We start from the raw sequence: 60,948 nt of genomic DNA, 5'->3' as shown, positions 1-60,948 counted from the left end.
CCAAACAAGTACTTTGTTTCCTGTGTTATATTTAATACTTCAAATGATTTTGCCAGCTTTCAGGCAATTTAATCTGTCTAATGAAGGTATAAAAGTTACAGCACAAAAGCAATCCAAGAGGATGGGAAAGAAGTCAGCCATTGGAGTCCCAGTTTGAGGCAAAAAAGTATATTTTCAATTTAGCCATCTCCAGTGAAACAACTCTTACATTATTATTATTTTTTTTACCTTTGAACAGAGGAAAAAAATAATGGCAAGTATACATTTAAATTTTGTTTTGCATGGTGGCAGTTTGAGAGGGGTGTTGCAACCCTTGGAATTTGACTACAGAAAATGGCATGTAGGTTTTCCTTTCAATATTCTGAATGGTTTAATTCAGCAATGAGTTCATTATTGTATTAAGCATAATTCAGAAATGAGTTTGTACAAAGTGTTTTGCATAGTCAGACAGTTTCAGGGTAGTGATGAAGCATTATTGGGATGGCGTTCGCTTGCTGCCACTGTGTGTGTTTAGCTGGAGGAGTGAAGCTCTTTCACAGATCTGTCGGCTGTGTAGTGCTCATTGCAGGTGGGGTTCTGAACCTGTAGGTAAATGGTTTGGGGGGCAGGGAGAGACAAAGCTCATTAGTGCTTTGGGTATGAGGAAACTATCACTGAAGAAATGTCATACGGATCACCTTATTTCTTTGAAACCCTCCCTTGGAGTAAAACTTCAAGTCTCCTCCTCATTGTGATTCCTCTTCTTCGGTTTCATCCTGGCTTCCTCTCTGGATTTACTTGAAATGGGCCCTGGTGATTTTGGGGATTAAAGCTCACTAATGTTAAGAAAGCAAACAAAGGATGCCTCCAAGTAAAAGACCCAGTTAGGAAATAGCTGTTTCTGTCAGGGAGTTAGCTGAATTCCTCTCCCTTCTGTTGTGTAGGTCATGTTTTTAATCTCTTATTTTTCTCCAAAACTTTAAAAATGTACTCAAATGCAAAGAAAAAACTCTGTGCCTGTTTTTATTTACTTGTGGGCATGAGCAAAAGCCTCAGACCTTCCAAATATGTTTTAAAATCCAGACATTTAAAGATCTTAAGTAGTTGCATGGCTGGTGGCTAATCCACAGGGTTCCTACCACCACCATGAACCACATCTATGAGGTATTTCCTCCTTTGTGAGGGGTGTGAGATGCAGTAGGGGGCTTGAAAGAGACCTAAGCCTCTGTTGCATAAAAATTTGGCTGAGACTCTCCAGAGAAAATCCCAAATGCCTGATCCCATTGATTACAGGCCAGAGCCCCAGCACTTGTTACCAGTTGCTAAACAAGGTTACTGTGGACCTCTCTCTGCAGCTGAACCATGCACAGAATAACCTGGAGTTTCCCAGGAAGCTCCTTTTCTGCTGGGATCAGGAGGAAAGGGGGAGGGTGATACCAGTGCTCGTTTCCTGTTGATGAGCAGCGGAGGAACCCACACCCATGACACATTTTCTTCACTGGGGAGTGGTGGAAAAATTGCTCTGGGTCAATGATAAGCTTCATCGGTCCTGTCCCCAGGATCCTCCCTGGGCCTGGCCTCAGGTGGTAGGAGGCTCTCACCTGCCGGGTCCTGCCTGTCCCCTCTGCCTTTTATTTGTGCCGGGGATGTCGAAACGTTTATTTATTTATTTATTTATTTATTTATTTATTTATTTATTTATTTATTTATTTATTTATTTATTTTGCTGGAGTGATTGAAAGGAGTGGAGTGATTGAAGGAGTCGTACTGCTGGAGAGCCTTATAAGCAGCGTCTTGGCCTGAAGCCACAGTGCAAGTGGATCACAGAAAGCAAGTGGGGAGCAAAAAAGCACCTTGCTGTGTGAAATGGGTTTGTCTCCGGTGAGGCGGGGTGGTGTTAGACACCAGCGTTGCTCCTGCTTCGCTGATACTCCACGGGGCGCTGCAGCAGCCACGGCCAACCTGCTGGAAGGCGGCGGGATGGGGAAAGCCGCACCTTCAGCCACGGCGGGTTGCAGGGACCGGGGGGGGACTGTGGCCGCAGAGAGCGGCTCCTCCGCGGCTCTGAGGGCAGGATTTACCCCTCGGCTCCACCAAGGCGGCTCCACCGGGGCCGGGCGGGGCGGTCTCTCCCCGCTCGCCTCCCTCGGCTCGCCGCTGGCCCTGTGGGCTGGCCCCGGTGGCCGCCCCGCCCCGGCCCGCCCGGCAGCCTAGAAAAGCGGGGCCGGGGGCCGGGGCCCTTTCGGCGGCGCCGAGGTGTCCCGCGGCCGGCCGGCCATGAAGAAGGCGGTGCCGCAGGCGGCCGCGCTGCTGCTGGAGAAGCTGCTGCTCCTCGCACACCTCCGGCCGCTGCCCGCCGCCGGCACCGGCACCGACACCGACCGGGGGGAGCCGCCGCCGGCACCGGCACCGGCACCAGCACCGCCCGCCGCCGGGTGCTTGCAGCGGGGCGACCTGCTGGAGGTGCCGCGCACCCTCTTCGTCCACTTCGGCATCTACCTGGGCGAGAACCGCGTGGCACACCTGATGCCCGACATCCTGCCCGCCCTCACCGACGACCGGCGGCAGATCCAGCGGGTGGTGACCAACAAGCGCCTCATCCTGGGCGTCGTCACCAAGACGGCCAGCATCCGCGTGGACACGGTGGAGGACTTCGCCTACGGCGGCAGCATCCTGGTCAACCACATGGACCGGCTCTTCAAGGACCGCCTGCTGGGCAGCGAGGAGGCCGCCCGCCGTGCCGAGAAGCTGGTGGGAGCCACGGCCTACAGCCTGCTCTGGAACAACTGCGAGCACTTCGTCACCTACTGCCGCTACGGCGCCCCGGTCAGCCTGCAGACCGACAAGGTAGGGGGGCAGCGGGGAGACGGGGGGCGTAGCGGGGAGAAGCCCCTCAGGTGTCGCCTCCTGCCCCTCTAACCCCGCCGCCCTGCGTTTGTCCGCTTGTTTTTTTTTGCAGTTCTGCGAGACGGTGAAGATGATCATCCGCGACCAGAGGAGCGTGCTCGCCTCGGTGCTGGTGGGCTTGGCGGCGGTGGTCTGCCTGGGCCTGGCGCCCTCCACCACGCTGCCCACCATCCTCGTCACCTTCTTGCTGTGGATGGCGGGCTGACGGCGTTCCCGAGGGCCTGCGGACGGCGCCTGTATATAGGATGTACACTACTGTATTTATAAAAGCACAAATTACTCACCGGCGTTGTGTAACGTTTCTTAACCTCGTGTGCTGTTTTCCAGGACCGCTGTGTCTGGCATACAGCGCATGAGGCATAGCTTACTATGTAAGCCGAGTAATAGATTTCCTGAAAATCTCAGTCGGTACATTCTCGCGCACCCTTAAAATCACTAAAAAGTAGGGGTGCGATGCAGTTCTGCTCCTTGCCTTTAGCCATAACTGATTCTGCTGATATCCTTCACGTGCTTTAATTTCTTAGCTGCATACCTGAGTGCCTCAGCTATTGATAAAATGGATGGTGCAGTGCCACAAAGCGGTGGATATGGAGAACAAACTACTTGCCTCTTACTTTGACAGATATGCTTAATATTCAAAAGTTACTGTCTTTTTAAGAATATCCTTTAGGGGAGATACAAGTAGGTAAACTGCCTCTCTCTGATAGCCAAAAGCAGCCCTCGCCTGGGTGCTCTGTGCTGCAGTAGTGTATCCGGCTGTGGTCCTCTGAGTTCCCTTCTGGGAAGTGCTCACAAATTTCTCATTTGTATTGATTGAATAAAGACTTGCTACGTATCGAACAACTTTCAAGGAAAGCCTGCAATACCTCAGCATTCTCCTTGCTGCTGGTGGTGGTTGGTATAGCTACAGAGGGGTTCTCGTTGGTATGGGAGAAAACCAGTTTGCTTTTTGAAAGCTAGTGACATATAAATATTGCAGATTTCCAGTCTTTCAGGGCATGTGGCTGGGAGGAGAAGGAAAACAAATATGAATGCCCATCTAGTTCCCACTTTCCCACAGTAACTGGAACTACGTGGGTGCTGTAAAGCATCAGGCGTTGTTGGTGTGGTTCCTGTGGTCACTGTATTGTTTTGGATATTGCCTTAAAACAGGATGCCTCTTCGTGAAAGAAGACATATTTTTATACTCGTCCCTTGCAAATAAGTTGTAAGCCAGCAGTAGGTGCTAAAAATCCCCAGTGTTGATGCCTTTCTATCAAGAATGTGTAAAGCTGGATTTGAAATCAAGTTCATCTAACTAATTGTTTCAGTGCTACAAAACATTGTTTTGTTGTCATTTTTCTTTGGCAATGTCTTAATGTATGCAGAGAAATTGTTCAGTTCCTGGAATGGCATGCTATACACGCACTTACACGTTCATGCACTATGCTCACCTTCTTTTCTAGTTAAAGGCAAATACTATGGTGTCTTTTCCAAGGACTCAAGCTCAGATTCACTTCTTTCTCAGCCGTGTTCAGTATCCTGATCAGCTCTGCTACCAAAGTTTCCATTTTTTCCTGTTTCTACAGTAAGACTCTGATTAACTATATTCTACCCCCGCTACTCCCTCCTCTAGACCTACAGCTGTTTGAAGATTGGGTTCTTGAACTGTGAGCCTCTTTGGCCGCCCTCTAATCTTTCTTCTGGCTCCTCTGCTATAACCGACAAAGAATGTAAAGACCAGGGTGAAATTCCAGTCTCATAGGAAACAACAGCATTATTGCTGCAGTCATCAACTGAGAGGGGATTTCAGCCTAGCTTTCAGGACACGATCAGTCTGCAGCCTAGCTCCTAAGCAGCTGGATATCAATTACTGTTGGGTCCTTGTAAACAGCTTCTGTTCTGCTTTCAAAGATTGTAATGCTCCACGTAACTGTGGCTGGTAACCCTTTTAAAGTTAAGGTGTTTTTTTTTTTTTTTTTTAAATCAACATGAATTGCTTTTTCATAGTGTATGCATTAGTAATATTTACATTAAATTCCAATGTGTTTTTTTACTTGCTGTGCATAGGGTATGAACTGTAGTCACTACTGTAATTATATAAATAGAATTTATTCATTTGAAAATGTCTAATGGTCTCTTGATATGGTGTATAATGCTGTAGCATTTCTCTTACATATCCCAGAAGGGCAGTGAACAGCCCATTAACATGCAGTTACACAGTGTCTGATTACAGGTGGGCTTTTATTTTCCCCTTTATTTAGCTGGGATTTATAAGAATTCCAATAATTCTTATGATTCACTTATACAATAAACAGCGGGGTCATGACCAGTAACCAGATTGTAAGTGGGATTGTTGGAAGGCAGAGAAAAGTTCCTGCTCTAGGAACAGCTTTGCTGATGGTGTTGAGCAGGAAGCATTCGGATTAATCTGGGGGACTAAACTGGGATTTTCATAGGGGTCTCTACAGAAGAAATGAAGCCAGCTCCTTGCGGACTTCCAGAAGCATTAGAAGAGAATTTTCCTTCAAAGCATAAAGTTTTAAGAAGCTTATGAAATACTATGAAATAGCCTAGGCTGTCCTGCTGTGTCCATTCATCAGAGACAAGTAATAGCATGGGTAAAGGCAGAGAAGTTTTGCTGTGTGGTAAGGAGTTTTTCCTACCAACAGTAATTCTAGAAGAGATCTGGAAATTTTGTGAAAGTCAGGCATGAATTCTCATGTTCAGCTCAGTGGGTGGTGTATGTGCTCTGAAATATTTTGGTAAATGTCAATGTCAACTTTTTTTCTGTAATTGCTTGAGTAAAAATAAGCACTTGCCCTAGGTGGAGCATTGCATTTCAGGCTTGAGCTCAAACTATCATGCCATTGAAATGAAGGAGCTACTTATAAAAGAAAACCACGGAAAACTGTGGAGTAGCTCCACTGCTTAAAATTGTGTGTGTTTAGGAGCAGCGTTGTTCATTGGTGACTGTAAGCAGTGGTGATGGGAAGTGTAAGTATGAAGCTGCAGGTCTTCTAGTGGTGGGGCTGTTTTGAAAAGTTGTGTGGTTAAGCCTCGATGTGTAATGGGGGAGTGTAACCATCACCCCAGTGCCACTGGGAAATGCAAGTAGTGAAGACATCGAGTGAAAAGGATAGATGTTTCACTTCAGGCTTTCCAAAGAAAACAAAAATAAAATGGGCATTCATAAGGCTCGAAAAGTTTTTACAAAACGTGTGTTTAAAAGAAAAAAAAAAGTTGCTAAATGGAGAAAGCCATTAGAACACTGAGCTTTCTGTTTGTGTTTATTTTAGCTCAGAGCATAAATGATTACTCATTTTGTGGGTGAGCACAGCAGTCATCTGCTGCTTGATTTCGCCTTTGGGTCCTCCTGTGCTGAAGGAGAGTGCTACGTAGAAATACCATTGAGGCTTTTAATGAAAACAAAATCAGCAATACTTGCTGTAGTCGGGGGGGGGGGGGGGGGGGGGGGGGGGGAATTAAACCTGTGTGACTTGACATCATCCAGACAGGTTTTAGAAAGCAAGCTGCATGTACAAGAAGCATTACAGCTGCGATCTCTATGTATTATTTACTGCATGTTCTCACATTAAATAAAGTGTCTTACACCACTGAATGATCCAGAACTGTGTTAGACGGTCATTAGCTAGCATCTCCTTTTACCATTGAAATTGAAAAGCTCTCAGGTGACACTCAAAGCCAGTTGTGATGTGGGCTTTGTAATTGCTCAGGACTGATCTCGCTAAGCACTTAATTGCCAAGAACAGGCTTCCTGCTCTGAAGGGAAGATGCTACCTACGGCTGGCTCTTTGTTGGAGTGCATTGCACTTTCTGGTAAGCCTTACAAAAATCTTTCAGGATACTGCACTGATAAAGTAAACTATCTCCTCTACTTTGTGAATATATCACAAAGTATTTGAGGGCTGTTTTTTGGCATGTTTTCTTAAAACTCAATTCTTGTCTGTATATCATGCCACAGCTTCACTTCTGAAGTCAAGGGAAAGCTTAGGGTACAGTCCTGAGTGCAGAGGGTGAAGGGGAGGAACTGGGGCAATCTTCAGGATACCTAAATCACAGTTACACTGACTGCAGCACAGCAGCTCTGTCTGGGACAGAACTGGAGATTTTACACTTAAAACAGCTTCTGTCTCACAGGTTAGAAATCTTTTTGTGAGGTGCTTTGTTGATTTTTTTTTGTTTGTTTGTTTGTTTCCCCATTTATTAGAGTACTTTATCAAGCCCTGTGCCCACGTTTTACTTGCTACCTCTTCTTTATAGCATATCTATGAACTGGAAAAGAATCACTGTCTGCTCTGCGATAGCGTGATTTTGAGCAACTCAGCTGCCCAGTCCCCTACAATGGATCACATTCAGACTGGGCACCCAGCTTTAGGTGTTAAGGCAGTGAAAGTGTGGGGGGGTAGGTAATGTAGGTTTTTTTTACTTGCAAAATCAGGGCATATTAAGCATGCTGTAGGACCAGTCAGTGAGGGCTGTGTGCGTGTGAAGACTGAGACACTGCTTGGTTTGGCATGCTGGGCACAATGTGTCTGCTCTCTTGTTCCCAGCTGGAGTTTAGGGGGGCTGAAATGAGGTTGTGTTAGGGCTGAGACTAAGAGAAGGCAAATTAAGCTGTTTAAATCGAGAATTACACCATAAATGCCACAGGCTGTAATCTAAACTGCTCAATAAAATGGGCTAGAGTCCATCTTTTGACACAGTGGTGGTTCGCTGTGACTCATGCCTATATAGCAACACCCTCACCAGCACAGCGTGGCTGCGCCTCTCACAGCTCTTGGAAGCACTCCCCAGCCTGTGCTGTCCCAAGGCGAGCTCCAAGAGAGCACTACTTAATGTGGGCTGCGTCTGGGATCATGCAAACAGCTGAGTAATATGGACGACCACCACACGAATAGACAAACCTATTCTATGACCTCCTTTCATAGATTCACCTGGCCAGAATTTTAAAGTAGACCTGGCTTAGCCCATTTGTTACTGAAAACCTTGAGTTCCTTCATGGAGCAGCACTTGAGTGGAAATGGCAATCCTGTGTTCTTAGGTGTGCACTAATGTGATGTCTACAGCATTTCTGGGGACATGGGAGGTCTGGTCCTAGGGCCTTCTCAGTCTGCCTTCAGGAGAATCACCAAACTTTTGATAAAACTATGAGGTGGCTGCCCTTCACCTTTCCTAATTTTCTCTCATGATTAGGTCAGTTGATGACTGAAGTACTTTTATCAGGTTGGGCAGCACCTGTGGCTCCAAGTTTGAAGGATAAAATGGCTCCCTGTTCCTTCAGGGTTGGAGCAGGTTCTCTTGGGGCTCAGTGTGTTTGGCACCCCGAAGAGGGCTGTTGGTCCTCATGGTCCGTGGGCCTCAGTGTGGTTCTGAGTGGGAACCAGGTACCTAGGCTTAGTCAGGAACTAGAAATGCTAAGTTTGGGATGTTTTCCTACTTTGACACAACACAAACTTTCAGGCAGATATAAGGAAGAAGCTATCAGGTTGGATCAAAGATTTGCTGCTTTGGTGTAGTGGGATTTTTTGGTGAAGTGTTCAGATACCTGCTGTAACTAACCATTGCCTTTAGTTTTTCTTTCATTTTTTTTTTTTTTTTAAATTCTTTCATATGTCTCCCATGTCTGTAACTGAGACAACAATAATCTTCCTGTCTTCTTTCCAGATGCCAGACTTGGTTAATATTTGCATAAGGTTGTGAGTTTCTTGCATTGAACATACCAAACAAATGAAAACATGGGTCCTTACCAGAAGGCAACTTCATTGCCTGTGAAACCCGAGTTTTCTGTGAGGCTAAGGAAATATACTACTTTATATAAGTAAGAATACCAGCAAATTAAAGGTTATGCTCTGCTAAACTTGTCAAGCTACAATGTTCTGTACAAAGCTAATGTTCTGCATAGTCTTAGGCCAGACTCAGACTTGCACCTGTTTTCTTGCAGTTTTGTTGACAACACCTGCACACTTCCATGTAGCACTACACAGAAGCACAGGGAAGAGTGGGTCCGTTACTGCCACATAGTAGAAAAGAAATGAGTAAGTAATTCTACTCAAAAATGGGGATATGTGGGTGTAAAGATAACGAGAGGTATCCTGCACCCTTGGCTGAAAGATTTAGGTAGTTAGGGTTAGGTGTTAAACACAGTAACTTTTGCCATTTCCATTTGTGAACAAGATTATACTTAACTCCAAGGAAATGCTCAGGAGCAGGGAGGCTCCTGGTTTCAACCACATTCATTCAGAGTTGTTCTAAGCAATGTGCACAGTATAAGTAGCCCGGAGCCAATGATTGCCTGGTGGCCTCCAGAACCTGAAGTGTTATAGCTGTGGAAAACACGTAACTGCATCTAGCCCTAGGGGAAGAAGGCTATTTGGTTTGACACCATGCTATCACATCTCTGTTGCTTGTGAAACCCGAACAGATACCCTCTCGTGATCCTGTCCTGTTTTGTAGTCACACCAACTTGCCTGAAGTATGAGCTTAGGCTCTGATTCATGCAAATATGCCCCAGACTCTCAGTTCCATGCCAAACCTCATGTTATTCATGAGTTACTTTCCATAGGCTGTAGCTCAGCCAGTTTCTGAGGAGTCCTTCCCGAGGTATCTAACTCTTCCAAGTTTTGGAAGAGAAGACTGAATGCATTACTCAGGGCTGAGAATCGCTCCAGACTGGAAGGTGTCTAAGGCCTAAAGTATACTTGAAGATGTAGCTCATGACATTTACAGTCACGTTGCTGTATCCCATTCCTTGGTCTTCCACAAAGCTTGGGAAGCTCCTCTGGAAATCAAGGTGTGTAATAGATTAGGACATGACCTGGACAAACAGAGGTAAACATAACCTCTCCTCATTCAGTGCATCAGCCATTGAGCACTGACAATTGCATGGAAAAGGTGACACTTTATTTTTTTATTTTATTTTATTTTTTAGGCATTACGCCCAACTTATGTTGGCTAGCAGACTGCTTTGGTCACACCATAAGAACAACTCAATTGTCATTCTAAATAGTTATTTGTACAATTTGATCATTTGCAGACCAGGGTTAGACTAGAAATGCCTTTCAAAAACTTGCCTGGAGAAAGCAGTATTTCTGCTTGGCCAGCAAACTGAAATTCCAGTGAGGAATGGAGCATTTCTATTTCTGATATCTTTGAGCAATTCCAGTAACTCCTAAACTGTTAAAGTATTGAAAATTATACAGGCAGTAGACCTGATACATAGTCATGAAATACATTTCAAAATTATAATGAGGTTTTTATGACTTGTAAAGCGTTTTTTTACAAGCAAGCTGAAAATATCCACCCAAACCAGTTATAGAAATTACTTTCCCTCAATAACTTTCTAGTTTGCATTTTCAGTTTAGGGAATGTATGTGTTAAAATCTCTCTCACAGACAGCACTCAATCCTGCAATTAAATATAAATCTGTGTTGGCAACAACCATTTTTTTCTTATGGAAAAGACACTGAATTTGTGACGTTAGTTGTGAGCTCGCTATATCTGAGCAGGAAAGGAACGTGGGACAGGAGTGAGACATCTGCTTATACAAAAAAACACATTTGATCCTAACAAAAAAATAGGTTACCTAAAAGTTTAGATTTTTTTTTTTTTTTTTAAATCACTTTACTTGCAATGCATATTTAAAAATACCCCAGCAGGACACATTCTCAGCAATTCACCAGACCCACCACCAAGTACATAGTACTCCAAGCTTTTTTATTATAACAACACCATTCCGTTACATTTCTTCCAGCTAAAATCAACAGTGGCTTTGTTACTGGCTTCACATGGAACAAGACTAAATATGATGTACTCCCTTCCATTCCCTGATCTCCCCAATATCTTGTGCCTGCGGCAACATAATGATGGTGTTCAGAAATAAACATCCTGATCACTAAGGAACTTGCACTGAATTATGATTTGAAGAATCTTACAGGCCATAAACTGTGCAGCTTTATTTTTCATAGCTTTTCAAATCTATTCAGACAACTGCCTACAGCCAGTTCCTTCTGTGCTGCCACTTGCATTTCTACCTAGCTTTTTGCTAGTTTAGGTAATGCACCTTTCAGCTGGCTTCCCAAGGTCTCTTCCTGTGAATACAACTACTCCCATTATTTTTTAGGAAACTTGGACTCTTGATTCAGAGCTGAGATGAGCATATCCTTTACAACCAGACACTGTTAGCAGCTTAACTACCTTTGAGGGCCCTGAGCTTATAGTGGAGGGCCAATTTTTTTTCAGCAATATGGGAACAAAGGAATGAATTTGGCAATATCCAAAGGTCGGTTTAGCCCAATATCATTCTCTGCCAATGAGCAACAGTGAGTGCTTAGGGGCAGGGTATGGGTACAGGCAGAGTCTTGATGTAGTTTCAAAAATTTCCATAAGCAACAATTCATGATGTTCCTGTTTTGAAGCCTGCATTCATTACATCAAGTGTAATGCTCACCAGTGAATTTACCCTACCTGAACTTTTCTTATTCCTATTTTAACTTCTCTGTCTGGCCTCCAAATGGTTCAATGGCAACATTAGTTACGATTTATACAGAAAGGCACTTTATTTTAAAATGACTGTCTGATGATTAAATTAGCTGTTCTTCTCTTCTTTTACTACAGGGAACAATGAATATTCATTTTGCATGCCTTTTCTCCACTTAGCCTTAGAATTCTCAGATGTTCCTGGTACGGAACTCAGATTTAGTGCTTTCCACACATTCATGCTGGGATTCTTCTGAAAATGGTTCATTTGGCACAATTCTTCCGGTACAATGGCTGCTTTCAAACATTTATTACACATTACACCTCTCAGTCCCACAGTATCATGCTGGAGTTTCTTTAGCCTTGAATATGCCCAGCCTTGCCAGTTTGTTACTTTAAGTTTACTAATTCCTCATAAAGCGGCTTCTTTTGATCCCTCAGTTTAGGACTAATGTGAGGATATATTTCCTGTAAAAAATAATTGTGAAAATTAATGGCTTTACTGTGGAAATCTCTTTTTTTTTTTTTTTTTTTTTTTTTTTTTTTAATATTGCTGATACACACACACATACACATATATATATAAAGCTATGGCTAATCACAGAACCATAGAATGGTTTGGGTTGAAAGAGACCTTAAAGATTTCCCAGTTCCAACCCCTGCCATGAGCACGGACACCTCCCACTCGATCAGGTTAGTCAGGGCCTAGTTCAACCTGGCCTTGAACACCTCCAAGAATGGGGCATTGACAGCTTCTCTGGGCAGCCTGTTCTAGTGGCTCACCACTCTCTGAGTGGACCTCTAATCTAAATCTCCCCTCTTTTAGTTTAAAACTATTCCCTCTTGTCCTATCACTGTCTGTCTGTCACTCTCCATCTTTTTTATAAGCCCTCTTTAAGTATTGAAAGGCTGCAATAAAGTCACCCCAGAGCCTTCTCTTCAGGCTGAATATCCCCAGCTCTCTCAGCCTTTCTTCGTAAGAGAGGTCTCTTTCCCCAAAGGCCCTTTCTTTATTATGTGTCAATTCTCTGACTCTGGCAAATGCCTGACTTATGGTTTATTTTTAATGAGGCTTTTCGTTATTAGCTTTTATGTTAGCAAGGTGGTCTGAAACTTTTTTACCCTTGTTCCCTGGGGTTTTTGATGTAACGAGCTTACTGTGCTCCCTGTTTGGGAGGGTTGCCCTGTCTGAAGGGCAGCCCTCACAGCAGGCCTTCGCCTCCTGTGGCATGGGAAGGAGGGTGGCTTCTCCCTGGTGCCCTGTGTGGGCAGGAGCATTGAAAATCCCCCATTCGTCAAGACCTCGACGTGGTGTGGACGATGTTGCACCATCTGCAACTGATGGGAGAAGGGAGTTGCAGGCCTTGCTCAAAATAAGAACAGCCGTGGCTGACAGTCCTTCTGTTAAGATCAGCTAATCCCACCTAGTGGCTTTCCAGGGAAGGTCTTGCAGTCGTTCTTTACCCATGTTCTCCCACAGGCCTGTCAGCAGAACGCTGTGCCAGACTTTTCAGCAAACTGGGATCACTTAACGCTGGCATTGGCCTGTCACGCACCGCTACAACCATGCTTTTGGAGCTGGCAGAGCTGAGTAAGTATTGAAGCTTACTGAGGAGGCACAAAAGTGTTTGTGCTAAATTCCCGTTTCATTGGTGTAACACCTAACCAGAAATGGGGGAGAGACAGCTAAGCTGCAGAGTACTTTGATTTCTTCATAGGTGTCCACAGTGTGGTGGTTCCTGATTTAGTTTTTCATTGTAGTTTTGATTATGTCTCTTGGCCTCATAAGGAAAGCACAAGTTAGGTACAAAAAAGGCATTTAAAAATAATGTTGTTAGCCTTACTCAGTGAATACTACCCCCCCCCCCCACACACACACACGATGACTTTCTATGTGTATCTAATATATGAAAGCGTATGAAAGAACCAACAAAAGAACCACAAAAAAGCAGGTTGCATTGTTTCAGACTTCCTTAATTATGTCTCTAAACATAGCACTATCTCCTTAAAGTCTCAGGAAAAATACAGAGAAAATTATAAGGAAGTATCATAAGTTGTTTAATTGTAATTGGCATTGACAGTCCTGAGTTTCCTGAGCTTCCTGACTTAAAAGCTAGTTAGCAGTTCACAGCAGCTGGATAATAAATTAGAAGGATGTGAGCTTGATAAATCAATGCCTTTCAGGATTGTGAGAATAAACTGGAATTCAAAGTCAAGTATGAATAGCCTAAGGAAACAGTGAACACTCCACTTTTTAAGCTACCATGAACATACTTTAAATATTTCATTCTAGGAAAAATAAAAACTGAACCTTGTTCTCCCCTGCTGCACTCAATATAATTTATTTCCAGAATGATTAAATATTCAATAGGTAAATCTTTAGTCTACCTTGTAAACCTTCAGTTAATATCTAGGTCAGATCAGATATGACCAAAGACTTTACAGTTTGATGCCTGTTTGGTTCCAATGCTGAAACCATGCTATAAAACTTCCACAGAAACTACCATAAATTAAAATATTTTCTGACAGGATTTGCAAAGAAACCAAAAACTGAGCAGTGACTGAGATGGAACCACCTCTGACCTTTCCAAGTCCTCCGGTGAGGACTGGGACACCAGTGGTATGACTAAAGGAAGTCTGCTCTGCAGCTCCTTGTGCTTCACATCGGTGTGGAAAGAAAATTCTGGTCTCGAGTTTTGTTACAAAAGTATTTCAAAAGTGCCAGAAAAGCCAAATTTCTTTAATTGCTGCTGTTGCAGACATGCAGGGGATATGCTGTCATTTCAGGTTATTGTCTGCCTAAAAAAACAGATGGAAAAGCATTGTGTAACTGTGTAGAATCAAAATACTGTAGTACTAAAGGAAAGGATTCTCCATCTTCTGCAGCTCTTTCCTCCTTCCCGTACTATCTTCCCTTCTATTTTCTGACATTTAGCTCTTCTTTCACCAACCCTCTGCAGTGTTACTTTTTTCAGCAATTCCAAGCTGCTCCTTCCCTTCTCTGGGTCAGCTGCATTCCCAGAGAACAGTCATTTCATTGATTAAAGGTAGGGTTTGTCGCACAGGGTTTTGAGAGCAAGATATAAAGGTGGAAGAAAGCAATAGCTCTGGAGGTCATGATGGAAAAAAATGAAGAGATTTTATACACCTCATTATAAACATTTTACTTCACTGTACTCAGCGATATTGGTTTAAAGTTGGTTTAGTTCAATTTACTTCAATAAAACTGTTGATATTCACGTTCATCTAGGTGAGCACAGAACATGCTTCAGAATTGATATTCTTTTCATATTCATTGCACATCTGCATGTTAAAAATCATATGTGTGTCTTGAAGTGGTTTACAAAGGAAAGAAAACAATTCTGTATGATGATTTCTCTACATTGTTGCCCCTAATGCTTCTTCCAGCAATATCAGATTTTATATTTAAAAAGGATTGCAACTCTTCAGAGGCAAAAAGCTGAACAAGAGCAAATGGTACTTTTCAAGAAAACAGACCCTTCGGGCACTGGGATGCCTTGTTAGGAGGATCCTACAAAACAGGCATTATAGCTACTTGATGAACTGGAACCTGAAAGAAAGTGGACTGACTGACTGAAATTAAGTCTTTCTGGACAGCTTGGTATAATTAGATTTACAATCATATTATGTCTAGGTTTTCTACAAAGACCTTTGTTTAAACTTCAAAGGATGTCTGCTTCCTTTTAAAGTATTTCCACTACCTACATATCAAACCTGTCAGAGTGCAGAAATACTACATACCCTCTTTTCCTGCTCCAGGCCATAGTAAAATTTACTTTGACCAAAAGAATTAAAAAAAAAAAAAAAAAAAGAAGAAAAAAAGGAAAAAAAAAATCTTATGCTTCTATTAAAACATATTACAACTGCAGTGGCAGTCCACTCCAGGAATATATGCTGGGGCTTGCTAGCATTCCAATGAAACAGAAGTTAAAAAACATCAAGGACTTCTGTGTTACAGCTACCTAAAATAACTTAAAGGAAAAGAAAAGCAACCGTCTGATGCAGTGCTATAAAATAAAATGTGTAAGAAAAGGCCTCTTTCACGTTTTCAAATTTAGCCAAAGGAATAAATGTCATAATCTTGGCATCTCTGCCCTCATTCCTCATCCATCAGATTTGTGACAGTTTCAAAAAGACATTCATGAAGAAACTAACTCAGTGTCTCCTTTATATTAAGAGGAATTGAATAAAGCTTTAGGGCAAATAGCACATTATTTGCAATTTTAGGTAATTTTCTAACCAGAATTTATGCCAAATACTTATGACTCTTGTAAAATAACCCCCCAAAAGGCTTCTATTTATCAGGCTTAAATGTTTAACAGGTATGTGCTATGGTACCAATTAAATAAGGCGGTAAAAACTAAGTTCTCTGATAAATAACAAACGTTCTTCTGAGACTGGTCCTCTTTCCCATCTTTTAGTAAATCTTCATTAAAAATAAGTGCATTAAAATATGTCATGTCTTTGGATGAGTGGTATTTATATATGGGGGTGGGGAGAAGAGAGAGTAATAACTGAAACTGTCTCTTTGCTGTGAAGAGTTATCACTCCTAGAAATGAGAATTAAAATGTTCATTGACCTTCTCCTTCCTTTACGAATCACCTTTACAAATGATGGCTACTGATAAATGAACTGTGTCTTTTGAATGCACAATGCAATCCAGTACTATGTGAGACAAAGGGGAAGACACGAAAGCAAGGCAGAATTCACTGGTGGCAGTGCCTCTCTGGAGGAGGAACAGAGAAGGCTTGTCCCCTGCAACTGTTCCAAGTTACTTGACACAATTACACGTTGTATAAAAGCATAAAATTAACTACATCAACTTTTTAAAATAAAAGATTGGCTGAGAAGGTTGCTTGTTGAGGACTCTTCTAGCTTTAATACAAGAAAAGCTATGTTTTTGAGAGCGTTATCTGGGTTCAATAAGTAGATTTGTTCTAGCCATGACATGTTTTCAGCTATGCCAAGTCTTTTTTTGAATACCTGAAGTTATCCGATAAGCTGTTTGATATAAATATAGTATTGTATTCCCTTGTAAATACTTCCTTACTGTTAGAAAAGACTCAAAAATATTAAGCTCAGACTTTATCACATTTGACAAGTCACAGCAGAATCCAAGACAAATACAGGTTAGAAACAGCTGTTCATAGTAAAACTTAATTATACTGAGCAATTTGGATTGTCAGAAAGAAACAGCTAACACCTGTGGGCAAGGCAGTAGTGAGAGCTCTAATACCCAATTAGCACACATGGAGCAAAAGAAGAAAAGGATCTTAATTTCTGTTATATAGGGAGGGGTCAGCAAGAAAACCAACTGAGTCTTTAGTTCCTACAGCTGACTTTGATGTTTAATAAGAAATAAAAACTAAGACTTTTTTTGCTATTTTGATTTTCTTTTCTTCATGTGATGCCATAAAGAGGAAGACCTGACAGCAAAGTTGTGTGTTTCCTTAAGATCTGCTGCTGTTGAATTACTGCAATGGGTTAAAATTCCTTGCTGAGCAGCTGCTCATCAGCAAACTGTAAGTTGTACCTCAGAAATGGTTGTGCACGGTCACCTGCCCAGTGAGATGTCAAATTTGTGAAATTCAAAGAAAATGCTGAAGAGGTTTTTCACTTAGAAGTCGTTGTTCATGTTCTTTCAATTCTTTCCACTAGCAATAACAAATGAAACACATGGGGTTTTCTGCCACAAAATGAGGAGTCTCCAAGGTAACAAGGGCACTGAGTTACAGATAAAACACACAAAACTTTGTTTATTGTAATATACCTCTAATTCATTCTTATTAGAGGTTTCACAGCTGAGTTAGATACAGTCAAAAAACCAGCAGGCACCTGAACAAAAAAGGTGGTGGCATTTAATCTTGAAGGCAGTAGCATTTTTGGCCATTCAGGACTTTTAAATGGTGTCATATCACTTGTAAAACACACAGTGAGTGTATCGTGCCATTATTGATAAAAAGATAAGCTTTTTCTTTTTAAAAAAGAAACTCAAATAGATAAATATTTAATATGCTCTATTAAAATACAATTTTATGATACTATATATTAAAAAGTAGACTGCTAGAAACTCTAGGACATATTTGTAATAAAGATGAATTTGCATGTCCTTAAGCTAAATTTCTTGGGATTCTCTGGTATATTCAAAACCAGTTTAGGCAAGGTGTGTAAGGAAGGAAGTTTCTGCTCCATGCTTCTTGTCAGTGAGAGTCTTTGGTTTGCTAGATACAGAAAATTGGCTACAACACTTGGATAGCAACAAATTAAAGAACTTCCATGCCAATTCCATACTTTTTATTGACAGCTGTGCACTTGATGCGTGCCCATCAAAGCTCTGTGCCTCCAGCGCCTCTGAGGAGCTTTAATATGGGCTCTGAAGCAGTGCTAAAACCACAAGGCCTTCAGAGCCCAACTGCTTTGGGAAGGGCCTGTTTTTGTTATGGCACTAACAATTATGTTATTAGGCCTGGGTAAAAACTGAACTACAACAACAGGAATTGAGAACAGATTTATTTCACTGAAGCATTACATTGGCCAACAGGAACCAGCACAACAGTAAGCACATGCTTACACCACAGCCTATCCTAAATGCCCAGACAGGCCTTCCAAGAACAGTTATGAGCCAAAAACGACACAAAAAAGCTGCCTCTAAGCCCAACAAGGGCGCCTCCTGCCTAAAGGAGGGACGGAGGCCGGTCCGAGGGGCGGCAGCACCCCGTGCGCGTCCCTCAGGAAGGGCCCTGGGGGGGCCGCCGCTCCTCCCTCATGGCGGCCCCACCTCATGTTCCAACGCTCCCGTCAGCCGCCACGCGCCCTAACGGCCCGTAACGGCCGCCATTTTAAAAGAGCTCGCGTGCCCCGCCCCTCTGCCCTCTGCCTCACTCTGACTGGCCAGCGCCTGCTGTCAATCACTCTCGCGCCCGCCTCAGCCGGCTGCTGATTGGCTGAGCTGGGGCAGGGAGAGGGAAAGCCGTGGCGGCGGTGTCGGCTCTGCCTGGCAGCGCTGCTGTGAGGGGCGGACGGGCGGCGGTGCCGGCCTGAGGGAGTCCCGCTCGGGTAAATGGCGCCCTGAGGAGACGGGCGGGGTGTTTGTGGGCTGTTGGCCGCGTCCAAAGCTCAAGGTTTTGAAGTCAAGTTTTAGGGGATTTTAAGTTTTTTTTTTTTTTTTTAAATTACTGTTTTGTGTTGGGCGTCGCGCGAACGTTATCTTTCCAGAATGGTTGCTTACATAGGTTCCTGTCCCAAAATGAATACCTGGTTGATAGAAAAGAAAAATGCATATATATATATAAATAGATCGGTATTACTACCACAGATTTACATAAACTAGACCGTATGTAATTATGTACACAACTCGCATTATTACTCAATACTGCTATAAATATATAAGCTAAATTCTGTATAATTATATACACAAAACCTTTCTTTTTCTGGGATGGAAAAAAAGGAGTTGTGTTTTTTCTATCAGTGTTCTAATTAAGGGACGTGTATAGGCTCTTAAAGTGTCAGCTGTTGCGGAAAGACTGCACGAAAGAACAGGGCCATGACTCAAGAACAGGGCTGTGATTCAAAGCTTGGTTAAAGGGGCTAAGCTGTTAGGCAAAATAATGCAAACACAGAACAGTAATATCACGGTATAACATGCATTAAATGTAGCGGTGGAAGGGGCTTAATCATAAAACCAGTCTAGCCACAAGTATGGCATAAATCTTCTGAAAAACCTTTATAAATGTACACAGACTTGCTTTAGATTGAGGAACTGTTGTGGTTTTAATGGAATATCTAAGTGAAGAACAGTAAGACTTCTAACAACCATGGGGCTGGTTAATGTCTTTAGTATGGAGGCAAGAACTTGATCAGTGTGACAAACAATCATCTGAAAACCCTTCTGTGTGAAAGGGTGGGTGGGATAAGTTTTGTTACGTTACCTATTATGTATGGCTTTATTTTTAGTAATTCTTGTTTTTTGTAGCAGTAGGAAGTTACCTGGATGGCTGTTGTGTGAAAAATAAGCTGTGTAGATAATGGTGCTCATTTGGGTAATGAAGCTAGAAGTAAAAGTTCACTGAAGTTTAGTTTGTACAAAAAAAACAAGAGTAACAAGATGAAGAGGACAAGGTGACTTCTGCTTCAGACTGTAGAAAATGAATGCAATTATAGCTGCTTTGGGATCCTTCTTCCTTTTCAGCAGCATTGATCAATTTAATGCAGCAATGGAATTAGTTCAAGTTTGGTGCAGCACTTGAGCTAATTTGTTTCTTGGGACCTTGAGTGATGGGAAGTCCAACGAAGAGACAGGCACACGCTTACTCTTTGTGGTTTAGTTCCCTTTATTCTCTGCTTTTCATATACTTTCCTAGTGAAGATCTTAACTAGGTCCAATGAAGGAAACTTCATTGTTCAGCAGATAATTGTGGTTTGACGAGACATTTTTTGTGAAATCAAGCCTGGTATTAGCTGTTTTTCATGGTGGGGGTGGAGTGGAGAATTCTTCAGGATGTTACTTAGTGAAGCTTCAATTTCTTGAAGACAAAGCAAGATAAAAATATAAAGGGCATTAAAGAACAAACAGTTGTAGTTGATGTTTCTCATGGTGATTTTTTTTTTTTTTTGGCTGCATGTCTTTTGGAGAATGAGGGACATACCACGTGGACGGACCACGGACCAGGGATTGAAGTGTTGAAGAAGATTGTTTGGCTAAGTATAGTGGACCTTACGGCATAAAATCTTGGGAAAAGAAGAAAAAACAGGGCAAGGAGAGAAAATCAGTGGAAAAAATCTGACTTTGAAGTCAGACTTTTGTGAGTAGTGTGACTAGTAAAGTTCTTAATTACTGTGTGGTTTTCTGGGTGTGATTAGTTTCCTGTGACCTAGATAACAGAAACTTAAAGCTGTTGTAGGATATCTTGGCACGCTGGGAAATAGCGGTCATGGCAGCAACAAGTCTTTTGATAAAAGCTTGATATTGATAAACCTTTTTCAGTTTTGATGTGAAAATGGATAAAGGCATGAAAATAAGGACCCTGGGGTGGAATTATCTCAGCTTCTTAGTTTTGACAGACAGTTCTGCCAAGTTTTATTATATATTGGTTTTAATTAAATTATTTCTGTTCCTGAATTCTTTGAATTCTTTACATTAATTAGGCATGGACTTAGTGCATTTCTGAAGTCTTTTTTTTGGACTCAAATCCAGTTTTAAAATCATTGGTACTTCCATAAAATAGAGTAATAAGAGAGAGGAATTTGTCCCTTTGAGTAGCGTTTAGGTCTCTATACAACTGTGATAACAAGCTTTATGAAAGAATTCATTATTGTAACTTGAAGGACAGCATACTTAGAAAATAGTCATGATACCATTTGTATTAAAAAAAACCAAAAAACAGAATGTATAATTGCTGCTTAAAGTTGAAGATTATTACAGCTACGGAACAGTGTTTTGAAAACAAGTATGTAGATGATAGTAATTGCATGTAGGATTGCAGTCTTACACTAAGTAAAGTCACATTAAATAGCCAAATGTAGCATGAGTTGTGTTTTTCCGTGCTTTGGTAGTTTCTGTATACAGGCAACAGCTTAGACTTACCTGACCTGAAGTATCTGTGATATTCTGTTGAAGCTGTTGCAGATATGCATGAGGAAAATACAGCTGCAACGAATGGATGTGGCAAAACCAGAAGTAGTACTCAGAATGAGGCGGCCTTACTGGCCCTGATGGAGAAGACTGGATACAGCATGGTTCAAGAAAACGGGCAAAGAAAATTTGGTGGTCCTCCACCAGGTAAGCATTTCATTTGAGATCACAAAGTTGAGGTTTTTGTTTAAGAATAGCAATACCCTTAGTTTTGAGTAGAACTCATGAAGAGTGTTTTTGTTTAAAGACCTTGCAAGGGCATGCAACTGGCATGATTATGGGGATACGTGAAACTAATGTTTTGTGCTGGAAATGCTGAAAGCTTATGACATAAATGGATAAAACTCAAAAGAATGATTTTTGTTGTTTTCATTTTGATTGAAGAAACTTAAATACAGAAGGAGGAATAGTTCACTAGGTGTCTTTCTTAATTACATTTTTTTCATTGTTCTTGTATTCAAGAGTTAGAACACATGGTTTTGTTTTCTTTTACCAAAACATCATTGTGTTTTTTATTCTCTTTTATTTGTTCTTGAGAATGTTTTAAGAAAAGAGGTGGTTTCTAAATAATGTAGTTTCAACTTCTTGGGTATTTACTTTGTCCTTCGTTGCTGCTGTGTTGAGCCTGATGACTTTTTTTTTTGTTTTTTTTCCCAAAAATGCATTTTCAGAAAAGTATCTGGCTTTGATTTTGAGAGCCATGGAAGATGGGTTTGTCTACTCTACCCTTAGTTTGTTAAAATGGTTAACATCTTCCATACTGAATTCAGGCTTTTTTTCTAGTCTGAAATAGTTTTTCTGAGTTTTCCTGATAAGATATTTAGTACCTGCCATTCTCTCTAACAATACTGTCAGTTACCTATATATAATAATTTTGCCATAAGTTGTGGCTGTAACTTTTCTTTTTGAGACAGATTATGCATTTACACAAGCAGAAAGATGGTAGATTCTTCGTGCTGCTGTTTTGGATCATTCTCTCTAGTGAGCTGTGATCCCATGGCTTTAAGTCATGTTTGTAAGCCTGAGCTCTACTGCTCATTCCTACATGGAGTTTAACAGACAGCTGTATCAAAATGATTGCTCTTTAGAAGCTTTTCCTGACTAAAATTACCTGCCCACTTTTATCAGCATTGGTAAAATAGAAGAAGAGAACCAAATGAAATTCTTTTGAAAATGGCCCTGAATACAGAACTGCAGGGCTTTGCTGGCTGCTTTCTGAGAATTCAGCCTGTTTCTATGCTAATATATAAATATATTTTTTTCTCATAATGAAAACATTGTGTAATGTAAAATTACAATTTTAATTAGAATGTTACAGAATATTAGGTGTATTCCTTTGGTAAAAAGTATGTTTATTAATGGACTTTGTTAATCTTTTCTGAAATTAGATCTGTTGGACAAGATATTTTCCATAGATCTGTTCACTGACATTAATTATTTGTCTACTTCAGGTCTTCGTGTATTTTCTTATTTGCTTAGGCTGGAAGTTGCCCTAAATAACTGTGAACGTTTTTCTAGGACAAGTGAGACTTGGATGTTTGAGATGGTTTCTGAGAAACTACAATTACTATTTGCAATTTTTTTGTGAATCTTGATTGTTTATGACATAGTTCATATAAGCTTATGTTGCTGTTGAAGGAGACATAGCTTCGTTTTTCTGTTACCATGCTGTTTGTTTGGCTGTCATATTATCCAGAGCAAGCAGTTGATCTGGCTCTAAATTAACCATAAAACCTGATTTATTAATTATTTTTAATTTTTCGTCACCTTCATTGTCAGTAGCAAGGTTCTTGTCACTTCTGCCACTTGAGGAAAGTATATCAGAAAAGTGTTTTTGAAAAAACAAAACAATTTTAATTACTTTATTTGTTCCTCTGCTTAGATTGCTGCAAACATAATATTCTTATATGTGTAATTAGTGTACAGTTTATAAACTTAATCTGCAAGAAAGCAAAAATTTCCTAGTGGTTCTATTTAAAAAAAATAAAAATTAAATTCAGGAGTAAATTACTTGCCCTTTGGTGATACGTATGTGAGGGAAAAAATGTAAGTTAATTACAGAATAAATCATATTTAGGTGATCGTGAAATTCAAGCCAAAGTGAAACATTTAATTATTTTTCTTGTTGTAACTTGATAACTGTCATATTTTCCTTTGCTTCCTTATGCTTTGTCATTTCATACTCATACTTAGTTACCAATTTTTTTTTTTCTAACAGTTTTGTACCCCTTGCTTTCTCTTCTGTAGAGAACCTTTCTTGTCAAGCCTTCAAAAATATACTAGTTATGATTGAATGATTTGTCTGAGTTGAAACTCTTTTCTAATTTATTTGCCTAACTTAAAAAAATAAAAATGAGCCATTTTTTTTTTTTTAATACAGATTTTGGGAAAATAAATGACATCATTACGGACCATTACTCCGTATTTTTAAAAGCGTATACTCATTTTTTAGATTATCTGTTGAACATGTATGAACGTGGCATGTATGGCAGAGATGCAGTCTTTATTATACATCAATGTGCTTGGCATAAGAACAAGATGCATGGATCTGTTCTGTGGATTTTACTTTTTTTCGCCCCTTAGCATCCAATTCCAGCATGTGAAAACTGATCCATTTTAGGAGGAAGAATATTCAGTGTTCTTGGGTACTGAAAAAAAGGATGGTTTCATATCCTACCATCCTTAGGGATTTCTTGTTTTAGTGGATGAATGGAGATGGTGAAACCAAGAAGTTGGACCTTTTGAGTGGTATTGAGGGGGGACAAAAAGCTCTGGGGACTTCCGAAAACTTCTTAAAATGTGGGCAAGAAGTGTGATGAAATGTTTAAAATTGTAAAATGTTAAATGTAGAAAGTAAAACAAGTTCTTCCTCTAGCAATTGAGTTACCTCATATCAGTTGTACTAATAAGTAACACATAATTTTAAGGGGCAAAAAATGATTGAAATGTAGACTGACAACAAGCTTGTCAGTGTTTTAAATAATGTTAGTTTCAGTGGCTTGTCATCCAAATTCAAGTGAAAGAAATTGAAAAAGAATTTAGAAAAACAGCAAAAAAAGGAAAGGACTATTGCCCTATGTGTACAGTTTGTATTTAAACATAAATACATAAGATGAGAATATACCAGTTTTAAACAGAGACTGATAGTAAGTAAATAACTCCCAACCCCAGATTGTGTGTGGAGGTGTGCCTGTCTGGCATTTGTACTAAGGTTTCTGTTGGACAATTTATTTTAAGGTTGGGAAGGTCCTCCACCACCTCGTGGATGTGAAGTTTTTGTGGGTAAGATTCCTCGTGATATGTATGAAGATGAATTGGTTCCTATTTTTGAGAGAGCTGGGAAGATCTACGAGTTTAGGCTGATGATGGAATTCAGTGGTGAGAATCGAGGCTATGCTTTTGTAATGTACACTGCTAAAGAGGAAGCCCAGCTAGCCATCAAGATTCTTAACAACTACGAAATTCGTCCAGGGAAGTTTATTGGTGTCTGCGTCAGCTTGGACAACTGCAGACTATTTATTGGAGCTATTCCAAAAGAAAAGAAGAAACAAGAAATACTGAATGAAATGAAAAAAGTTACAGAAGGAGTGGTGGATGTCATCGTTTATCCAAATGCCACTGACAAAACTAAAAATCGTGGCTTTGCTTTCGTAGAATATGAGTCTCACAGAGCAGCTGCAATGGCTAGAAGGAGGCTAATCCCAGGTAAACCTCTTTTTAATTAAATCAAATTCTGGGGTAGCAGAATACGTAACTCTTTTTTTTTTTTTGGGGGGGGTGGGCGAATAGTAATCTCTTTTCTCTTTGATTTATTGTACTTTGAGAGTTACAAAACTGTAGTAGTGCTTTTCAGCTAAAACAGTTTTTGTTTATGAATCATTTTTTAAAATAAGTGAAGTTTTAAGCAGTTCTGAGAACAAAAAAAAAGCGTTTTATTAACACAAGTTACTGCAACTTACAAGATAGATATTTGCTTGGGCAAGCATCCAGTCTTCATTTGCATGTACTAGTCTCTGCACAGGTGTTCTTTCAAAGCTGAGCTCAAATTGTGTCCCTTGTTTTCATTGAGGGGTATGAATGACGTTACTGATATTTCATATTTTAAAGATGGTTGGAAGCAGGTCTTTAATATTTTCGTAGAGAATCATTTGTTGTGATTATTTTCTTTAATTATTTCAGGTAGTAACATTTTACAAATTTTGCTTAAGTGGCAGACAACAGAACCATCTGTTTCTGGTGGTGTGCATCATATTTATTTGCTTCTTAGAGAGGTAATCTATAAGAATGGCTTTGTTTTCCTTTGCGTCTTTCTTATTGATGTAATGCTTCTTTGCTGTAGGAACGTTCCAGCTCTGGGGTCATACTATTCAAGTAGATTGGGCAGACCCAGAGAAAGAAGTTGATGAAGAAACAATGCAGAGAGTCAAAGTGTTGTATGTAAGAAATTTAATGCTCTCTACTACGGAAGACACGATTAAAGCTGAATTCAACAAGTTCAAGCCAGGAGTGGTTGAACGTGTGAAGAAGCTGAGAGACTATGCTTTTGTTCATTTTTTCAACCGAGAGGATGCAGTTGCTGCCATGTCTGTAATGAATGGGAGGTGCATTGATGGAGCTAGTATTGAGGTAACACTGGCAAAGCCAATTAACAAAGAAAGTACTTGGAAGCAACATTTTAATGATCAGATAAGTCCCTGTTCTGAAAGTCTCTTAGGGTTTCCCAGCAAAGAGGATGGTCATCAAAAATCTGCATGGAAACAAGCAAACCTTTCAGTTCGTCTTAATGGTCAGCACAGTCCAAGCCCCCCTGAAGTTGAAAGGTGTACGTACCCATTTCTTCCAGGAACAAAGCTTACTCCAATTAGCATGTATTCCTTAAAATCTAGTCACTTCAGTTCTGCAGTAATGCACCTGGATTATTTTTGCTATAAAAATAACTGGGTACCACCAGAATACTACCTGTATTCAACCACGAGTCAGGATGGAAAAATACTTTTGGTGTACAAGGTACTTGTTCCTAGTATTGCATATGGTTCCCAGAGTTACTTCATGCCAGACAAACTCTGTACAACATTAGAAGATGCGAAGGAATTGGCAGCACAGTTGACACTTCTGCATCTAGGTAAGCATAAATGCTTTTAAATAGTTCTTAAGAAACAAAGCTAAAAAAGTTAACTTCAACATTGTTCTTTGTGTATAGTTTTGGAAAGCTCTTTTTGCATTGCTCTCTATAGACATTTTCAGCACTATAATGGTATCATTGGAGGGTTCTTGAAGTGAAACGTGCTTTTTAATTATTTTTTCTAAACCAAAAAACGGAGAAAACTGAGATACAGTTATTCTTAATTCTTCCGAAGTTTAGCATCTTCATTTGTATTTATTTCTTAAAATTAGAATGTGGCTGCTAGAAAGTAGAAGTTCTAATATTATAAAAACCTATGATACCTGTTCTTCTTGTAACTGAGAAAGCAAATTATTGCATTTCTGACAGTCCATTATCCCTCCTTCTGTTTGAAGTCAAAATACGAAAATAATATAAAATGTAATGTTTGACATCTGGTTCCTGTCCAGTATTTTTCAATTCTGTAATACTGTGCTGTAGCATCCAAAACACAGAACTGATTTCTAGTGCCATGTCATTTCATTAGTAGTTGTAGCAGCCCTCAGCTGATAAAACATTCAAAATGAAATCAGAATTTCGGCCCTTTGGTAAATGGATTTGAAGGCTGTTACACAGACATACCATATGCTTTAAAAATATGTATTTCCAGATGAAACTTTGTGTAATTTATTCCATCCGCTCTTACCAGCAAATGTACTTTCTCTTCCCTTCCTTTTTCATCCTGGTGTATTTCAAGATGAGATAGGACTGACCTTTATAGGTTTGCAGGTATTATGAACTGTCACTTGACTTCTCTGATCTGCTCAGTAATATTCTTGTGTACCATGTACCATGCTTTCTTTCAACATGCCTAGATCTGTAGGTGCTGTATTGTGAAATGAATTCTTGCTAGACTTCTGTGCAGCAACAGGAATATTTTTCTGTCATTAAAAAATATTTCTAGTTATTTCTAGAGCCAGAGGCTTCCTTTCTTTCTGTGAAGAATTATATTGGAGATGATAGGCTGTTCAGCTAACACAAACTAGTTCATTGTCCTATTCTATGTAAAAGACTTTTAGGTAGCTTTTATTACCATTTAAAAGAGGGGCAAAGCAAGAGTTGTTTGGGCCAAGGCATAGTTCGGGTTTTGGAGTGGCCATAGGCATGTTACCTACAAGTCTTATCTAATATCTAGGAATTTCAGGCAGTTTGTACTTCTGTTACTTTTATTTCAGTATATTAAAGAGACCACAGTGTTTTTTACACTTTCTAGTTTTAGGAAAAACGTGTTAGAATGTCAGCCTCCTGAGGCATGAGCTTGCAGGTTGAAAGGCACGAAATTCCTTACAGGCAGTGTCTGAGGCATCGGGCTTGGTGATGCTGGATTGTGCAGCTCTAGATAGCAGCATGGTAAGATTGTACAATGCAGCAAATAGTCATTTCTGATTAGCTGTGCATGCATCCAGCGCTCAGAAATGCATCCACATTGAATAATTTTTTTTTTTTTTTTTTTTTTTTTAAAAAAAAAGTAAAATTATGTATGGCTTGCTGCTTTCTCTTCTCAAAGTATCTTCTGCTGCTGGTTATAATTTTTTGGTTTGATTCTTTTTTAGATACGAAGGGAGGATAAATGAGATTAGATAAAGAAGCGTTTATTATAATGGCTTCACTTAATAATTTTGGTCCAGTAACCCTAAATTTTCAGGGGAAAAAATGATAACCACAAGGTTAAGTGTGCTCCTGTGTTAGTGACACTTCATTTCCTAAGAAATGCTTCAAGACAGCATTCTCCATTCTGTGCTTTGTTTCCCTGCATATCTGGCCGTGCATATCTGCCCATTTTGTGGCTTAAAGCTACCATTATAAAAAGGTGTGCTTGAAATTGTTTTGGTGATTCTTTCTCAGAGGAGTATAAGAGAGAATTTTAAACTGAGAATGCCTATCCACAGCTGATATCAAATCCAGAATGCAACAAGTTTTAAAAAAAATAAAATAAAAATGAAGTGTGTGTTGAGCTTTTTATCTTCAATTATAGTTGTAAGCTCTATAAGGGAAAATGTTTTAAAGTGAATTTAAACTATCAGTATTTTAAAGCTTTGTAACATTTCAGGGTTCTATGTGCACTGCAAGTGATGTGTTTTTACCAGAATTCCCAAATCCCAGGTTTGGATTTTTAAAAGCCACCTAATGGCCTGGTACTGGTAATGCTGTGTTGTTATCTTTGAACTCTGAATGTTCTTTATTCTTCTGTTGTCTCTGTGCATCCTCTTTTCTGAGGATTTGGTTCAGCACAAAGCATTCACAGCCTTCTTTCAGAGCAAGTGTGGCTGACTTCTGAAAGACACACCTTTTTCATGTTGATTTAAAAACCTCTGTTTGGTGTTTCACATTGTTGTAATACCAAAACATAGCTTTAAGGACTGCAGAAATAGTGTTTTGTTTTTCTGTATTTCCCCCCATCTAATCTACAGAAGTTTTTATTCTAAGTTAATATACTCTGTTGAAACAAATACCTGTTGCTGGATGAGACAGAAGATCCCTCTTACTCAGTGAAGTGTCTGTCATATGGTCTGACATGTTGAATGATGCTGCATGGGTATGTGTGCTTGTACGTAGCAATGATTTTGAGAAAAGTCTCTGTGTACTTCATCTCGGAAGCAACTTACTATAAATATAAGTATGCAAAGATGACCCAGAATAATTCCAGCTGGTAAGTAATTTTCTTACAGGAACATAAAGGTGTTGCCTGCTTAATTTTCTGTAATGTTTATAGTTTGTTTCTTTTAAAAGTCATGTAAGCAGATTAAGGTGAATGAGAAAGGGCTGCTCTGAGAGAATTTGAAAATAGAATACATGGAGAAAAGCTGTTGGAAACCAGAATGAAAAAGTCTTCTTCCTAGTAATCTGTGCCATGCTGAAGTCCAGAGACTATCCAAACAGTGGGGCAAGAGTATGAGTTTTCCAGAAGGTATAAGAGGTAGCAGCAGAACATAATTTTTGCCTTATTTTAGGAAGAAAAAAGGAATTGTGACTGTAAAAGTTAAGAGAATATCTGTACTTATTTTGTTTGCTGTTTCAGTAGTTGTCTTTTTTTGTGTGTTTGAAAAGCAGAGTCAAGGTTTTGTCGTCTTTTTTTTTTTTTTCCCCATAATGACTCTCATTAAGGTGTGAAGGGTGCATTAAGTTGAAGACTGTCTTTCTGACCTTTATGCAAAAGGATTGAATTTCAGGTTCCTTGTGCTATCATTTGTGCTGAGCAGTCACAAACTTTGCAGCTATATACTTCGTTTGGTGTTGATAGGCAAACTGTTGGTAAAGGCAGGCTTCCCCTAATCATTTTTTCATTACGTCTTGTTTTGGTTTACTTGGTACACTTCAAGATGTATTAAGTTTAGTTTTGTAACTCCTCATACATTGCTTCTTAAAGCAAAAATACGTGATTTGACAAAGTTTCTTAATTCTTAAAGCCGAAGAAGACAGTCTTAGCTAGTCCTATTTCTTGCAAAGGTAGACAAAATTTCAACAAGATGCATCTTATTTCTTTTGTTGATAAGGAGATGAATTGGACTTATTTTGGATATATTTATTTTTTGTGCGTAGACTGGCACTGAGCTTTTTAAAGCTGTAGATGTTCTGCAGAGTAGATAGTGTTTTAATAGCTTACTGCAACTCTTTCCTTTTGAGGTGTGCAGCCCCACTCCCCAGGTGACATCTCTGAGGTTACATGGTGTCAGAAATACTGTCAACATCTTAACTCTGTACAGTAGCAGTAAGTACAAAAGCAAAACAGCAGCTTGTGGTTGGTCAACACCTCAAAGCTGGTGTGGGGTAGGTATGCCATCCCTGGAAACCTGCTAGAATACAGGAGGAAAAAAAAAAAAAGGCATATACTACTGGTGTTGCTACGTAATGCAGAGTAGCGAGGGGCAACCAAAGTAAATCTGCACTTCTCAGTTTTCAGAAAACAGTTTTCATGATGCTGCAGTGCTGCACATAGAGTACAGGTAATCTCCATGAGAAAAGAGGATTTATTGATATTTCTCTCTTACCATGTGTATGTCTTGTGTATGTAGAAGGACCTTGTAGATTCAGAAAGGTCTCTGTTCCTCTGAATTGATGTGTTATTGTTTGAGATCATCTGGTGATCTAAGATCACATTTTTACACAAACAGTTCTTTTTATGTAAACATTCACATTTTGATCAACTTAAGTTGAATGTCAAAACAATATATATATTAATATAATATAATATATAAATATATATATATTTATATATTTATATATATATTAATATATAGTATAATATATTTTATCAACCATGTTATGCACCCGGTAGAGTTTGGAGAATACTCAGTCTGTTTTTCATGAACATTTTGGGTGTACCTTGTATATGGTCAAGAGAAGAAAAAGGAGAACTGAAACCGCAGGAATAAGGGTTTTTAGAGAAAAAAATATTGTAAAAATCATAAAATACTGATTATGTAACTTCAGTATTTTTCTGTTGGTCATTGCAAATAGTGTATTTTTATCTAAATGTTATACTACAAGTAGAAAGTTATTTTTTAATGTTAGAGCAGTTTTTTTATCAACACAATAAACAAGATATATAAAATCAGGATATTCACATAGTAACGACATCTTTACTAATCTCCTGTATCTAGTATAAAGCGCTCTATTATTAAAAACAGGTATTTCTGTATCAACAGTACTTGCTTGTTGCCATATACAGTAGTTCTGAATAGATAGCAGTACAACAACTTACCACTTGGTGTCACCTGAATATTTTGAAAATGGTTCTCAGATAAGACAGACACGATTTCAGTGAAGGACAAATAAGCTATATTTTAATGTTACTAGATAAGCCTGGAGTTTTTTAATTCCTTGTTCTGTTCGTGATTTATTTAAATATATGGAAACTATATATCTAGGTGTTCATTTTTGGGATACGGAGCCAGACTGCATGTTGAAGGTCCAGAAGAAGGTGACAGTTTACAGTTTGGGTTGTGAGGGGTAAGAGGGAAGGAACAGAACAGAAAGAAAACTCTACGCCCTGTAGAAGAAATGATTACTTTCTCTGTTATTTTGAACATTGTTTCAGTGTGGGTTTGTCTCTAGAAGTTGTATGACACCTTGGTGTTCGCAAGTTACGCTTTGCTGTCAAGTGTGGTGCCCATGTAGAAAAACATGGTTGGTAACGCTTCCAACTCCTGCCTTTTTGGACTCTGTCCTTCAGGCTAACTAGACATGAGGCAGCTCCAATTTTGAGACTATATAGCTGCATTAATTAATGCAGAAGCTGCTCCAAGACCAGCAGTGAAATAGTGCAGAGCCAAATTGAAACTAAAAAAGTCTGTTAAGAGGCATTATTTATCTGTCAGGTACCTTGCATCATTAATACAGCTTTGTAGGTTCTGGAATCAATTTGGCTCATCCAGATGACTTTGAAGTACAGGTAAAGGAGAACCTGAAGTTGTGTAGATTTGAGTTGCAGGAGAATTTCTACCTCCCTTTCTTCAGTGAAGGTAATCATCTGAGGACTGAAAAAGCAGAACATTCTTCTAAGAATGATTTCTGGCTTTACTTACTGCTGGTGGAACTCCACTGGTATAAGGAAATTTTGACTTGTTTGTTAGGTTACACATTAAACTGACTTTATTTTAATTGTGTTAATTTTTTTGTATAAGAAATGTATTTGGATATAATTGCTTGTTAAATTATACCCAAATAAATTCTTATATACTACATTTTCTTGTGAAATACTAGCTTCTGTTTGGTGAATGTAATTGCATAGATAAGCATTTATTTTAGAATGGACGTATCAAAATGGAGTCAACTGTAATAGTGCGTGCAGGCATAAATACAGCGTTAGGTAGCTGTGACCCCTATACTTAGTAAACATACAGGTGCTTTAATATCTAAGAGTTCTGAAAAGCTTTTCTGATGTAACTGTAGCACTGAGGTCCATTGTGTTTACTAGTGACTTCTCTGCTTGGTTAGTGACTGACTATCAATTTTCTATTTATTTATTAAAAAACAACAACAACCCAACACATCCAGTGTTTGGTTTCCTGCGTATGCTGTAGTCATGTTCCTGTCTGGAAGTGATGGAAATTCAGGAAGGTCCCTGCAGTTGTAGATCTTCCTCTCCCATCTTACTCATTTGCGTGATCTATTTTGGAGGCTGAGGATAGTCCCTTCAGTTTCTTTCTGTTATGAGTAAAAGGAGTAAAGCTTTCATAGTCTTGTACCAAATCCATGTTATAGCAGGACTCTGTTTTACATAGTCCCAAAATAGTGTTTTTTGGTGGAAATTACATCACTGTGCACTAGTAAGTACTCTGTTAAAATCTTGTTAGTCTTAGAATGTTGTGATAGCCTCCTTAAAAATTAGTGTTGTTTTTACTGCTGTATTTTGGAGAGAGAGAACCTGAATTGTAATTCAGATGTTTGGCAAATTCTTGTTTACAAAAATGCAAGTCTATATTGTTATTTAGCTAAAGTTTTTTTTATTAAGATCAGCTCTCTCCTCTCCTTCTCCCCCAGCTGAAACTAAATTTAGATGGAAAAATACATGAACTATATATACTTGGTCCAAGTGAAGACCTTCTTCATTTATTTAAGCAAGTTAAAAAAATATAGTATTGCCTTTCTTGATAACAAAGCATCAGATGTCTTGTAAAACACGAAGATAGACAAAACATCTAGAAACTAAAGTTTTATTTGTACTGTTTATCTGCAAAATAAATTACTATTTGTTATGTTTTTCTTATAAATAGTTAACATTTAAAATGGAAAACTTCATATGTTCTACAAAAAATGAGAACTTAGCATAGTCAGTTGGAAGGAACCTACAAAGGTCGAGTCCAACTGCCTGACCACTTAGTGTAAGAAATAAAGTACTCAATTCAAAACTCTCTCTGTTAGGATTCTAAAGCATTTAGGAAAGAAACGGTATTTTTTGCTAATGTTCAATATTTTCTAGGTAGCCCATCTGATTTCAGTGGAACATTGTGCAGAATAAATTATTATTAGATTACCGGGGTAAGAAAACATGGTTCTTGACTGTAGTTAATATAGTCCCTCAACTTGAAACAACTCCTTTATATTTACCAGAGAACTCCTTTATTTTTTTAAGTTTTGATTTCCTTAAAGAGGTTTAAAAATAATAATAAAAAAATTCTCTTAATTTCCGGCAGAGCTCTGTACTGATGTGATGATTCATTCCTTCCCATGGCAGGGGGGTTGGAACTATATTATCTCTAAGGTCCCTTCCAACCTGAGCTGGTCTGTGATTCATTCTGTGATATTCCCTATATAGTAATGGGAAACAAAAAATGAGACTTAAGCAAACTGCTCTATTAAAAATGTACTGGACATCACGTTATTTCTCTCGTTAGAAGAGACAGAACTACAGTTTTGATGTCTTTATGGAACAAGACACAAATGTTTTGTGTCTTGTTTCCTTTTAGACTTTGTCCAAGCTGCTTCTTAATCCTGTGTTGCAGGGTTTATGAAGGGCTGTTGCATGGCTACACAGCAGTTAGTTACTTTTTTTTCTTGATTAGACATTCCTAAAAATCAAATTTCTTCACAAATCTGGTGAGAGAACTATAAATCCTATACTGTCCTATAACAATTAAGTAAGCTTTGCTACTATCCATCTGGTTATTAACAATTTGGTTCATATAGTGTCAAGGTTTCTGTGTTACAAGATGTCTGTGCAGTGTATGATTCTTCCAGTGCTGATGCAAATGGTCTCCTGAATTTACAATTTAAAATTTCATTCAGGGAAACTCCATCAGCACATGGAGACCTATGTAGCACATTGGAAGATGGTAGAATCTCTTTCTAGTCCTTAAGATAATACTCTCTGCAGCAAGAGGCTGGGTCCTGGGAGGTTTCTCCCTGCTGAATCTGACTTGGGAGTTATGGGGAAGTTTCATTAAAATTTCCTCAGTTTTAGGGATCTGCCAGGTTTTATAAGTGTATTCAACAATCCTTTGTTCCCCTGCACCTGCTATTCCATGTGACATCGCACTGTGACACACTTTAAGAAGTTCATTTTCAGGTAGAAGAAAGCATTTAGAAGCACTAGAAAAGCAAAGATACTACTACATCTGTGAATCAAGGAAAAGCATTTTAGTGGCTTATTAGAGCATATAAGTAGCAGTTTAATTCCAGTTCACCATGTGGTATTGTTTACTGCATACATTCTGAAGTGAGTGGATTGAGTTTCATATCTTACTGCAGATTCACTTGTTTAAGCTTTTTAACTATCGCATGCAGTAGCAATTCACAAATCAAGGATAAAACTTATGTAAACTAGTTCAAGAGTATACTCAGCATCTGGCTTTTTGAACAGTTGTATTGGTAGACTTCTGTCATGGATTTGGGACATTTAAACGTGTCACAGTTGATTTTTTTCTTCTACTATTTCATTATAAGCATTTTCTTTACTTCGACATTGCCTTGGTTTGTGTTATAAAAATTACCTTTATTGCTGTTCGAACAATTAACAGCTGAGTACAAAAGGTAAGATGCTTAAAAAATACATACATGTAACTTACTGGCTTCATCAAATACAATCATAAGTGGTGGTTGGTATTTTTTGTTTGTGATTTTTATAATGTAGTATAGGATGTTCCTTTTACAGTATGAATTTAAATCTTAAATATTTATCAGATGGCTTACACAATTGTTTTTGTCACAATCCTGAAGCAACCATATGCTTTTTCTGTCCCTAAAAGCACCAGTGAGATAGTAGGAATGAGCAAACATCCCAAGATTACTTGCTGCAGTTTTCTTTCCATCAAAAACATTCTCAGCACTACTGTTTGGGCTGTTAGTTAGAGCAGTTGGGGGTGTGCATATAGCGAAATAACCTTGAGACCAGCAAGGCTCTTAGAAATACCTAGTCCGGTGTCTGTTTTCAAAAGAGACTGTAGCACTCCTGTTACAGACCTGCTGATGAATCAGCCAGTCTGATGTTCACTTGGATAGTACAGCACAGAAGTTAGGGTTTTAATTCCTAGAATGACTTTAAACTGATCTCTGAATCACTTGCATTTCCAGATAAGGTTTAGATTTGTGTTAAGAACCAGAGTTGTTACTATACTGATGATAGGGGCTATTTCTCTGGGGAGCCAGTTCCATGTAAAAAAAGTCTGTGTTCCTCCTCTGTTTTGAAGAAAATAAAAATAGCATTATTTCAAACTTTCTGCATGATACGCCACGATGGTAAATGTTCTCTTTTTTTGGTGTGTGTCTCTGTGGATGAATTTAATGTGTCAATGGCTGTCATTGCTGAGGCTTCGCCCATTTTAAGATGGGGATTACCATTTTCTCTGAGTGTTGTGAGATAGCTTTTTAAAAGCTTATAAGGGAGTTTGAAAATAAAGTTAAATCCATGCTTCATGTTAGCTTAATTGCTGGGAGCTTCTAATCTGAGTCACCCAGGATTTGTCCTAAAGATTGTTATTTTTCTGTCCGTGCTGCTTACAGACAGGGACCATAAGCTTGTAAATCTAGGCCTGTGTAGGAGAATTTGGAGAAAAACAAGTCAGAAAGATAGAACAAGGTTGGTCTATGTTTATGCATGAAATAATTTGACTGACATCAGTAGAGTCAGTAACTTCAAAATAAGAGTAAATTTAATGGGCTTTTCTAGTCAGTTGCTGATTATGCTGAAGACAGAGGTTTGTTTATGAAGTAGGGCTGGCAGAACATGGTACTCCATCGTTAATGCTCACTTTGACCTAAAGCATTAATATGAAAGACTGCTGCTATGATAGCGTTATATGTAAGAAATTGAGACAATTTATGCCTATTAGATCATTGTCCTATTTAAGTTTTCTTCACTAAAAATTTGTTCTCAGTGGAGGTAAAGTAGTATGGTTAAATACACTTTCCTTAAGTATTTGAGTTAATATTAGGGGTGCAGAATAAAGGGAAGAATGCAGCATTGGGATAAGACACTGAATGCTTTCATTACACCATTATCCTAAATTCCTTATTTCATCTTTGAATAGGTAATGCAGTATGCTTGCTGAAATGAAAAGTTGTCTTCTCTCCCCCAACTTTTTTCCCTTTTTTTATTCCTTTTTCCTGCAGCGAACTGTGCACCATACTCTGCTTGAATTGCCATGAAGAACAAGTTGAGCAGTTGAAAAGTTTGAAATTTGTTACACTGGATCTTGCCATCGAAGGAAAAAGAACACCACACTAATGCACAATTACTGGAAATTCAGATTACACGTTTCTTGATGAATTATTTTTCAAAGTACATTTTTTTTAACTTCTGATTTTTGAAGATTAGTGCAATTGAATGTTAAATCGTTTTAGTTAAATTTGTTTTGAAGAGAGAACTTGTTTAAAAGATTTTTATTACCTGTAATAGTTTCTACAACAGTAGCTTATCTTTAGTGTTGAAATAATTCGGTGCAATTCCAGCGCTTGTATTGTGAGTTACATACAGAATATTTTTTTAGTTTCAGTTGTAAGTAATAAATCTGAAGTAAACACTTAAAAAAACAAAACAAAACAAAACAACCTGGCAACCCTGCCTTTTAATACATAAACATAATTCCCAGTATTCCAGTTGGAGCTCAAATATGAAATGCAAATGAGATACTCAAAAGACTTGTTTCTGTAACTTAATGCCAAATTTTATAGGAAGAACACATCCAATAAAATTTTTGCTTCTGGAATAGCATTATGTCAGTGATGGAGTGGTATTTTGAAGGGCCTTACGTCAACATGCTGTCAGGCTACGTAAGGTATATTGCTGTAGTCATAACACAGGTTCAACACTTTAGATAATTCTTAAGACAAAAATTGGCGAAAGAAAAAAGTGTGACACAAAAATTGCAGCTTAGTGAACTGTACATAAGATAAATGTCCTAGGAGAGAGACCGTAACAAGTACACATAAGTTTTTCTGAGTTCATGGAAGCCTTACTTGTACCTAGGTTATTCCTTGTAACCAGCAGTTCTATTTGCCTGTGGTTGTCACGTTGAACAGCAGCTTGCTCACTCTAATCAGGCCATATGCTGCTTCAAAAAATATCTGTTAGCATTAAATGGAAAATAGTTCTTAAGTTTTTAAATCGGGTATATGTAATTCATTTTGAGTGAGCTATCTTTACTCCTGTAGCGTTAACTATTCAGCATTTCTCAGTAAAGTGCCTTATTTATTGAATGACAATTTTTTTTCCTTTTATTCCTGAAACAAATACAGTGGATCAACCTCCTTTTTAAACTTGGTATGTAGTTTCAGTTCCTGGTCAAGGAATGGGCCAAATAGCTTATGTTAAGAGTCTAATGGCCTGACTTATACAAGTATTGGTTGTAAGCTGTTTTGTTTGAAGAGCTTGTCAAAAAAATAATATTATGTAGACAGAAAACAATGCAATGGAGAGATTTAAAGTTGAATATTTTTTCTTAATTCAGTCAAATATTGACGTTACATATTTTAGTTGACCATGTTTCATCAATACATTGAATTTTTTTGTGTTAATTTAGATACTGATAGAGTAGTTAAATTTTATTTGTATTTCATATTAGCTACGTAGGTGTTTTAAGTGTTGTAATTTTTAACGTTGAAATCATTTTTGACTTCTGTACTTGAATTTGAACATTGATATTAAATTTATGCTGTTAATATTCTGTGTGTTTACTTAAATATTAGAAATTTACATATAGTACCTTTGTAAACATATTTTGTAAGGTTTGCTTTGCTTTCTCCAGTAGCAAACTTTGGCCAGAGGCTCCAGTTCAGATGCTTTGTTGAACACACAAGTCTAAGTGAAAAAAGAAAATGAAAACACCCTTTTTAAAAGTGTGTTTGCTTAGGAGCTTCTGTAACACTCAAAAGCTGTTAAACTCCTAAAATTTCCTAAGAAATTCTGTTGAGAGGAAAGAAGAGGGGGCTTGCTTAACTTTGTGTTTAAAGTGAGTGGTCCCTGAGGCCAAGACAGAAGTCAGTATCTGAGGTAGAATAATACCGTATCATGCTGATAAAGTAGGGCGGAACTAAGATCATAGTGATGCCTGGCAGCTTGAGAATTGCCCTCTACAAGCTGCTGAAACAAGCTTTGTTTTTGTCATGAATCTTGCTTAAGATTCACGTTCTTAGGGCAAGGTTTTCTAATTGACACCTTAAAAATACAATAGACTTTTCACATGTGCAAGAAAGACTTGATAAAACAATGTTCTGTGGTCCTTCTAATGGAGGATGGAACAATGAGCATGGTTAACTACTTACAGGAGTCAGGTGATGAAGTACACAGAGGTTGCATAATACCAAAACATTTATAGACCTGCAATACTACCCATCCTTCCTATCTGGGTTTGTAACCTTGCACCCATATTTGAAGGTCTCGTACAAAAAGCAGTTTTGCTACAAACCAGCAACTTCCATCATTATTAACACAAGCATGTACCTTTTGCAATTATTTTAAGTATTCCCAGTAAGCTTGACTGTACAAAAGCACGATCAAACATTTGAGTGTAACGAGTACTGGGCAGCTATAAGCGAAGTGCAGCCTTCAGCCACAGTTTGGTCTTTGTTTTGCAGATAAGAACAAAGGTGTAAGGAATAAGCAGCAGTAGCACTAGGTAGCTGTAATTCAATGTTTTTGAAGTTTATTTAGAACACATCATTAAAACTCTCTATAATCAGTGTTCAAAAATGCAAGCATATTTTTCATATTTATAAAAGTCTCACTGGAGCTTATTAACCTTTTGGAAAAAACTGTATTCTAAAAACATTGCAAAACCATATTCTCTCTTTGCCATGTATTTTACAGTACTATTGTATAACACTGATAGAGGTGGATCTATATAGAGTCCTGTTCTAAAATTAGTGTAGAAAGTAGAAGTCCTGAAAGCGGAGGTCACTGACTGCATTGAAACTAAGTTTTGCTCAAGTTCCCTTGCACTAAACCCACTGCATTGAAAAAAATGCCCTGTATAAGAAAGGGTGGTCCTTAATCTTAGTTTCCTTCTTATCTATTCCTTTTTTTAAGCCTTGGCACATGGTTATGCCAATGTTGTGAAGCAAATGTATTGTGGGCAACAGCCCGCATCTTCCACCCCGTGTTTTTCTGGGGGAAGCTAAGGCCATTTGTCACCAGCAGCTAGTGTCTTTTTGAGTAACACAAAGGGAAGTTGCTAAATTAATAGGAATTTCTTTTTAATAGAAAACTACTAAAGAACAAGTCAGCTGGTAGTTACTAAATTAACACAACCTTAAGGTGAAAGCAACCCCCAAGAAGTCAGTTTTACAAATCTGTTCCTTTGAATTCCTTAATAGAGTTGTTGCTGATCAGCTTAGCCTCTCCAGATAGTTTAGCAGCTATTTGGTGTTCAACTTAATAGGAAGAGGAAGGAAAATAGATGATGATTTAGCAGTATTAGATACAAGTGTCCTGCACTTAAAACAGTCAAGATGAAGGACAGTTTAGAACAATCACTTAGTTCTTCCACCTTCTTCCACCCCTCTCAGTTTTTCACCATGCTAACAAGGCTGTTAGGAGATGCTACAACCTGAAATAGTTGTTAGTTATCTGTGGGTGTACTATTAAGCTTAACAGTCAGAAAAAGTAAAAAGCTGTGCCCTCCTTCCTACATCACCAGCGACACTCAGTACTGCAGTAACTAAACACCCATAACATCCTCAGGAGGCAAAGCCCACGTTGCCCCATGAAAGCACTGCTCAAACCACCTGATGGCACCAGGGCATCAGCAATGGTGCCAGACATACAGGACCATGGCGAAGGCAGGCCACTTCCAAAGCAGGGCCATAAAAGCAAAGGCGACTGCAAAACTACCACAGAGGCATTCATCAGCAAACAAAATAAAAATATCCAAGTGTATCTCAGTAATAGCTTATTTTTTGTTTAAATGGTCTTCTGTCATCCAACTGATACAATTTTGGCCTTACACACAGAAGGGCTTAATTTTTATAATCTTTGTCCTTTTCTTGAAAACAGGCTTTTCTGTCTCAAACTATAAACAACGGCCATAGAAATAATATAAAAAAAAACATAATACATAAAAACAAAAACACACACACTGTTAAGCTAGGTGGAATTTTTAGGACTCTAAAATGCAAATATGTGTACAGAATTAGGAAGAAAGTTACACATACTGCTCAGAGGTGGGTGGAATTTCAAGAAGTGTGAGGACACCTAAACATCTTCAAAAAGAAGGCAACAAAAATAAGGTAGTTTGGTCTCAATTCCAGTCTTACATTTGGAGAATGCAGTGATGCTGAGCTAGCAGGTAAAGTTCTAGACTCAAAAGAGTTGAAAATACAAGGTAATAGCCACTGAGAACAGTACTGGCTTGTAGATCAAACAGCAGCGATCATACTCCACACTTACAAGCTTGTGGTGCTCCAGAAAGAACGTGTAGTATTGCCATTTTTTACATGGGGGGGGGGGAGGTCATTCAGGCACAGGAGCTTGTCAACTATTTGTTGACAGTGATAATCAGAAATTGAAGTTAATCAGTATGAGAATCAAGTGTTTACAAAGGCAAACTGCAGCTCACTGAGGCTGGTCTGTATGTTACAGCTCAGGTTAGGTAGGAAGTCAAATTCCCTTAAAAAGCCACGGCAGAATGTGTCTGACATGAACATCTTTTCTCTCTCTCTCTCTCCTGTTCTCATCCCACCACGCAAAGAGGTTAGTATTTCTAAGCACCTTTGGCCAAAGTTATAATATTCAGTGTGGATATTGGCAGAGTACTTGCTGTCAAGAGCCAGTGAAAATACCTTGATGGAAAACTTAGGTAAAACACAGCCATACCACCAGGGCAGCTGGCCAAGAAACAAGTACCCATTTCTTTAACTACAAGAATTACCACTTCAGGTCTTGAATGTTTTTTTCTGCACTACCACAGGCTACAGCTGCTATTGACTTACAGTTTCCTGCAGAGGGAAGTATTCACTAATGTATAAAAACAAATACTGAGTCAAACGATCTTTGTCAAAGTTGGAAATGTCGCAGTGTGTGAGTGAAGAGCGCAGAACTAGAATGTCAGCAATGGTATTCACTCAATTAGTTTGTACAGAGAAGTCAAAACATTTCAAGGGATAAAACAGTCAGCTTTCCAAGCAAATGAAAACTTACTAAATCAATGGGAAATTAAAAATTTGTGTCTTAAATCTCACCCCTTTACGATTTAGGAGCCTAACTCTGTGCTTTGATACTGACATTATTAACCTAATGAAGAAGAAAAATAAGACATTGCTACTTGTGCTGAGTGCTTCAGGTGGTCCCTGCACCAACAGGGCCCTTCTGTCAGAAATCTTCATGTCTCCCTTGCTCTGTTCCACAGATTCAACAGCAAGGACAAAGACAAATGTTAGAATGTTTCTCTCCTTTCCCCAGGACCTCTTCCTAGCCAGAACTTACTCTTTGTAATGCACGCCTAGAGAAGTCAGATTAGCAGGTTGGATTCAAACTGATGAGGGAAGAGTACTTTCATCCCTCCCTTTCTTTTTGAATAAAAGAGCTATGAGGGTCATTTTGTTGTTCAGAGGTACATACTTTAACACATGAACCTGCATCATAGGTAAATTGGGCTCTAAAAGAATAGAGTAACATCTATCAGGAAAGTCTGTTCATGCTTTCAGAAATGAACTGGTTCTGACTGGAGAGGAGCTAAATGGCAAAGAAAGGCTTGGGTGCATGCAAAACAATCATCTCACAATTTCCACAGAATGACAAAGATTTTGAGGAGCACACAATGTTTTGGACTAGGTAACTTTAAAAGAAAAAAAATTAAAAAAAAAAAAAAAAAGCCACCTCCATTGTCTAAGGCAATGTTCATAAGAGAAAGCTACCTGGACTCCTTTGAACACTAAAGGCGTATATTTTGATGAAATTTTTATTACATGTTTTTCCTTTAAAAAAGCATTCGGTTTTCAGCTACCATGAAATCATATTTATTTTATTCATTCATCCCCTCCAAGGATTTAGGCTATGGAAGCGCTAGATGAAGACCAGAGGAAACTCCTATCACCCTGTTCAGCCAGCAACACAAACATACACACTGCTGAATTTCATTACATGCCCTGGAGCGAGCCCAATAACATACCTAATGAAAGCACATCTTCCAGAAAGGCATCAGAGCCCACAAGGTGCCAAATCTTGCAACATAAATTGGATCAGGGCTTCTTAACTTTGAACAGAGGCAGTACTTTATTTGCAAAAACTCAATTTCTCCCACATACAGGCGGCATTTGCTAAGCTCCTGAGAACTCCCCTTGGTTCAGGAAACTTTCAAAGCTACCTACCACTTTTACATGCTGGTAACAGCTTGTCTCCATGAATACATCAGCTACATTTTCCTGCTTCTCTTTCACAGCCTCATGTGAAGTTTGTCTAATATTTCAGTAGCTACTTAATGCTGCTGTGAATAAAACAGTGGGAGTATTCCACGAGCACGTGGAGATCAGCTGTATTTAGCTCTGGTTGAACCTGCACCACAGAAATGAGTTTAGTGAGAGGTAAAGCTTTTCCAAAAGCTAACTAATACATAAATGCTGTGGGCTTTTGGGAGCTCAGCTTCATGTCTATGTACCCCCCATACCGCATATTCAAACCCCACTGAAAGAAAGCAGCCACAGCTGCTTTTTGGGCTAGGGAAAGGTTGGCACAGGAATCCTGTTTGAGTAGTGGCTCCCAGAGTTTTTGCGCTCCTGCTCCAGAATTACATGCCAGAAAAGCCATTTGTTCCATGTCATACTGGATTTGTGCTTGTTAAACCCACTTCAATTGCATGATATTCCAGTATTTCAAAATGGAAGGAAGGTGTACTTCTGTATAGGTAAGATTTGACTTCTTGGCTATTCTTCCTTAGATTTACATTAATCCACTGGGGGTAAAGAGAATGATTTTTCAGTTTTCTTCTCCTAATAGAGCATTTTGCATATTTTGAGGGTTCTTATGTTGGTACTAAGCTTTCCACGTTCCTTCTTCCCTCCTCCCTGTATACTAGTTCTGCAGCTTTTCAGCTTCAGGAATAATTAAATACATGGTGGGATCCCAAGATGTTAGAAAACTATGGATAAAGATGCAAAGGACAAACTGTTCAGACACTTCCCCAGGTTTTTAACAGCCTCGCTATTACAAGCTAGCCAGAAATAATTTTAAAGCCTCATCTCCTTTGGCTAGGAAAACAACAACAGAAAATATATTTTATGTGCTTACATTCAAATAATTGTACATTACTTGCTAAACAGGAGTGGTGTCTAACCAAGTAAGAATATACCAGCAACCTGAAAAGGAGGATCAGCATAACTAAAGGAAGCTTCACTTGAGTATTTTGTTTAAAAGTTCATGAAAGAGTTTGATTTTTTTTTTTTTTATGCAACATTTAAAAAAAAATTAATGGAATTTTACTCATATTCTTGGTGGTTTAATAGTTCATTAAAAAAAACAAAAGCAATTTAATTACATGGGAAAGAGTTGCAGAGAAGATGAGAAAAGTAGGGATAAAAATCTAAGTACCAGTGAACAATTTTTAATTGCATTTACACGGATAGCTGCTTCTTAGCTTCTTTTAAATTTGTTGGATTTTTATGATTCATAATTCCAGGGTAAGCATATGTTTGTTTGGGTAGGATATTCTCATTTATAGTCAATCTTAGTGTAGATAAGACACAGATATATTACAACCCTGGAAAGCAAGCTGTGATTAACTTTTTCAGTATATTTTACCTTAAGTATTTCAGAAATAATTGAACATATTTCAGTAAGTACATGCAGTAGCTGTTTAATGAACAACTTGATGTTAACAGTTACTCAATTTTTGTAACTGCTGAAGGAAACGAGCTATCTTATTTTTGGAAAAGTTGTTCTGATTAAAAAATAAAATAAAATAAATAAAATAAATAAAATAAATAAAATAAATAAAATAAATAAAATAAATAAAATAAATAAAATAAATAAAATAAATAAAATAAATAAAATAAAATATCACATGCCTCAGCACACCTTTGTCTCCCCCTGGACAGATAAGAGCACCTCACAAGTCAAAGGAAGTAAATCAGCCTAAGCCAATGAGCCTGAGTGTGGAATGAAATCCCTGAATGAAGTAACCTGGTAGCAAGCACGTAAGACCGCAGTGGTGGTTCAGCCAGCTCTGTGTATGGGAGAGCTGTAAAACATTTGCTACATCATCTCATCTTCACTTTCCTCCTTCTCAATGAATTCAACGTGACAATGCTTCAGAAGTTGCTTCATGGTCTTTTATTCCTCTAATGGGAATCCTTCCATTTAGTTTAAGTGTTTTCCAATTCAGGCCCTCCAGGTTGCACTGGAGAAAGGCCCAGGAACTGAGCTTTCTTAATGCTTTAGGCATCCCAAATCAAATGGCTGTGCTTGAGAGTGGGCCTGCAACACAGCCTCACTTAACAGTACCAGGAAGTCCTATTCCTAAGCTCCTGCCTCCAGACCAGCGAGGCAGAGAGGTCTCCTTGTATAAATGAGGGCCAACAAGGTGGCCACCAATTTCCAGAAGTGTCAGACAAAGTGCAGTTTTAACATTCAGTCTGTATCAAGAGAAAAATGAGATGGGCTGAGGGGAATCCCACTGCAGAGGAGGGATGTCAGGAAGCTCATATGATACTCCAACTCCACTGTCGTGTGCCTACTTGTGTAAAAGAGGGTGTTACGCACAGGTTACTAGTGAGCCACACCAAAATAAATAAATAAAAGTTCTGAGAAAGAAAACATTTGCTGTTTTTGGCCTAATTTCCAAGTCAGCTCAAACAAGCTGTACCTCAAGCTGCATTACCTTTCTTGTCAGCTCTCTTTAGATTCTTCTGGTTTCATTTCTATCGTATCATTTTGTAGACCTTCACGTGGCATTTTTCCTGCCTTTTGAGGACATTTTTATATGTCATTGACTTTTCTTCCACAATAGGCTTCAGGCTACTACTGTATTTAAGTGAAAATTATTTGCTGTTTCTTTCTTGTCAGCTCACACTTTTTTCTTTAAAAAGAAATCCCAAACCCAGAACACCCCTTGTGTGTCTGATTCTTTTACTTAAAAGCTTGCTGACTGCTTGCAGTTGCACTGTTTGTGATCAACCTATTCTCCTTGTATGGGTTTCCACACTATTTCCATATAGACTATATCCACCTTTAGGGTTGCTTTTGAGATAAGATAGTAGAATATTACTTTCAGCATTACCAGTGTACAGACTTCTGCCTGCTCAGATGTGTCTGTCACTGGTTATATTTTCTCTTATCCTTAACAGAGCTGTGCTGTAGGAAGCCTACATTACAGACTTCTGCTAAGTATCAAATATAATCTCAGCTCTGTTCGTTATGAATAATATTTTAGAGATGTTCTTTTATTTATTTTTTTTTTACAGAGGAAGGGTTTGATGCAACTATCACATGCATACTCTAATGATCCTCTTTGCCAACAAGATACCCAACCTAATGGAAAAATGGTCCCATGTGACTGAGACATATGTTATATTGATATAACTAATAAACAGGTACTGTGGTAGAACCAAAAGAAAGGATAAAAATAAGTTTACTGGCTGAGGATTATGACACAGATACTTCATCACATGCTTAAAAGAACTTTATTTCCAGTTACTTCACATGTAGGCACTATCTGTACCATTTCAGTTATCAGTGCAGTATATGGGGTAAAAATCCCCAAAGCTAAGCACAGCTTTCTGAAATGAGAGTTTGAGCTAGGGAAGCAAAAAGGCAGCAGCTGCAGAAGGCACTGACTGCACAAACCCAGTACATCACTAATGCTCCTGGGCTGGATTCCCTGACTGCGAACTCGCCCAAGTCTCCAGTATATACAAGTCAGCTGCTGTGGTGGGTTGGGTTTTTATTTTTGATCTACAATTTAACAAGTTGTTATGCACTGAGACATGCATTTTTGCCTCTACCCCATTTTCATTCACTTTTAGCTTCCAATCTTTTAGGACTTGCCTGGTGCTTCCCAACACCCAGAGGCATTAGGCTGGACTGGTAGGACCTGGTTAGACACAGTCCCCGATGCACAAAGCTCAAAGAATGGAAGAGAAAGGTTTCAAGCATCTGACCGCAGGAAAGTCAGTCACATGCTGAGGTGCTGGGATAATCCAAGGTACCCTGCTGAGAGAGATAACGGAAGCCCTGCAAGGCTCTAACCAGCCCTCAAGGTAGATCAGCCTCCGTAATTGTTCTGCTAAGTAAGTTAGGGGTGGAGAACCAAAAGGGCTGTAAACAAGTCATGTTTAAAGCAAACGCCGGCCCAAAGCAGGAAGAAATACATGGTGCATGTGTGTTATTTGCTGACGCACACGTGTTAAGTCCTGACTTACATGAGAAAATACATGCATTATTGGAGGTACAGAGCATCTGCAGCCTGGAAACGTTCCAGTTATCGATGAGAACAACGTACAGATCCAGGACAGAAAGTAACATGTTTTTCTGGCTGGAAAATATGGGAACTATTACCTCTGGGGAAAAATAATCCAAAACAAAGACATTCACAGGCAACTCAGAGAAAAGCATCAAAGTGACTGTGGATTTGGAGGGACAAATATATGAGGAAAGATTATGAAAGCTGAATATGAATATTTGGCTAAGCACCAATTTAATAAGGGATCAAGAGATAAGTCTACAACTATTTAATTCACAGAATGTTAATGTCATTGGTGAAGCAGACTTTTTTTTTTTTTTTTAAATGCACCGAGAAGTTTATTTTCTAGTGGATATACATCCGAATTTTAGAAAGCAGTAAGAAGAGAGTGATTTGATTAATGTCCCATACAATTGTTAAAGTCAGTTCTTAATCAAATCTTAGCTGAATCAGACTTTAAAGTCTTGAGCGACTGAACTACAACATGGGGAAAAAATGTAGAGGCTAGTTTGTGATTTCTTAGCTTGGTTCTTTTACAAATTTCTACTCCTGGAATCAAAGTTTTTTTTGCTACTAGGAGTTTCACACCATATGCTGGCTTTAACTGGAAAGGCACTTTATGCCTAGGCCAAGAAGAACATGAACACAAGCCTGACAAGCAAAACAACAATAACCAAAAAAACCACAAACTGACAGCAACAAACTAAAACATCACCCACTTTTCAACCAACACATGTTTTAAACTGCAGTTTCAGATGCAACTGCATTATCCCTATTAGGCTGAATCCTGATGGAAATCAGGGGAGTAAAGTCAGTAGCTCCAGCTAGGCTTTGAAGACAGCACAGCTCAGTAACAGCAAGTGAAAGATGAAACATGGTATTCACAGTGAGTCCTTGTACTTGCAAGGTACCAGACTGAGAACACGATGTAACATCACTCATTATTAATATCAGACTACAATGAAAAGACAACCAATGGTAATTTAAATTAGTAAGGCAATGAAGGCTCTGATTATTAAATGAATTTACAGCTTTATGAAATGGAAGATAGTCTAATTTTCTAAAGGTGGGTCACTTCTATCTCCATCATTGTAATACTTGATAGCAACTGAAGAATTTGAGGAGGTTTTTGAGAAACATTCTCACGTGAATGAACTTATTAAATATTTCTTTTTTTTTCCCCTCCCCCCAAAGCTCTTGTTCATGCTATCATACTCAAAGACACTCACTGCAATAACTTTACAGAATAAGTTCTCACTGAACAAAGCCTCTATACTGCAACTAATTCATGATTTTTTGAGAGAAGAGAATGAGTTTCACAAAAGGACAACAAGATCAGTCTTGAGCATGCATTGGCTTTATTCAGCTGTGGTGGACCACAGGTACCTTAAAGGAGGCTGTAGTGAGGTGGGGGTTGGCCTGTTCTCCCACGTGCCTGGTGACAGGACGAGGGGGAATGGGCTTAAGTTGAGCCAGTGGAGTTTTAGGTTAGATGTTAGGAAGAACTTCTTCACTGAAAGGATTGTGAGGCACTGGAACAGGCTGCCCAGGGAAGTGGTGGAGTCACCATCCCTGGAAGTCTTCAAAAGACGTTTAGATGTAGAGCTTAGGGATATGGTTTAGTGGGGACTGTTAGCGTTAGGTCAGAGGTTGGACTCGATGATCTTGAGGTCTCTTCCAACCTAGAAAATTCTGTGATTCTGTCTATTCTCAGATGTGCCTGGTGACAGGATGAGGGGGAATGGGCTAAAGTTGTGCCAGGGGTGTTTTAGGTTGGATGTTAGGAAGAACTTCTTTACTAAGGGGGTTGTGAGGCATTGGAATGGACTGCCCAGGGAAGTGGTGGAGTCACCATCCCTGGAGGTCTTTTAAAAAGATGTTTAGATGTAGAGCTTAGTGATATAGTTTAGTGGAGGACTTGTTAGTGTTAGGTCAGAGGTTGGACTCGATCTTGAGGTCTCTTCCAACCTAGAAGTTCTGTGATTCTGTGATCTTTTATTTGTGCATACAGCCTTTTTTTTTTTTATTTATTCACTGAGAAAAAAAAAAAAAAAAGTCAAACAACAAAACTAAACACAACAGAAACAAATACCTTGCAAAAGTGTTTTCTTCAAGATTTTTTTTTTTTCCAGACCTAGATAGTCTCTTCTCAGGATCAAATCATCTCCTCCCCTGAAATATCCAGGCAGGGTAGAAGAGAGGCAAAGGAGATGGAATCAAGACTTGTGATGAAGCCTATCTTTGCTACTATTGAAGACAAGCTTAAAAAAGAACGTTGAGGGACTGGACAGTGACATCCCAAACCATGCAGGGATGACTGTGGATGCTGCCATCACCGGGTCCCCCTGGCAGCAAAGGGCATCTCCCTGGGAACACCTGCCTTAGTGGAAGCCCACTTTTGGGGCAGCAAAGGGCTGTTGCTACACAAAAACTCCCAGCCATACTATAAATTTCAGCACACTCAAAAGGTAGGGATTTGGCTAACTCCCAGTTTTAAAGAAATTAAAAATGTCTTCCAAGTCTCTAAGGCGGCCAGATCCTATCGGTTCTCAGTGTGCTTCGAATAACGACGCTGGCTTTTGTCCAGTGGGAGCAGCTTGGCTTTTTCTGCCACACTGCTGTTATTTTGAGCTGGAGCCTCAAAACACAGGCACAGAAAATGAGGTTTTAGAAGATTAATAATAATAATAATAATAGTAGAGTCTGAATTCTAACACTATTGCTAAGAGATTAATCTGATGGAGGGAAAAAAGCCATCTTAATTACCTGACTTAATTGGCCCAGATGGATGAGCTATAATTCTGCAGTAGCCTGACATGTGAAGAACAAGGCATGTGCAGGTGCTGTGGGGCACCCCTGGGCTCCAAGTGCTAGGGCAAAGAGAAGGAAACATCCAAAGGGGCAGCCCCTGCAGCTGCAGCACACTCTCCCACTTGTCCTGCCCCTCAGATTTCAGTGGGAATACTTAAACAAGCCAAAAAACTTTAGCCAACAGGTTTTAGCACAGGTACTGGAAGCACAGCCATTTGATGTGGGTAATCTTGGAGTCCTAGCTCTGTGTCCCCTCCTGTATCTTTAGTCTTCCTTGAACGGATTACTGGAGACCCTCCCAATCCGTTGCACCTTGAGGTAGAAATCCCATCCCTGCTTCTTCTCTTTCCCCCACCTCTCCATCCACTCTCCTCAGGCTTGAAGTACCTCCAGCTGTGGAAGGGGACAGCCACTGCAGTAGCCTGGAAGAATTCAGATGCAAGTGGCAAGGAAACGGGGGTAACACTGTTTGCTTTCTGTGGAGCAACCCACCACTAACTTGTTACAGAAATTACCTGGAGGCAAGACAAACGGAAGCTTACTCTGACACAGGGAAGAATTTCACTGAATTATATCAAGCTGAATTCCCCACAGGCAATGTACTTGCATTCCTGACTGATCCCAACCTTCCTCATTCAGCAGAAAAAGGGTGCAAAGGAAGCTCAGCAACAGCAGGATTATTGGCAAAAAAAATCCCATTGACTTCAGTCAGCTGGTATTTCAATGCTGAAATTTTGTTATGCAATACTTTTTTTTTTTTTTTTTTTTTTTTTTTTTTTTTTTAAGTAGTGGATTAGAAATATGCTATTTTGTGTTTCTTTCCCCTAAAAGGGAAAGGGACAACTATTTTACGCTTACCGCTAGCCTTTACTTCATAAAAAAAAAAAATATATATATATATATGTATTAAAAAAATCAAAATAAGTGTTAAGAGAGACTTGCTGGAGAGTATTTAAAAATACTTGATGATTGTACAGTATCATTTTTATCATTTAGGCACCATGAGCTCTGAACTAAATAGTAAAGCAACCTATAAATAGCACTCAGCTTCAGCAACAACTTGTCAAATTTTGCTACGTTAAGAAAAGGATTAAGTCGCAGCTTTTTGATCTACTGAGGGAATGTTATCAAACCAGGGTATACACGAATACTATGTCGAATGCATATTATTTACACATAGCATGCCAGCGATAGGATGGAGGAGCTCAGTTATCCCAAATCACCCAGCATCACTCTAGAGCACTTCTCTACTGTCAAATGTTGTCCTCAGCAAGAGGTGGGCACTAATCTCATCTACACAGCGATGCAGACTGTGAGCGATGGAAGTGTGGTCCGTGCAAAATGGGATTCAGCATGTGGGGAAAAGGATTACGTGGTAAACTAGAAGACAAACTCAGTCATGCTGGGTAGCTGCAGCAAGCTGGCTGTGCATTTGGCAGCACAGGCTAGGGACAGACTTGGAGAACAGCTCTGCAGCAGAGAGGGGGTGGGGTGTTCAGCACATCAAGTCCCTTGCAATGCATGCCAGGTAAGCCCTCCTGTCACTGGCCTGCAGGAAGAGAAGCCTTCAAAGATTTCATCTTGTAGTGTCTCAGCTGCACAAAGTTTCCTTTCTTTTCTGTCCTGAATCTTCAATAACCTCTGCAAGTTTGAATTCCATAAACAAAATATTTTTGTTTACTTTAACCTCAGCCTGGCTTGTATTAAAGTGAGTCTCACAAACTTTAAAACCAAGGCATTATTTAATCACATCTGTGTACTCCTAGTCTATCCAAAAAGTTATAAACTGCATCCCCCTGTAACTGCTTTGTGGGAGCGAGGAGCTGGTATGTAACACAGTGTCGATGTCTGTGTGGAAGAGACCAGTTGCCAGCAAAGGACATAGCGCAGAGAAGTGCAAGGGTGTCCTAACAAGATGCTGACATGACAGCAAGCAGGGCATATCAGCCCTGAAGATCTGAGGACCTTTTACCATTTTTCATAATAAATTGCAAGAGTTCATTGAGAACTGGGTGTTAGGGAGAAATAAGCTCTTATTTTTCATTTTAATAGATCATGCAGACACATCAGCTTTTCAGAGCAGTACATTTGTGAGAGCAAGCATCTTGTTAGAGGTGGCATCAGATGGGAAAGGTCACTTTTATTCACATCAAAATATTAATTGCATTTTACTACACTATACTTTGAAGCAAATGATCGTACGAGCCTTCATTTAGATGGTTCAAATCCTGTTTCTCCTCTCACAAGTTATATCAAAGAAAGTTTGAGATGACCAGAATATTTGAAACAAAAAAAAAAAAAAAAAAGGCTGTGAAGTGCTTAATGTTTTAGACACATAACAACAACAGAGCCACAAGCTAGAATTAAACAAGTTCAAATTACTTTTCTTTGTTCCTTTTACATCTCCCAAAATCATGCCTGGCCAGCATTGCAGCATAATCTGAGAGACTCTAATGAAAGGCACAATCTAATGCATGCAAATAGGGCTTTTACTCGATACACAGTTAAGTACTTTATAGATCATTATTGGTTTACATCTCAAAGAAAGTTTCACAGTCTCTTACTGTGGAATAAAAATGAGAGAGTTTAAGTTAAAACATTTTGATCTCCTTGTAGAAGCACTTGCTGTTAACAAAAAGCATCACTGGGGGGTTGCCACAGAGGAGGTTTCTCTTTTTAGGAAGACCAGGATCCCTACTAAGACACTCATGGAGAAAGCAGGGTGCCAGACTCAGTTCCTTTCATGAATCCAGTAACCTTCCTCTCGGAGGACAACTACTGGTCCCATGACTATTGCAGGGGCTTGTCCAGAGCTTTGCTCTTCTGAGTTAGGACTTCCTTGCATTTTGCATCCAAGGTTTACTCGCAGCCAAGTTTTCTCCTGTTTTTCTTGACAATAGTTTCTGGTTACATAGCTGTTTACTCACTGAGGTTCACAGGCAGTAATCTTCTCCCCCTTACATTACTAAAAGAAACAACTAACTTTGTATTTTCTAATGCATTAATTCAAATTCAGTACCTTCAGCTTTCACAAATTTGCTGAAACTTTTTGTCATAGGGTCCTCCAGCTGCTGGAGGGAAAAAAAAAAAAAAAAGTCTAGCCAATTAAATGATGTTTTCTTACTGACTCTGGTTTCAAAGAAAAACTTGTAAGTATGACTCAAGGGAACTCTGGAATCTCAAAAATCAGAAGGTAAATTTTTAACAAGACCTAACAAGAACTGTGCTGTATATTATTTTAGTGCTATGGCCATGAAGTTTGAGGGATCTGTCTGTCTGTCTCAGGAGTTTGGTAGTGTTACAGTAAGTGCATGATTTTGAGAGTTACTAAGTCTGAATGTTTTCTTTCAGGTGGTTGTTAAAAGTTAAAAATCACATAGTGTAATGAACACAGGAATTGTTGGGTACTTTTCATACACATAGTTTTCCCCCCAGCTCCTCAAGGTCATCTCTGTCTCTACAGACTGTTTGAGGAAAGCTGTCTATCAAATGCAGCAGCAAGAGCTTTGCTCCCTCACAGAAGTGGCTTTCATTATGGTGACCTGATGTTACTGGACTATTGCTGCAGAAGATGTCAGAAACATACCAGTTTTTCTTCAGTGGCCTCCTCCCACCCAAAATAGAAGTACTTCAGGCAATTTTTCCATTGTTCAGTGGTGTTTAAGACCCCGAGTTGTCACTCTTAGTGGACTGTCTAGCAATACATTAGTTCATATCTCCTTTCACAGCAGGAAAACCTCTGCCCAAAATGGAAGCCAAGCAGGGCTATGTTTGAGGCCACCCTAAAGGAGCTCCTCTCAAACTTCCCTACTCCACGACTGGATGCACCCCCATCTTAGTACAGTAGGAAGCCCCCAGGGTCTGGAGCATGCTACTGCTACCAAAGAAGTCACGTCAGGAGCAGGCTGTGAGCCGGACAGGCCCCAGGAGAACTGGCACACTGTCCTGGATAATTGCTGAGGCACCTTTGTTCTAGGAGATTCGCTATCAATCTCCTTTATTGGCACAGTGCTGCACTATAAAACCCTGAAAAGCAGTGTAAAGGAAACTGCTTGGATGGAGTTTCTTGAAATATGCTGTTCAGCTTGTTTCTGTTCTCCTGTTGTCTGCACGAATGTTTTGCAGAAGGAGCAGCAGCAGTTTTATGCCTTCACTCTTCCCTTCGCACTAGGTGCCCCCAGTATATTTTAGCCCCTTCTTCTCTTTCCCCACCTGTACCCATTCCAAGTCTCCCTCCTCTTAGTGGCATTATTACAAATAATCTACAAATCTCTAATGGTACCAAAGTCAAAAGCAGAATTCATACCAATTTCATCAACATTATTATATATTATTAAATGTGGGGAGACTCAAGTGGATAAATTTTAACTATAGTTACCTTGCACATATCACTCAATACTGGTGTTAAAATACCACATTGTACTGTCGTACACATGAACCTTCCCTCTCGCTCTTACCCATAACTGCTGGCATAAACAACAGCCAGACACGGACATCTGCAATTTTTGATCTTACTGTGTGTAATACAACGCTTCCTGAGCCATGAAATTACTTGCACACATGCAAAGCCCAGTGGAATACATGACATAGACATTTAAGTACAGGCTTGCCTCTGAAGGCTTGATGCCCCATGAGATCTGCTGCAGCTACACCACCCTTTTCAAGCAGAGAAATCTAAAGGACTGCAATACACAAGCAGATTGCTTGGAAGACACACCAACTGTATATAGCCAGAGCCAGGACAAGAGAGGACAAAAAGGCTCTGCTTAAAGCAGACTGCTGAGAAAGCAGGACCAACGGAGGAGAACATCGATGGTGGTCCCTGTGAGCCCAGACTGTCAGCATCTCTCAGGATCAGACCCATGGGGAGTGTGACATAATTAGGAAGAGTATTTATAGTTTGTTAATAAAACAGATGAAATGGAATGAGGATTAGAAAGGATCTTCTAATCCTCTTCGCAAATAATTTTTTTTTTAAGATGTAAAACTAGTATGTGATTTATAACATTCAAAATGAAAGACGGACATTTCTGATTAAGTTTTATTACTACACTAAAAATGAACTTAGTCACGATGAATTTTTCTGGTACTAAAATGATATGAAATGCAAATCCAAAAGGATTCTTCATCTGCTTGGTATTAATGTCCATCTATGAAATCAAATTTGTTAAAACTAAGTTAAGGGCCACTCTTTTAGGAAAAAGAATCACCATTTTGGGAAGTTGCGTCTATTTTTCAGTAGCACAGAAAGTGTTATAACTCTTGGCTGGTGCAGCTGTCATTTCAGATGAAAAATTATCATTTCAGCAGCCATTGTCAAAGAAAGAAAAAAGGCTGCACATGAAAACAACTACATTAAAGATCTTAAAATATATATATACAATTTACTGAAGATTTTTTAAAAAAGTTAAATGTGATTATGACCTTTCTGGCAAAAAGACAAAGCTTAAATGGTAAGTTTGATATCAACTCCCATTTTTACACTGGTGTGCATCTGCTATAAAACAAGAAGGTATCTCATGAGAGTGCAATCCACAGTACTAACTTCTGGACTGTTTGTGTGTTCTCACACGCTGCTCAGCATCAGTCAGGCTAAAGCAAGATGAGGAGAGAGACAAAATACCATAGCTTGTTCATCTTCTGATGCTCAGAAATACCAGTAAGGAGTATAAGGAGTGTTTTTGTTGTTGTTGTTGTTGTTGTTGTTGTTGTTTTGTTTTTTCTTTTTTTCCCACAAGTTTGTCATTGAGAAAACAAAACCAGCACTACCCCCTTGGTCTTTTAGTGTGTGTGTGCGTGCGTGCGCGTGTTTACTGAGCAACAAGTTACAAATTAAGCTTGGCTAATTTTAGCAGAGGTGAATCATACAGATCCCCAAGAACCAGCCAACTTCTACATTCAGCAGTGTTCTTTGCTTCTCATAGATTTTGGAAGGAAAAATTTGTTCCACATGTGTACAAAACAAAACATATGGCTCTGCTAAGGACTCCACCTTTTTCCTTTCCTCTGCCTGTTCCATACCATCACTTTGAACAGCCAAACAAGCTCAAACAAGCTACCTGTATTTGTGGCCAGACACCACCAGCATTCTCCTGTACCAATACTGGACCAGCAGTAACACACCACTAAGCCAATCTCCAAGACTCCCAGTGAAAACTTTCTGTAGAAATCAAGTGTCTCTTAACAAAATAAATGCTTCACACACACACAAGTTGTTTTTTTTTTTTTTTTTTAATTGAGGAGCAGGGAAATCTTATGCTCCACGCTCAGGTTTGAGGCAGGGGTGAGTGTGCTGAGGCAGGTTTGAGTGGTGTTGCTAATAACTTTCACTCTGACTAGTTTTGTGCCATAGCACTTGGAGGCTTCAGGTGCTCAAAGAATCATACAAATCCTGGATGCAAAGCATTCACTATTACCCCTTTGAGAAGAACTTCATTAAACTGTTCAAAACCACTGACTTTCTTCCTTGCTTGGGGGGAAACACTACATCAACAACTTAACTTCACGTTTCTGAAGACTTGTATAGCTAGATAAATTTCACTTATAACTGAAGGAGATGCCCAAACAGTGCCACCTCTAATCACGAAATCTGCTATGCAGCAGCCAATGAAGAAAACCAGACATTTGCCTGCTATAAACGGGTCCCACTGGCCCAAAATATAATTCCAAACCTATCAGAGTTTAGCCACATTTTTACAGACCATTTCCAAATAAAGCAGGAGAGACACATAAACATATCTTTCTGTGTTTCCCTCCCTTCCGCATTTCTCAGAAACTGTAATTCAAACACAGACCAGATCTAGCAGACCAGATTCAGAGAAAATATAATTTGCATTTAAATCAGTGAGTGCTACTGGTGACTAGAAGGCAGCATTAAACCACGTGTACTTATTAAAGTCCTAACAGAAACATGTATTTTAAAACAGATGGTAGAAGTTGAAAGAAAATTGAATCACAAAATAGAATCATTAACATAAATGCTTCCTCTTGTAATTAGCTACCACTGTGTTGGTATCAGCTAGGGTGTTGGTGGGTATCATTCATTTCCTCATCTCAGAATCCAAATGTGTGTATTGTTTCACTCACAATTTCTTTTTTCCTTCTGCACAGGTGCTTTGTTTTCCTCACAGTGTTTCCCTGGTTAGTCTCCTTAGTCACTGAAGGCTTCTGCGCAGACCAATTTATCCTCTCTTCTCCATCCCACCAGTAGAGTTCTCCACACTTACTGAAAGAACTAGTAGGTGTTGACAGGGGGGGATATTCTGGGACTACATTTCAGACATATTTCTCCATATAGCTACCTCACACATCAGAGCACAACCTTCCACTTGTAAGCATGATAGCCTGGAAAGACAGCTTGGGAAGTACAAGACTGACGTAAAACAGCAGAGCATGGTCAGGAAGCTCTATTTTTTCCCCTTTTCCTTCTCCCTCCTCAACAAGATTTCTGCAGCAAGAATTAACCACCAGTTTGGCTGATTCATGACCCAGGACATTGTTTAAATTGCTCTTCACTGCTGGTAGCAGTGATAACTGTCTTGCTGGTGAACGACACCAATGGGATTTAGAGCACCAGTAAAACCCGGTCCACACAAGAAACAAGAACACATAAGTAAACTAGCACCAGCATAACTCAAAGCATCAAAAAGACTCAAAAAACATCAAAGTTCAAAAAGAAGCCATATAAAGATGGAATTCCCTTACCTGATGGAGCTCTCAGCAGCATACATCCAGCATGTATTCCCCTGCAAAGAGAAGCATGCTCTTGTGTCTTCTCATTGAGGAGCAAAGAAGCTGAGTGCAGGCTCCAGCTCATCTGCAAGCTGTTGAGCTGCCTGGCTCCCACCTGAGCCCCAGAGGAGCCCCAGCTGCCAGTGATGGGTACTTTGCCCTGCAGTGCCCTCAGGCAGGCAACACCACTTCTCTTGAAAACAGACCTGCAGGTCACCATGAATTTCCCCCATATGGTTCTGTGCAAGGGGCTGCTGGCCTCAGGCTGTAGGTCTAGGTACACAATTGTCATTTTAAGCACCTTCAGCCAGATGGAAAGAAAAAAACAAATCAAAACTAAAACTGAGACTGTTACAGGTCATCGCTTTGGACTCCCGGGAAGGCAATAGCTGTTTTTGCACATCTCCAGTCTAAATCAGAGCAGTTACATAGGGTTTTTGATCCACAGGAACTTAAAGAAGTTGAAACACGCCATGGAATTTAACCCCAAGACCTTGTATTTTCTTTCTAACGTTAGAATGCTGCAAATATTGTGGTAGCCTAGAAAGGAGATCTCAAATGAAAATTGAATGACTGTAGTTATTTCTCTGCTCTTTGAATCAGTGTCTGCAGGAAAAAAAAAAAAAAAAAAAAAAAAAACTGCAAGTTTGAAGGAGTCAGGCTCACACAAACAAAATTACACATATGGAGTTGTAGGTAAAGGCCTGAGCTGCAAAATCATTAGCTGCTTCCTCTACACCAATTTATCAACAGTGATTTACACATAGAGAAGAAATCACTACAATTTTATTTAAAATATCCATGGTTTTGTTCTCCTGTATGGAAAGGAGCAAAACTTCCACCTATTATTTTCTCAGCTGGAAGTTAATCCATGCTAATTTTTTCTGCAGTGTTGAAGATTTCTGAAAAGCTTCATAGATAATTGAATTGCAGCTTCGATACGTGGGATCCCTCAGTAGCCAAAAGAGCATCATCCCCTGTTTGTCACAAACATTTTTAAAACTGTAAGAGGAGTGGTGAGAAAAGAAGGACAAATGAGCCTGCTCAGTGATTCTGGTTGCATTACTTCTCCCAGCAGTTTTTACTAACTACACTATAATTTCACAGGGTTATTTCAAGGTTTTAGAAGTTAGGGGACTGACTGAATTCAAGCCAGTGGTTCTATAAATGCTGGCCAAAGCCAAGTATCCCAGTTCTCCATGAACAAAGCCAGCTTGTTCCTCTCTCAGTGGAGCTATCATCTCTTGACTTTTCTACTCAGCTGTTTCCAGTGATGGCTCATTTTCAAGGTGGGCTCCCACTGGGAGCTCCTCTGGGTCCTGCACAAATTGCAGGTTCTCACCTGGCTCAGTGTGGGCACCAACTGAGTCTGGAACAGAATCAGGTTTCTTCTGGTGCTTGTTAGCACAGTTTTGAGGCACTTTTGTCTGTGTAGATGACACTGAATTGTTGGTTCAACAGAATATAATGACATATTTGCAGCATAAGATCTGCTATTCAATTACAAGATCTATTATTCACTCCTCTGCTCTGTCAAAGTTCACTTGAAATTCTGACCTTTTTTTTTTTTTTTTTTTTTTTTTTTTTTTTTAGTGAAAGTAGCTGTTTCATGGCACAGCGATTTGGGAAATGATTACAAAAGTTAACATTTCACTCATCTTTCAGCTCCCTCGGATAATTACAATTCTGAATATTGTAAAGCCAAAGCAGCTCATTTACAGATGGCAAAAACTGTTGGTGTTGCAGGAAAAGAATGGTGAGCATATAAGCATATAATCCTAGCAGATGTTCTGAATCTCGTGTATGTACAGGGGCAGCAAAACACTTTAAAAACTTCTCCTTGCACAAGGAGAACTAGTTGCAAGCTCTTCACCACAGAAAGTTCAGCAAACCTCCTTAAAACTGCTTTGCTGAAGGATCTAAGTTTAAAACAACCCAGCTTCTCCCTATGAATGAGCCCCTCTTTTGGGGCTGCAATTTGAAGTTTTCTCTTTGCAATTCTGAGTAAGACAATTGCAGCATGACATGTTCTTGTAGCAGAGCCACCACCTCCCCAAGACAGAGGCTGCAGTTCACTGCTTAGGACTTTCACTACACTTTATCAGCACACGTAGACCTCAAAGACATCTGTCTCTGGAAGAGAATAGCTCCATAAATCAAACATCTAATCATTAAAAATTACCTTTAAAAGCTGCTTCCTGCTTTTAAGAAGTAATACAAAGGACGGGACAGAATTAAACATTTGCAGAATGGTCAAAACTGATAGAGACCATGATTAATTGATTTCAAAATCCCAAATGGCACAATCACTCCTGGCTAAGCAGAGAAAGCAGAGCAGTTGGCTCTCTCCTCCCAAACAGGTTAAGATGGTTAGTTTAACATTACATCCCATTTCTAAATATTTTGCATTCCTGATGTCCTGTGCTAACACAATAGGAATAACTCATACTGCATAGGAAATACTGCTGGGCATTAAGCCTGAATCACATGCAGCTCAAGTCAGAGCCCTTGACCTCTCTGAGCACCTTGTTGCAGCTGGGACCACCTGCAGTTTTGGTGCAGTTCAGCCCTCTGGACAAGGCACTCAGGAAGAGCAAGGCATTTCAACACAGAGAAAAGATTTGTTGCATTGTGCGTTTTCTTGGTGAATTGCTTTATACTGATATATTCCTCTCTTCTTTCCTCAACCTGTGAAGTATGACTGCCACTTAGCAGCACCTTGTTGTACAAAAAGACGCACTGAAATAGAGAAATTCATTGTGGTGAGACAGCAGTCTGTGACAAGAGATCCATGTCCCTACTCATCTTCATAGGACATTTCCAGACAGTTCAGGTGCATTTTTTAGTGTCATTCAGGGATGTTTAGAGTCACAGTTGATCTGAAAGTCTTCCTGTGCTGTAAAACGTAACTGCACACATCACTGTCATTATAGTTATTACTACTGTTGTTAGATTTATTCTTCATATGAACTATACAACTCTGAGCTACATGTGTTCACAGCACAGCCACAGCCATGGCTCTTCTCCTTTCTGCCCCAAAGCAAGCTGTGTGTGCTGAAGGCCAGCTCCTCCTTTCTGATGCAAATGTCATCGCAACAAATGAATCAACCCTTTCTTCTGGTGAGGCAGAGCCAACAAGCCTGTCTATAGCATGATGGAAAATTATAGTAATAGGATAGTGGAAAAATTACAGTTAGTGAAGAATTGAGTTTATTGCTTTTAAATTTAACAGCCCTGTGGAGAATAGGAACAGCTTTTCTGCAGAAAGACTTGACGTCAGTGCCAAAAATTTGAATTGACACCTTAAAATAACCTGCCAAAGAAGGAAAAAAAATAACTTTTCTTCTTGAAATACTACTGCAGAGTTAGATCAAATTAAACCCTTTTAGTACTGCTGCCCAGAGGTATGAGTTGGGGAAGTGGTGACTATTAACTGTAAATTTAGGACCACGTTCATAGAAGAGCTGCAGGGGTATTCAGCAGGGATAGTTGTTCTGGGTAATTTGCTAGGAAATTCTAATACTGACTAAAAACCCCTAAGCTTCTACTCAAATGGGGAGAATTTTACTGTCTTCAAGTAGGTAAGGGCAATCTGACTTTTCTATATAAGAGCTTCTCAAGAAATTTTGTTGGGACACTTTATTTTTATTTTTTTATTTTTTTGTATGCATTAAAGCTAGTACAGGGGTTTTTGAAATTAAAAAAAAAAAAATAAGACAAGACATTGCATTAAGTCTGAATACCTAGATTAGTCTTGCATATTTTGGTGTTTAGCTTGCTATATTTAAAATGTCATTCATATGTTTGCGTCTGGTTTCCTTGCAATAGAGATGATCATATCCAACTTTTCAGTATTGACAACACCACTGACTGTCTATATTTCTTCAAAGTACAACTTAAA

At 39.3% G+C, this 60,948-nt stretch overlaps 1 protein-coding gene across 1 annotated transcript; it reads left to right on the top strand.

Moving 5' to 3' along the window:
- Positions 1–2,256: 2,256 nt before the first annotated feature.
- Positions 2,257–35,717, top strand: LOC311209011 (putative RNA-binding protein 46; the record flags this gene model as incomplete). The annotated part of the gene is made up of 6 exons (XM_084286063.1): positions 2,257–2,826; positions 2,939–3,026; positions 21,003–21,164; positions 24,255–24,722; positions 25,357–26,139; positions 35,620–35,717. 6 exons carry the CDS (start codon positions 2,257–2,259, stop codon positions 35,715–35,717), a joined length of 2,169 nt encoding a protein of 722 aa, XP_084142189.1.
- Between the last annotated feature and the right edge of the window lie 25,231 nt (positions 35,718–60,948).

The sequence above is a fragment of the Netta rufina genome, assembly GCF_964035555.1.
Source record: "Netta rufina genome assembly, chromosome: 4".
Lineage (NCBI taxonomy): Eukaryota > Metazoa > Chordata > Aves > Anseriformes > Anatidae > Netta > Netta rufina.
This window is presented reverse-complemented; position numbering and strand designations above follow the sequence as displayed.